We start from the raw sequence: 72,089 nt of genomic DNA, 5'->3' as shown, positions 1-72,089 counted from the left end.
CATATAGACACTCATACTGATACTAAGAGAAACATCTAATAACCCATATACATACGCATGTAGCTACTTACCAACACATGTAGCCACTTATACACAAAGTAAAACACTAATATATATATTTAAATATTTAAACATTACTCACTAATATTTACTTTTTCAGAAAGGCACATATTCACTGGATGGTGTCATCAGTGATGTCATGAGTGATGTCACTGACCATGTCATGAGTGATGTAATATGTGATGTCATCAGCAGTGCATTGCACGCGCAAGTTATAGTGAGTCCGACTAACTATAACGTGTGAATTTCAATGGTTTTATATCAGTAAAATTTCCAGCTAACTATAACTGGGGTCAAACCTATGGTTTTTTCAGTGAATTTAATAGGTTTTTTAAATGCTAATTCCTAACTATAACTGGTGTGAAACCTATGGTTTTTTCAGTGAATTTCATAGGTTTTTTAAATGCTAATTCCTTTCTATATCGAGTTTGTATCCTTTTTTTTTTTACAATTTGCTGTTTTTTTGTAAGTATTCTTTTTTTTATATATTTTTTTTTTTTGCGCTCTTGGTGCGCGCTCCGAGAAGCTTTCAGCTAAGCGCTCCCGTAAGCTTTCCGGTGAGCTTAGCAGAAAGCGCACCCGGAGCGCTATTGTCGCTCGTGAAAAAAAATATGAATGAAAAGATAATAATAATGCAAAACTTTTCGTACTATACAAATAAAATCAGTTTTTTTTAATAAGGAAAATGATTATGCATTTCTGTAAAAGTTTGATGACATCACTTCGGCGCGCAACGTAAGTGCCCTCGGAAGCGCCTACGCTCGCGCCTCGTAAACGCACGCAGAAGCGCCTACGGTCGCGTCATATGTGCGCCCCGGAAGCGCCTCAAATCGCGCCGCGTAAACGCACCCGGAAGCGCCTACGATCGCGCCACGTTTGCGCCCCGGAAGCGCCTCCGCTCGCCCCGCGTAAACGCACCGGAAGTGCTCCGAAGCGCGCAGCGTAAGCGCGTCGGGTCATGTGACCCTAAAATAACACTTTTCATTGGTTGCTAACAGTTTTTTTTACAAAGAATGAAATCCCCACCCATTTCCTTCACTATTGCTTTGTACTTGGAGAGAGCAAGAGCTGTTCTGTGTACTATCTTCATCTCCTACTTTCCTGATCTACAGCAATGGCTGCAAGAGAGTCATCCAGCAGTGATTCAGATGCATTTGTAGATGAGGACCCTCCTACGGAGAAGAAAAAAATCCATTTCATCTGGAAATTTTATAACATCCCTGAAGGTGAAAAAAAAGTCAACGCTCCAAAAGTAACCTGCAAAATATGTGGGAGTACTTTATCCAGAGGCAATCCTCTGAAAAAATATAGTTTTGGTAATGCCAATTTAATCAGGCATGTCAAAAGAAGACACCCAAACAACTTTGCGAGGGAGAGTGTCAGAGACCTGGCACGGAAATTACCCACAGATGGCGGCAGCACCTCCACTGGTGGAGCAACACCTTCGGGACCATCCCGTAGAAGAATGGTCCCTAACATACAGCCAGAGTTTGCAGGCATCAAATTTCTGTGCACGGAGTGTAACGAACTGCTCTGCTATGGGGAGCAGAGTGTTGAACTTATTGCCCTAAAGAAACAGCAACACCGCTGCCCTGACAGTCCCTAAATTTTCACATTTTTTTGCTCCTGTTGAGCCGTTTTTGAATTCCTGTTTTTTGTTTTTCCCTTGACAAAAATCCAAAAAAATTATAAAATTGTTTTAAAAAGCCAAAAAAAGTTCAAAAAGTTCAAAAAACACAAAAAAATATAAAACAACAAAAAGAAGAAAAAAAAAAGTTCTTTTCAGAACTACCTCTAATTTATAAAAAAATGCATTTTTTTGTGAAAAAAATCTGTCATTTTTTTTCTCCTTAGTACGCTCCTCAGTAAGCTCCCCGGTACGCGTACCGGGTGCGCCCCCCGCGGAAATCGAAAAAAAATAATTTTTTTTTGAGGCCCCGCGGGGCCCTTTAATGGCCCCCACATCAAAACTAGGGGGTCAGAGGGGGTGTACTCTTCCCCCTTATTGTCATTTCCCCCTTTCTTTTAGCCACCTCTTGTGTCTCGATTTTACCGAGACACAAGATGGCGGCCGCTCCAGACTGTTTAGAATGTTTACAGACAACTGAGATCCAATCAGCTTCCTGCGCGCAAGTCGCGTGTCGCGCCTCGAGCGCTCTCCGGTGCGCGCACCGGAGCGCGGCTATAGATATATATATTTTTTTGAACCTAAATTACTCAAAATCCACTGGAGCACATATCTTGAGACATAGCAAAGGCACATCGGGCTACCAGTCCCTACAATTTTGCCAAGTTTGGTGGAAATCCATTCAGCCGTTCGAGCTAAAAGTGAAATCGACCGCCCTATGGAAATTAACATGGGGAAAACGCGTTTTGGGACCCCCCTTTTATCTCGGCCCCCGCTTGACGAATCCCCCCCAAACTTTCAGGGAAAGACCGGACCGCCATGAGACCATTTTCCTGAAAATTTCAGGCAGATTCGTCAACCGGCGCCAAAGTTATTCAAAATAGAATGTTGAGATTTAACATTGAAAATTATCCTAACTATAACTACCTACTGGCGACCGCCAGTAGGTAATATATATATATATATATATATATATATATATATATATATATATATATATATATATATATATATATATATATATATGTCCATACTCCTTTTCTTCCAAAAAGGCAGAGACCCACAAGAGGATTCATTCAGAAGGCTTTACTGCTGGCATTACAGGAAAATAAAACACAAAAGTCTTTCCGGCGTATGCATTTCGGCTCCCGCCTCGTCAGCGCCGTTTGTGTTCATAGGGGAGGGCTGTGTATGGCGGATTTAAATACCCCGCCTTCTCCTCTACATCTCGAGCTGCTCCGCCCCAGGTGGTGATGATAACCACCTGTACTACTCCTGGCGCACCTTTTTGCCACTGACGCCTCCAAGTTCCAGGATGCATTGTTCATGCTGCATCCCGGGTGCACGGTCGGAGTCGCGTGCTCAAAGTAAATCTTCCTGCTGATTGCCAACATTCAGCCTTCCAAATCCTCAGCACACCAACCTACGGAACAAAGGGAATTCTGTCCGCGGGGGCCCAAGCGCGATGCTTTACCCATCAGGCAGATAAATCTGCCGTATCGCCTCCGTCCTTCCCAGTGCCTGCAGGTGAGTACACGGCAAACCCAGTATCCTGGAAAAACAACAGTCCACACGAAGCGGTGACCAGTACAGCCGGACTACTTGTGGTGTGGAGGTCCCAAGGCGCGATTCTGGTCACTCGCGCAAGTGTATGTCCATACTCCTTTTCTTCCAAAAAGGCAGAGACCCACAAGAGGATTCATTCAGAAGGCTTTACTGCTGGCATTACAGGAAAATAAAACACAAAAGTCTTTCCGGCGTATGCATTTCGGCTCCCGCCTCGTCAGCGCCGTTTGTGTTCATAGGGGAGGGCTGTGTATGGCGGATTTAAATACCCCGCCTTCTCCTCTACATCTCGAGCTGCTCCGCCCCAGGTGGTGATGATAACCACCTGTACTACTCCTGGCGCGCCTTTTTGCCACTGACGCCTCCAAGTTCCAGGATGCATTGTTCATGCTGCATCCCGGGTGCACGGTCGGAGTCGCGTGCTCAAAGTAAATCTTCCTGCTGATTGCCAACATTCAGCCTTCCAAATCCTCAGCACACCAACCTACGGAACAAAGGGAATTCTGTCCGCGGGGGCCCAAGCGCAAAGCTTTACCCATCAGGCAGATAAATCTGCCGTATCGCCTCCGTCCTTTCCAGTGCCTGCAGGTGAGTACACAGCAAACCCAGTATCCTGGAAAAACAACAGTCCACACGAAGCGGTGACCAGTACAGCCGGACTACTTGTGGTGTGGAGGTCCCAAGGCGCGATTCTGGTCACTCGCGCAAGTGTATGTCCATACTCCTTTTCTTCCAAAAAGGCAGAGACCCACAAGAGGATTCATTCAGAAGGCTTTACTGCTGGCATTACAGGAAAATAAAACACAAAAGTCTTTCCGGCGTATGCATTTCGGCTCCCGCCTCGTCAGCGCCGTTTGTGTTCATAGGGGAGGGCTGTGTATGGCGGATTTAAATACCCCGCCTTCTCCTCTACATCTCGAGCTGCTCTGCCCCAGGTGGTGATGATAACCACCTGTACTACTCCTGGCGCGCCTTTTTGCCACTGACGCCTCCAAGTCCTAGGATGCATTGTTCATGCTGCATCCCGGGTGCACGGTCGGAGTCGCGTGCTCAAAGTAAATCTTCCTGCTGATTGCCAACATTCAGCCTTCCAAATCCTCAGCACACCAACCTACGGAACAAAGGGAATTCTGTCCGCGGGGGCCCAAGCGAGATGCTTTACCCATCAGGCAGATAAATCTGCCGTATCGCCTCCGTCCTTCCCAGTGCCTGCAGGTGAGTACACGGCAAACCCAGTATCCTGGAAAAACAACAGTCCACATGAAGCGGTGACCAGTACAGCCAGACTACTTGTGGTGTGGAGGTCCCAAGGCGCGATTCTGGTCACTCGCGCAAGTGTATGTCCATACTCCTTTTCTTCCAAAAAGGCAGAGACCCACAAGAGGATTCATTCAGAAGGCTTTACTGGTGGCATTACAGGAAAATAAAACACAAAAGTCTTTCCGGCGTACGCATTTCGGCTCCCGCCTCGTCAGCGCCGTTTGTGTTCATAGGGGAGGGCTGTGTATGGCGGATTTAAATACCCCGCCTCCTTCTTGTGGGTCTCTGCCTTTTTGGAAGAAAAGGAGTATGGACATACACTTGCGGGAGTGACCAGAATCGCGCCTTGGGACCTCCACACCATATATATATATATATATATATATATATATATATATATATATATATATATATATATATATATATATATATATATATATATATATATATATATATATATATATAATAGAGTTCCAGACCAAATTCCCGGGAGGGCTCAACATGGATGAGGAACTTGCAAGCCATCTGAGAGAATAGATATATGACTGTTTATTGTTGTGCTTTGACTTTCTTTTCCAGCTGCAAACTGTTACTCATGTTACGACTCTTCTTCTGTCAATGATATGTCATATTTACATATAATTTTATGTCTTTTCGTTCCACAGGAGGAAAGGAGGGGCCTATCACTGAATTCACTATCACAGGCGTACCTATCCTTTGCACTCCAGGAATCACTGTTTTCATTTTGGGACTCACAACTTCCTGCCATATTACTCTCCGGTTAGTCAGCGCCAACACTTGATCATTACCATCACGCATAAGAAAGGACTCTAGTTCATCGACTTGTTAACGCCTCACCATATATATGATGAAATCTGGCTAATAGAGGTTACTACTTGGCCTCTTGTAAACTGCGGATATTGTCTACTGACAAGATACCCCAAACTGTTTGGAGCACTTACCTGGCCAATTTTGTCACATTACCCACAGGTCACTGTTTACTGTTCATCATTATCATGTATTTTACTGTGACTGACTAAATGATTATATGTGACCCACCCTGTTTAACAACCTTGCATTACCAGGTTTATGTACGTTTACTGATGTCTATATGATAGGCAACAGTTAGACCAGTAACTAGCCACGACTAATACCAAACAGTATTTTACTTTAGCTCAAGTTGACTTCTTGTATTATACATTAATTTTGCTGTACAACAGTTTTGTTTTATCAAATCAAAGGTTTATAAAATTTAGCCCAAGTGGGCGAATGTACCAATGCGGTCCACTTAATTTAGGAGCCCATGTAACATATTCACCGTACTGATAATACTCTAGTGATGTAATCCCTTAAAACATGAATTTGAAGCTGTCTTGAATGTTTAAATATTTGAGTATATTTTAAAGTGATTATATTTTTTATGTTTGTAGGAGACACATATGTCGCCGCACAGGGATGACGTAACACCACTGGTTGCTGCTGATTTGATTTGATTGGATGGAATCACAGGACTATACATTTGTTAATTTGAAAAACTTTTGGAGTTCAACTAGGTTGTTGAAGTTCAAGGACATTGTGATGAGATTGGAATGAGGCAGTCATGCCCACTGGGGCGGAATTGTCATGATACATGTATCTGAGCATTGGTACATTCGCCCACTTGGGCTAAATTTTGTAAACCTTTGATTTGATAAAACTGTAACGCCTTAGAGCAACTACATGTAACAAATTGATTTAAAGTTACAATAATTAATCTCTGTAGTCCTTATACAGTTTCACTTGCATACAATGTATATTATATCTGTGGCCAGTTATACATTCAAATATGGCCGCCATATAGTGGTAGAACAAACACTGGTGTGAGGACGAGTAGTCCTACGTTTATGTTTATACTTCTTTTTACTTTAAAAATGTTGATGTGTGTAAACACCGTTACCCGTGACCAAGGTGCGGCTGCACCGAAACGCGTCGGGTGTTGATTGACATTCTGTGTGTGAAATAAATAACACGCTAAAAGGACCTGGGCTCGAGTCAACTTTGTGATGGTAAAGTTGTTTTCTTGAAAATATATATATATATATATATATTCACTGAAAAAACCATAGGTTTCACACCAGTTATAGTTAGCTGGAAATTTTACTGATATAAAACCATTGAAATTCCCACGTTATAGTTAGATGGACTCACTATAACTTGCGCGTGCAATGCACTGCTGATGACATCACATATTACATCACTCATGACATGGTCAGTGACATCACTCATGACATCACTGATGACACCATCCAGTGAATGTGTGTCTTTCTGAAAAATAAATATATTTTATATATGTATATGTAAAAGTTGATGGAAGAATAAATGTTTAAATAAGTGTCTAAATGGATGGTTTTTAAAAATTGATTGGTTAACTGGCTTAATAAGACATCATCAGCAGTACATTGCACGCGCAAGTTATAGTGAGTCCATCTAACTATAACGTGGGAATTTCAATGGTTTTATATCAGTAAAATTTCCAGCTAACTATAACTGGTGTGAAACCTATGGTTTTTTCAGTGAATTTAATAGGCTTTTTAAATGCTAATTCCTAACTATAACTGGTGTGAAACCTATGGTTTTTTCAGTGAATTTCAAAGGTTTTTTAAATGCTAATTCCTTTGTATATCGAGTTTCTAACCTTTTTTTTTTTTACAATTTGCTGTTTTTTTTAAAGTATTCATGTTTTTTTTATATAATTTTTTTCTTTTGCGCTCTGGGTGCGCGCTCCGGGAAGCTTTCAGCTGAGCTCTCCGGTAAGCTTTTCCGTGAGCTCATCTGAAAGCGCACCCAGAGCGCAACTGTCGTTCGTGAAAAAAAATATGAATGAAAAGTTAATAATAATGCATATGGCTGAGATACCCGCCACCCCCTCTCAACACAATCCCCAAAAGGAGGGAAACCGGAAACAGTTCTTAAAGTTTTTGGAAGTGGGAGGGAGTGACCCTCCCGGCCGTATTTATTAAAACAAATTAAAAACATTAAACGTTTCATGTTATGTACAATTTCATTAACACATTGCGATGTTTGGCTAACCTTAACATATTCTCTAATACAGAGGTTCTCCTAGCCGAACTAGCATCCTACAAAACATTCTCTAGACATACTGAAATTGTACATCCTAACGTTTAAGGGCCAACGGCATGGTCATAACCGGTGTCAAGATCCCTAACCAGACTTACCCCTCCCACTTGGGAGGGGCGACAGCACAGAGGCTTACCTCAAGTGCAACTACTAACAATTTCCCTTGACTTGACGGGGGCACTTAAGACTCGACGCCATTTAAAGGTCGTTCGAAGACTCGTGTGAGGTATCTAGAAGGTATCGTGGACCTCCCCCCACCCCACACAACTTACCGCATCTGCCGTCGCAGATGACACTGGCCCCGGGAAATTCCCCAGGAGGGGGCTGTAACCCCTCCTACAAAGGAAGGGGCCTTGACCGCCTTTCCTTTACTTCCGGCGACCCACCCTTAGACGGGACCGCCTCCCCACTGAGGGGCCAATGGCCACCTCTCCCGAGCGCTCCCATCCGTGTTGGGTGACGCCCACTCATAGGGATCTTCTAATTAGTGCTCACCGATCATGACCTTACCGCCTACCAAAAAATAAATACGACAATTCTTACACAAACCTATGTAAACATTGGTCGCTACGACCGAAAGAGCATGCTTAAAGATACAACACTATATCAAATCATTTTAATCGTAAAAACCTACACGACATTCACCATTCTTTATTAGGCTCAACATCAAACTGATACCTTCACAGCCTGTAAACGAAACGGAAAACATATTTATAAATTCACTTTATTACAAAACAACTGGCTGTCCTCAGGGGCTGGTGGGTGGGTCAAAATTGGCTCTTCGTTCTGTCCCGAGCTCCCGTGTAGCGAGGAGGTGCAACTTCGGAGCACAAGAACAAGAGGACGTCTTCTGGTCTTGCGTCTCTTTTTATCCGTCTTCAGGGCGGGCGTAAACCCGCCCCTGCCTGCCCCTAGGGCGGGGCTGGCTACGTCGGTGTCTAGGCCAGCCCACTCTAGGGCGGGAAAAGACGCGCCCCGGCTACGCCGCTTCGGGCATACCAGCCGAGACGCGCCTCCCGCCCAAAAATGGCTTCCCGGGGGGATCGAGGCACTCCGCCATACGTTCGGGGGGACCGAGTGGTCGCCCCTTTCCATATGGCTGAGATACCCGCCACCCCCTCTCAACACAATCCCCAAAAGGAGGGAAACCGGAAACAGTTCTTAAAGTTTTTGGAAGTGGGAGGGAGTGACCCTCCCGGCCGTATTTATTAAAACAAATTAAAAACATTAAACGTTTCATGTTATGTACAATTTCATTAACACATTGCGATGTTTGGCTAACCTTAACATATTCTCTAATACAGAGGTTCTCCTAGCCGAACTAGCATCCTACAAAACATTCTCTAGACATACTGAAATTGTACATCCTAACGTTTAAGGGCCAACGGCAAGGTCATAACCGGTGTCAAGATCCCTAACCAGACTTACCCCTCCCACTTGGGAGGGGCGACAGCACAGAGGCTTACCTCAAGTGCAACTACTAACAATTTCCCTTGACTTGACGGGGGCACTTAAGACTCGACGCCATTTAAAGGTCGTTCGAAGACTCGTGTGAGGTATCTAGAAGGTATCGTGGACCTCCCCCCACCCCACACAACTTACCGCATCTGCCGTCGCAGATGACACTGGCCCCGGGAAATTCCCCAGGAGGGGGCTGTAACCCCTCCTACAAAGGAAGGGGCCTTGACCGCCTTTCCTTTACTTCCGGCGACCCACCCTTAGACGGGACCGCCTCCCCACTGAGGGGCCAATGGCCACCTCTCCCGAGCGCTCCCATCCGTGTTGGGTGACGCCCACTCATAGGGATCTTCTAATTAGTGCTCACCGATCATGACCTTACCGCCACAGGTCCGGATAGTTGACCGGCTATCCGGACCCCCCACAAGACTCCTACCTAAAGGTCATGTTTTAACGTTTTTAACCAAGCTAAGAAGTCTCCTATGAGTAACTCATTCCCCACCCTTGACAAATGCACACCATCCCCCAAATACATACTGTCATCATTAATACAACTATGCGAGATCGAATGCAATGTCTTGGAACGGAACAACCTACTCACTTTGTTATTCAATTTTTTAACAGAATGATTCAAAGCAGGGATCGAGATAGCCCCCCGCCACACTTTTCGTGGGATCATATGAGACCACGCAATTATGCACCCCGGAACTCTCCTCGCTAACCAACTTACCGTGGAAAGCATAGCCTCCAGGAGAAGTCGTCTACCGGTGGTGACCAAATCATTGCCCCCTAAATGCACTATGACTATGGACGGCGGTGACCTCATCCGCCCTAACAGACCCTCAAAGAATGCTTGAAACTGGTCAATACAGAGACCGCCTCTTCCGTAGAAGGACACTCTGTACCCGTATTCCCCAGGTACGTGAATCATGTCACCTGCTTTGAATACGTCTGCGGCCCGTCTCACGTATGAGTGGCCCACGACCCACACCTCCTTTCTCACAGCCGGTGATGTCTGACCGCTGGCCTGGTGTTGGGTCGACTGCATAGTCCGCCCTGCCGCGTAGGCTTGCGCAACTGAAAACAAACAAAAGACAAGAAGCGTGAGTATTGATTACAGCTTCACAACATGTGCAATTGCACATATCTCTTATAACAATTGGAGGACCAACGCCCCACTCGTTTCACTTGCTCTACATTAAGACCCCTGGCTGTAGCTTCAGTGGCAGCCCCTATTCGAAAGGAATGGGTCCCGAATTCGCCCGGGTCCAAGCCCGCTGCGGCAATGGCCATTGCAAGCACCCGCTGAAATTGAAACCTCGTCAGCGGGGTGGCGTCTGCATGCCTCAACAAAGTCCCCCCCCATGATGCCACCCTTCGTGCTAGGTAATCTTCTAAACACTGTACCGGACACATGGAGGACCCGGGGGTCCTGCGAATGATCGTGCAGTCCCCCCTCCCATCTTGGTCGGTCTTGGACCTGAGAAAGGAGACAATCATCGCATCGCCCCTGATCTGAACGTGTTCCCGGCACAACCCCCCCACCACATCCTGTTTGTTTCTTGCAACCAGCTCACTTATCCTCATAGCCCCGTGAAATGCCAGCGTAAATGCAGTCCGGAACAAACACGTCTCGAAAGGAGACGAGCATGTGGTAGGGAGTGTGGCCAGCAACTGGGACAACCTATCCAGACCTATCGGTCGTCTCACATCTACTCTGCGACCCTCAAGGCGTTGCCACCCACGCAGCGCCTTTTGTACTGCAAAAGACGCTGTCGGGTCCTGGATATTATGGGCCCTGGCAACAAAGGAAATGGCGGCACGATGCCTTTGGGCCGTAGCCACCGATTTCCCAGCCCTACGTAAGGACATCAGAAAATGTACAACCCACTCTTCCTGACCCCAAAGTCCCCCTCTCTCAGTCCCCAAAAAGGCTAAATAGGCCTGAAACGCCCCTTCATATGCCTTCCTTGTCCTGGGTGCTAGACTCTCTCCCACGAGGTGACGAAGTTCGGGGCACCGAGAGACCAGAGAGCTTCGGGGAAGGGTGCCGGCTCTGGGTCCGCTGAAGGAAGGAAACCCGAGAAAGCCTGCATGTGAAAACGAGACAGTGCATCAGCCGCCTGATTCATCACCCCCGGGACATGTTTTGCTCTGAATATCACGTTCAGTTGCATACACAGTAGGACAATTTCTTTGAGCAGCCTCAAAATCAGTTTACAACGGGCTGCCTGACTATTGATGCATTCTACAACGGTCATATTGTCAGACCAGAACACGACAGAATGATCTCTGAACCCTTCAGGCCAGGTTCTCAGGGCCACCAGAATGGGAAACAGTTCAAGGAAAGCAATATTACTCGTCAGCCCCTTCTCGTGCCACCATAGGGGCCACCTTTGTGCCGACCATTTTGTGCCGAAGATGGCGCCAAAGCCTATGCTTCCCGCTGAATCTGTCCATAGCCCAAGCTCTTCGGAGGATACGGCTGGCTTGTTCCAGACGACTCAACCATTGAAGTCCGCCAAAAATGCTAACCAAATACGCATGTCCTGGCGGACCTCGGCCGATAACCTCGTGCGATGATGACCCTCCTTTAGGCCAACCATTGCTTGGGCGATTGAGCGGGAAAAGGGGCGGGCCATTGGGATCACTCTCAAGGCAAAGTTCAACTTCCCCACCAATTGTTGCAACTGATGCAGTGTAACCTTAGATGCAGTTAAACATACTTGGAGGGCTGCCCTGAACTTCAACACTTTGCTAGCTGGTAAACGGAAACACCCCTCCCTAGAGTCCAACTCGATCCCCAAAAACTCGAGGCAAGTCGTGGGACCCATAGTTTTACCTGGTGCCAATGGCACGCCAAAATGACCCATCAACACACAGAATTCAGCTAAGGCCTGGGCACATTCGGGATTTCCGGCGGGGCCAAGGAACAGAAAGTCGTCAAGGTAGTGCATTACATTTCGGAAACCCGTTTTCATAGTGAACACCCATTGCAGGAAAGTACCGAATTTCTCAAAATAAGCACATGATATAGAGCATCCCATTGGCATACACCTATCCATGTAAAATGACCCCTGAAACCCGAATCCCAGAAGACGCTGGTCGTCTGGGTGTACCGGGAGCAACCGGAACGCTGACTCGATATCTGATTTCGCCATCAACGTCCCGGGCCCCAGGCGATTCAAGATGGCTACTGCCTCATCAAACGATGCGTATCGCACCGAACAAAGCTCTGGATCAATTGCATCGTTCACCGAAAGACCATGTGGAGCAGACAGATTATGGATCAAACGAAACTCACCTGGGTCCTTCTTGGGGACCACCCCTAACGGAGAACAGACAAAATGCGGTACCGGGGGTACACTAAACGGGCCGGCGACCCGTCCCCGGCTAACCTCTTTCTGAATTTTCTCTTGCACTACAGATGTATGTTGTAAAACGGAAAGTTGATTCTTGCACGTCCCTACACCCTGAAAGTCCCCCACCGGGATGCGGAAACCATGTGTAAAACCGTTCCGCAGCACCCCAGCAGAAGTACGATCCGGGTATTCGCTGAGCCAGGGAATCATTGCCAAGGTATCCATCGGGGTTGGTAAAGGCGCCCCTCGGACTATCTTAGACCTGTTTGGCGCCTCCCTTACCCCCATTCTCACTCGTTCTGGCTCTGCACGATGACTCAGGATGGGACGACCCACAAGTACTACATTCATGTTTGAATTTACACGATCCCGGAGGCCTGGTACATTTCCCCTTGTTGAAATTAAAGCAGAAACCCTTTTTCCCTGTATTGCCTGCGGGTCTCGAATAATCGTCGGTGCCCGTACTTGGTCGAAAGGGCGTCCCCACATTTTGGCGGGAGTAATCAACAACATTGCTCCCAACCAATGGCATTTTTAACATTCCTGATTCTTTCATTTTATCCCATGTCACAGAATCGTAACAATCCCAAGTCAAACTCTTGTTATGCTCCTTTTCTTTCCTGAACAGATTGTCATAACAGAACCAATGGTTACCTTGATACGCTGTCGAGTAACCCATAATTCGTGATTGATAAATGGGAAACTCAGGAAGCAACTCGGGCCTACGTTCCCCCAAAATCGATGTAAAAATACCCCACGCATTGCCCCAGTTGCCAATATTCTCATTTACCTTAAATGCGGCCATTTTTGCGCGCCAAACACTTGGATGCATTAGGTCCTTCTGACTCTTGACATGCTCTAACTCATAATGATCGACAAGCAAGGAGAATATATTCACGTATTCCCCCGCCCAAATCTTTTCTTTTATTGCTAAGGGAACATGCTGCCCCAATCTTTCTCTACGAGAGGGTGCTGACTCGTCCCTTGCGATCGGCAATGGCCGCTTACCTGAACCGGATGCTGCGTCTACCACTTGCGGCTTTTCTATCACCGCCACCGGTGCGGTCACCTTGGCTGCTTCCTTTTCCTTACGCAGCTTTCTTATCAGCGCCTGTGCCTCGGCAGCCGTGGCGCCCTCAGTACTATCGCCCAACCACGCTGCTAGCTGTGCTGCCAGCTCGGGGGGCATATCCTCGTTGGATGTCGGGGTGATGACAACGGGGATTGGATTCCCCTCCATCGGTAGCGGGGTCGGCACCTCGAGCGGGGCAGAGGGAGCCGGGACACTTCCCCCGGCTGGAACCCTTCTCGGCCTCTTAGGTCTCCCTCCAGCCGGTGGTTGGCCCGATCCCTCCTCCCCGTCTCGCTCCGCCAGCCGCTTCTTTATGTCGGACATATCCTTAAAGAGGGCCCGAACCATCTGCTCAGTCGTCATTCTCTTTGCGCCTTTCTTGGGCATCTCTCCGACGAAGTATCTAGAAGACAAAGAAAAAGATCAAAACGCTCAAAATTGGCTCTTCGTTCTGTCCCGAGCTCCCGTGTAGCGAGGAGGTGCAACTTCGGAGCACAAGAACAAGAGGACGTCTTCTGGTCTTGCGTCTCTTTTTATCCGTCTTCAGGGCGGGCGTAAACCCGCCCCTGCCTGCCCCTAGGGCGGGGCTGGCTACGTCGGTGTCTAGGCCAGCCCACTCTAGGGCGGGAAAAGACGCGCCCCGGCTACGCCGCTTCGGGCATACCAGCCGAGACGCGCCTCCCGCCCAAAAATGGCTTCCCGGGGGGATCGAGGCACTCCGCCATACGTTCGGGGGGACCGAGTGGTCGCCCCTTTCCAAAACATTTCGTACCATACAAATAAAATTAGTTTTTTTTAATAAGGAAAATGATTATGCATTTCTATAAAAGTTTGATGACGTCACTTCGGCGCGCAACGTAAGTGCCCTCGGAAGCGCCTACGTTCGCGGCGCATAAACGCACGCAAAAGCGCCTACGATCGCGCCACGTTTGCCCCCCGGAAGCGCCTACGATCGCGCTGCGTAAACGCACCGGAAGTGCTCCGGAGCGCGCAGCGTAAACGCGTCAGGTCATGTGACCCTAAAATAACACTTTTCATTGGTTGCTAACAGTTTTTTTTTACAATGAATGAAATCCCCACCCATTTCCTTCACTTCTTCTTTCACTTTTGTGACTGAAAGACCTGCCTTTTTTGCTGTTCCATATTTCTTGATTAATCATGGCTGCCAGACCATCCAGCAGTGAAGATGACTCCAATGATTTCATTGATGAAGAGCCTCCTCAGCCGAAGGTCAAAGAACATTTCATCAGGAAATTTTTTAAGTTTCCAGCAGACCAGAAGAAGGTGAATGCACCAAAAGTAGAGTGCAGGATCTGCAAACAGGTCCTGTCAAGGGGTAACCCCCCAAAAAAATACTCTTTTGGCAACTTCACCATGATTCGCCATGTGGAGAGGAGGCACCCCCAGAATTTTGCCCGGGAAAGTGTCAGGGCTCTGGCACAAGAGGTTCCCAGAGATGGGGCCTCTACATCAACAGGAGGAGCAACTTCTTCTGGGAGAGAACAATCGCAGGAGCAGGTGGCAAACATACAACCTGCATTTAACCATGGGGTCGTCAAATGCAGATACTGCAATCAACTCCTCACCTATGGGGAGCAAAGTGTCCTGCTCATGGTTTGAGCATTGGAGAACCATCGCTGCCCTTCCCACCCCTAATTTTTTTCTTTTCTTTTTGCTCCTGTTGAGCAGTTTCCATTCCCTGTTTTTGTTCCTGTTCAGTTAAAAGAAGAAAACCAAAAGTTCTTTTCAGAACTACCTCCAATTCTCATCAAAGAGCTATATTCTTAAAAAAATGAAGAGTAAGTGAAATATAGTGCATTGATAATTGAAAGGAGAATGAGTAAGAAAGAACAGAAAGGTATGAGAGGTGAAAGGAAGTGAAGTAGGAGGAATGAAAGAAGGTGAGTGTTAGAAAAGAAAGTTATGACACAGTGAATAAACTGGAGGCCTCATTTCTGAAAAGTGACGCATCGCTACGTGAAAACAGCGATGCGTCACTTTTCTGGACGCACTCCTTATGACATTCCAGATATGTCATATTTAATATATGACTAATCAATTCGCAAGGAGTTACAGATATGTCAGTATTTCTGACGTATCTGTAAACACAAAAGTAACGCATTGCTGGAGTGCGTCACAAAAGTGACGCAACTCCAGTAATGTGTCCTTTCACATGGAAAAAGCACCATGTGAAAGGTTTGCTGTGAAGCAGGCGCAAGATTTTGGCGCAACAGCATCCTAAAAGTGACGCACTGCGTCATTATTACCAAGCTTTTTGCAAGGGAACACCCCCTCTGCATGCATTATACCTGACACTATTTTTTAAAAAGTGACGCATCTAGGTACATGGGTCACTTTTTAAAACTCTGCGCCACATTATATCTGCATCAGGTATAATGTATGCAGAGGGGGCAATCCCTCGCAAAAAGCTTGGTAATAACGACGTACTGAAATCTATGAGATTTCTCTGCGTCACTTTTAGGATGCTGTTGCGTCAAAATCTTGCGCCTGCCTCGCGTCACTTTCATGTTTACAGATATGTGAGAAATACTGACGTATCTGTAACTCCTTGCAACATGATTCGTCATACATTAAATATGACACATCTGGAATGTCATAAGGACTGTGGACAGAAAAGTGACGCATCACACCAGCAGTGTAATAAAATGTGCCTCGTTGCACTATATTTAAAGGATGCAACAGCATCCTAAAAGTGACGCAGTGAAATCTCAAACATTTCACTGCGTCGCTATTACAAAGCTTTTTGTGGGGGAACACCCCCTCTGCATGCATTATACCTCACGCAGATATAATGTGGCGCTTGATTTTAAAAAGTGACCCATCTACCTAGATACGTCACTTTTTAAATATAACGCAACGAGGCACATTTTTTTACACCACTGGTGCGATGCGTCACTTTTCTGTGCGCACTCCTTATGACATTCCAAGTAACGCATTGCTGGAGTGCGTCACAAAAGTGACGCAACTCCAGTAATGCGTCCTTTCAAATGGGGAAAGCAGCATGTGAAAGGTCTTGCCTCAGTCTAACACCTGCTGTAAAGCAGGCACAAGATTTTGATGCAACAGCATCCTAAAAGTGACGCAGTGAAATCTCAAAGATTTCACTGCGTCGCTATTACAAAGCTTTTTGCGGGAGAACACCCCCTCTGCATGCATTATACCTGACGCTATTTTTAAAAAGTGACGCATCTAGGTACATGGGTCACTTTTTAAAACTCTGCGCCACATTATATCTGCGTCAGGTATAATGTATGCAAAGGGGGCATTCCCCCGCAAAAAGCTTGGTAATAACGACGTACTGAAATCTATAAGATTTCTCTGCGTCACTTTTAGGATGCTGTTGCGTCAAAATCTTGCACCTGCCTCGCATCACTTTTATGTTTACAGATATGTCAGAAATACTGACGTATCTGTAACTCCTTGCAACATGATTCGTCATACATTAAATATGACACATCTGGAATGTCATAAGGAGTGCGCACAGAAAAGTGATGCATAACACCAGCAGTGTAATAAAATGTGCCTCGTTGCACTATATTTAAAAAGTGACGCATCTAGATAGATGCGTCACTTTTTAAATATTGCATAACAATGCGCATTTTTTTACACCGCTGGTGCGTCACAAAAATTGACGCACAGGAGGCGCAAAACTAGCAGCGCAAGGCCTTCATAAATATGGTCCTGGATTTTCCCCGTGCTTCGTTGGTGCGCGTACCATGCGCTTCCCCCGCGCAAAACGAAAAAAAAAAAAAAAAAATGTAATGCCCTGCAGGACCCTATTTTAGCCCCTACATCAAACCTAGGGGGTCAGAGGGGGTCTACTCTTCCCCCTTATGGTCATTTGCCCCTTTTTTTTTCAAACCCCTTGTGTCTCGATTTTACCGAGACACAAGATGGCGGCCGCTCCAGACTGTTTAGAATGTTTACAGACACCCAAGAGCCAATCAGCTTCCTGCGCGCAAGTCGCGTGTCGCGCCTGGAGCGCACTCCGGTGCGCGCACCGGAGAGCGCATATAGATATATATATTTTTTTGAACCTAAATTACTCAAAATCCACTGGAGCACATATCTTGAGACATAGCAAAGGCACATCGGGCTACCAGTCCCTACAATTTTGCCAAGTTTGGTGGAAATCCATTCAGCCGTTCGGGCTAAAAGTGAAATCGACCGCCCTATGGAAATTAACATGGGGAAAACGCGTTTTGGGACCCCCCTTTTATCTCGGCCCCCGCTTGACGTATCCCCCCCAAACTTTTAAGGAAGGACCCGAGCTCGACGAGGCCATTTTCAGGAAATTTTCAGGCAGATTCGTCAACCGGTGCCAAAGTTATTCCAAATAGAATTTTGAGATTTAACATTGAAAAAAATCCTAACTATAACTACCTACTGGCGACCGCCAGTAGGTAATATATATATATATATATATATATATATATATATATATATATATATATATATATATATATATATATATATATATATGTTCCACAAAAGTCTCTCCAGTTTAAGGACGCCACTCCACAGGCAAGTTGGTTAACAAACCCTTTTATATATATATATATATTACCTACTGGCGGTCACCAGTAGGTATATATAGTTAGGATTTTTTTATATAGGGATTTCTGAAAATTCTATGTTGAATAACTTTGGCGTTGATGGACGGAATTGGCTGAAATTTTCAGGAAAATGGCACATTTTGTCTCTGAGCGTCCCTTGAAAGTTTGGGGGGGTTTCGTCTAGAGGGGGCAGAGAAAAAAGGAGGATTCCAAAACGTGTTTTTAACATTCAGTTTTCCTCAGGGTGGTTGGACTCACTTTTAGCTCGAACGGCTGAATGGATTTCTATGAAACTTGGCAAAATTGTAGAGACTGTTTGACCGATGTGCCTTTGCTAGGTCTCAAGATATGTGCTGCAGTGGATTTTAAGAAATTAACGTTCCAAAAAATATATATATCTGTGACAGCGTCCCGGTTAGCGCCCCGGTTCGCGTTCCAGACGCGTAACGGAACTTTGCGAGGAGAAGCGGATTGGCTCTCCGGTGACTCTCAACATTCTAAACAGTCCGGAGCGGCCGCCATCTTGTCTCTCGGTAGGATCGAGAGACAAGAGGTGGAAATAAACGAAGGGGGAAATGAATAAAAGGGGGCAAGGTAGACCCCTCCTGACCCCCTAGGATTGATGTGGGGGCTCTTAAAGAGCCCAGCGGGGCAAAAAAAGTATATACATTTTTTTCGATTTTTCGCGGTGGAAGCACTACCCGGACCGTGAACCGGGTAGCTCACCGGTAGCGTAACAGGAGTCCGCCATCTTGTGTTTCGGACGAAGTTAGTCACAAGATGGAGGATAAACAATGTTGGGAATGGGTATAAGGGGGCACGGGAGAAATATCCTGACCCCCTAGGTTTTCTGAGGGTGGCTAAGGAGACCCATATATGTAAAAAAAAATATTTTCGCACGGTTAGCGCCCGGTCCGCGCACCGGGTAGCGTTCCGGAAAGCGTAACAAGGGGAAAACCAAGGGAAATAGTAAAATAATATTTTAGAGTGCTTTGAGGTAGGGTAGGGTAGCTCTGAATAGAGCTGAATAGAGCTGTTGTGTTGTGTGGGTGATGTAAGTACCAACATGTAGGTACCAATGAAGAGTCTAAAATTCAATGTACACCGTCTCTTCTGTAGATATTTTGTATGTTCTAATATGGGTTATTTAAATGTAAATGTGTGGAAAAGCACTTCATGCTTTAAAGAAATTGTATTTTTGAACTGATTGTTCTTTCCTCTTAGTCCTCCTCTTTGTTTTTTTTCCCCACACTCTTCTTCAGTATGATAGTTGATAAATTTGTTCCCTCAAAAAATGTATATACATAAAAAAATTATATTAAATACATATAGAATATATTTTTCCTTTAAAAGAAGAATACATTTTACAGCTTTTGATATTTGCTAATAAAAAACCATTGAAATTCACTGAAAAAAACATAGGTTATAGACCATATATACTTAGGAATTAGCATTTACAAAACCTTGAAAATTCACTGAAAAAACCATAGGTTATAGACCATATATATTTAGGAATTAGCATTTACAAAACCTTATTTTACTCACACAAAACCATTGAAATTCGCATATATAGTTATTTGCACTAACTATATATCGCGCACCCGCAATCCACCGCTGATCATGTCACATATTACATCATTCATGACATGGTCAGTGACATCACTGATGAAAAAAAAATCCATTTAGACACTTATTTAAACATTTATTCTTCAATCAACTTTTACATATACATATATAAAACATATTTATTTTTCAGAAAGACACACATTCACTGGATGGTGTCATCAGTGATGTCATGAGTGATGTAACTGACCATGTCATGAGTGATGTAATATGTGATGTCATCAGCAGTGCATTACACGCGCAAGTTATAGTGAGTCCAACTAACTATAACGTGGAATTTCATTGGTTTTATGTCAGTAAAATTTCCAGCTAACTATAACTGGTGTGAAACCTATGTTTTTTTCAGTGAATTTCTTAGGTTTTTTAAATGCTAATTCCTAACTATAACTGGTGTGAAACCTCTGTTTTTTTCAGTGAATTTCAAAGGTTTTTTTCCTGCTAATTTCTAACTATAACTGGTGTGAAACCTTTGTTTTTATTCTGTGAATTTCATAGGTTTTTTAAATGCTAATTTTTAACTTTTTATAGGGCTTCATACCTATGTACTTTTTGGTGAATTTCTGAGCTTATTTTTTCACAAATGTCTATATCTGAGTAAAGTATGTTTTTCTAAATATGAACACTATAATGTATATTAAGATAATTTTTTTGTTTTAAAATAGTATTTTACTTTTTTTTTATATTTGACTCTGGTGAACGCCCCGGTGCGCGCACCGTCAGCGCACCAAAAAAAAAAAAAAATAATAATAATGAAGGAGTGACCATGAGGAATGGGGACAGAGAGAGTGGTGTTATGAGAAAGAGAGCTAAAGGGAGGAACACAGAGGGACTGTGTAATAGATAGTAAGACAGAGAAAAAGTGTAAGAGGAAGTAACTGAGAAAAAGAAAATGAATAAGGGAGCAAAAGAAGAGAAGAAAGAGGAAGAAGACTAAAGCAGAGGTTCTGGGAGAATGTGAATGGATGATGAAAGTAAAAGGAAGGAGAGTTAAGTATGGGGAATGACAGCTAGTGACGGAACCAAAGAAAAAAAACAGTAGTGACGGAGGGAAAGAAAATAGCAGTGAGTGTAAGTAAAGAGGAGTGAAAGAGGGTGGATATAAGTGAATAAGGGTAAGACATGGGGAGTGACAGAGAGAAAGAAGAGAGAAAGTAAAGGAAGGAGTGTCACAAAGGGACTAAGTGAACCAGTAAAAAAGGTAAGTGAAGGAGTGTGGATAAGCAGAGGTACTGAAAGAAGTTGAATGTGGTAGGAAGTAAACATGGAGGATAAGAATAAGTGAGGGAAGCAAAGTAAGGAAACAGGAGTGAGGTAGGGTGAGAGAAAAGTAGTGAAAATAAAACAAAAGGTGATAACAAACTACATTTTGTAAACACACTTACCATATAATTAATGAAAACTTGTATCTGTGAAAGACAAAAGAAAAAACACGTTATAATTACTTTAAAATATATAATAAAATAGAAGAAACAGTTCAAGAGGTTTAAAAATCTAAAAACCTTTACTAAGAAATGAAGCAATAGTGAAGGATACAAAAACGGAAATAAAGTAATGTAGAAAGAGAAAAAAGAAGGAAAAAGAAATAGAAAGAGAACAAATTACTAAAGGTAAGTAAGATACTAATAGAATGTGAGATACCAAAACGAAATCAGGAAAGATGAAAGTAAAAGGAAAATGAGTGAAAAGGAGAGGAGTCTGAATGAGGAACTATTAATAAAAAAGAGGAATAGAAGATGACTGAGAGTGAGTGAAGGGGAGTCACAGAGTGAAGGGATGAAGGGAATGATGTTAATATAGAACGATGGATAAAACAGGAGTGAGAGAGTAAGTACACAGAAAAACAAAGGGAAGAACTAAGTGAACTACAGTACAATGAGTGCGAAAGAAAAAAAAAAAGGGAAAAAGAAAGAGAGGGTAAGAAAACTAAAGCAGTGGTACTGAGAGAATGTGAAAAAGATAAAAAGTGGTGGAAGGAAGAGAGGAAATGCAGACAGTTCAAATTAGATTGAGAAGTTGTGAATGAAGTGCAGTAAAGGAACAGCGATGAAATAAAGTTAAAAAAAGAGAATGTAAATGAGTAAAGAGAGGTAAATAAGGGTGAAAATGGAAAATGAGTGTGAGACAATGTGAACACAATATAAATTACAAAATGCAAACTACACAATAACTTCTACAATATATTACATTATTTATTTTTGCTGTTCTCAGAATATATTGAATTTCACTTAAATTAGTGAGTTCAAAGTCTTCATCATATAACAGCGGGAAAAAACCCACAATCTAAAAGATTGTGTTTAAAAAAAACCATTCAAACATACATCTCATATATGTACACTAATCTTTGATTCACTTACTTTTCCGTGAGGCCAAATAGAAGATAGTGAAGGTCCTTTTGGTGGAAAAAAAGTCTACTGTGCTCTATAACTTCCATTTCATCGAATTCCTATGAAAAAAGATCTAAGAACATCATACCTTACACTTTCCTCACGGCCAATTTGTGTCAGATATATCAGTATTTTTTATTTTGAGATCCACTTAAAGTATCTACATGAGATAAATAATTTAAAACATTAGTTTAACTAACTAACTAACTAACTTTTAGTATCTATTCCCGTCTTCAAAGGCCAATTCCCTTTACTAAAACTTTAGTTTTAAAAACACTAGATAAGAATTTGTAGAGCCATAAGGCAAACGTTGTTTATAAGTTAAATGAGAATCATTGCAGTAACTCCATCCTTTTTCACATTTTAAGTAGCATGTATAATGTCGTGAGGTTGTTGAAGAACCGTCATGATAAATAATAGCTTCAGTTGTAAAGGTTATTCCTGAAATTGATAACTGAGAAGCCACAAAATTTTTGATAGAAGTTGTCAATTTAGTTCCATCAGGTCTACATCGTTGGAAAACTAAAATGATATACTGCCCATAACTTTGTATAAATAATGTGGACAGCATTGTACAGTTACATTGGGTACGCACCATATTATGATCTGCTGCTTTAACTAGATTTTTAAATGACACTGATTTACAGTCAGGTAAAGTCAAATATATAACTTTTTCAGTGTCTATTCTAGTAGTACTTGATGAACTACAATTGTGGCAGTCATGCTGCCATTGATAAGAAAGGCTGAAAATATTATCTACATCTACACCTTCATCTTCCAAAACACCAAACATATACATTAAAAATTCTTGACAATCCTGCCGAATGTTCTGTGAAAATTTATCTTGACCAGAACACATATCTAAAATATTTCGAATTTCTGTTACACTTTCTATTTTTGCTCTATCACTGCTACATTTCTCAAACACAGAATTCAATAAACCACACAATCTTTGATCCCGATTTTCAACAATCTGTTCTTGTAAAGTTTTAAGAAGAAAAACAACATTAACCACTACATTAGCATAGCAGTTGACACAGAACTATTTTCAAACTGAAATCCAACAACATTTTCTTCACAATTCTTTTTCTTCCTGTTTTCAATTACAGTTTCATCTACTTTTTGTCTTTTTGCTACTACCTCACTGCAATTACTCTCATTTCTTCTTTTTCGGCCTACCATACGTTTTTCAAACAGAGGATATTGAGGCAAATGTGGAGCATATTCTCTTCTTAATCTATTGTATTCTTTAACACAATCTAGATCTGCACCAATTTTTGTCTCATCACACTCAATCAAGTACAATCCTGATAAAGTTCTGACTCGGGATAATGCCACATATGCCATACCCTCTTTAAACACAGATCTTCCAATGTTCACTAAAGCATTATCTACACTTAAACCTTGAGATTTATGAATTGTTACTGCATATGCCAAACAAACAGGAAACTGTTTTTGGCGAACATATAAGTCTTTTACAAGCAAAAATCTAGCAGAACAACGACTGATTTGTTGTACTTGCTCAATGCCATCAAATTTTATTTTTAAAAATTCAATTCCATCTCTATTTCCATAATTCACAAAATCAACAACATAACCCATTGCTCCATTTACCAGACCTCTTTCAACATTTAAATTCCTTCTCAAAATGATACGACAATTTAAACACACATTCAGAGTCTTTTCAATACCAGCTGTTTTAGAAATACTTTTCTCTAATGAATCCAATTTAGTTTTCACATTTTCAGACAAAACAATTGTTGCACCTATATGCTCTATTTTATCTATTGCTTCTAGTTTCACAATCTATTCATTTTCTAACTCAAGCAATTTGTTGTTGAAGATGGAACATTCTTGCAGAGTTGGCATCAAACATATCCCAGATTTCTTCTCAGTCATTTTTTAAAAAATATTCTCTGGAAGAATGTTTTCATTTGGACACAAATTTGAAATTAATCGAGCATGTGAAGCTTCTTTCCCAAGCTCGCTTACTTTTCCAATTCTTACATCTTGTAGAATATTTTTATAATCTTCATCCTTTGCCTGTCGCATATTTTGAAGCAGTTCACACCCATGGACCCTTCTCTTGCAACTACTGTAAGTACGACGGCACCAAGCCCAACTCCTCATCCACGAACACCAAACTGAGCTCCGACACTAACCACCTTAAATGCATCCGGCTCAACACCCGCTCAGTCCACAGACACACCATCGACCTTTGGAATCTACTAGACACCATCTCTGCGGACGTCGCCTTCCTAACAGAAACATGGATGAACGCCTCATCAGCCCCAGACATCACCATTGCCATCCCGGACGGCTACAAGATCATCCGTAAGGACCGCATCAATCAAACAGGAGGAGGCATCGCTATTGTTCACAAGAATTCCATCCGAATCACAACCAGCTCAGACGTCAACCTCGCTAGCGCCGAACACCTTCACTTCCAGATCCACACCGACCCCAAGACCACACTCAGAGGCACCCTCCTCTACAGGCCACCAGGACTCCGAGCACAATTCAGTGAAGACATCACTGACTTTATCACCCCACACGCCCTCCCCTCCAAGGACTACATTCTACTGGGAGACCTCAATTATCACCTGGAAAAAAGTAACGACAGAAACACCACCGCCCTTCTGGAAAATCTAGCCAACCTCGGACTCAAACAACTTGTTAATACCCCCACTCACCTTGCAGGTCACACACTCTACCCTATCTTCACCTCCAGCAAACATATCTCCTTCAGTCACACCACAGCTCTCCAGTGGACGGACCACAGCTGCGTTCACTTTATCTACAAAAAAACCACAACCCACAACCATCCTCAACCTACTCTGCGAAGAAACTGGAACAAAATCACCTTTGACCAGATCTCCTCATCACTTCTTCAAAACCCCCCTGCCCACTCATCGAACGCCAACCAAGCAGCCATTACCCTCACTCAATGGCTAACCAACAGTGCCGACAACCTAGCACCCCTGAAAAAACGTCTAATCAAACAAGGCAACAAAAACGCCCCCTGGTTCAACGATGATCTTAAGAAATCCAAGAAACTCTGTCGCTCCCTTGAGAAGGCCTGGAAAAAAGACCCAAACACCAGCACCAGAGACGCCTTCAAAAACGCCACCCGCATACACCACCAACTGATCCGAACTGCCAAGAAAGCCGCTTTCAAAGACCGACTTGACAACAACGCCCACAACAGCAAATAATTATTCAACATCGTCAAAGAATTCACCAACCCCACGGCCAACTCCAATGACATCACTCCCTCTCAAGACCTATGCGACTCCCTAGCTTCGTTCTTCCATGACAAAATCGCGGACATCCACAACAGCTTCGACAACCAACCCGGAGACCAACCCACTCATCCTTCTGACACACCCTCACCCCCCTTGAACATCCCTAATGACTGGAACCCAATCTCCACGGATGATACCATCCGCCTGATGAACTCGATCCACTCAGGATCCCCCTCAGACCCATGCCCATGTGAAATGTCCTCCCACAATGCCTTCAGTTCTGTCTTTTCTTTTTTGGTGAGGTAAGATGTCACTTATCAAGCCACAGCAATAGAATTGTCAGCAACGAACTGAATATACATGTTAGCATTCCACATGGACAAAATCACTGGGTTGTAATCGTTGATGTACTTAGATTCTTCATTTCTTTTCAAATTGTATGTATTTTTGGGAGATTTCCTCGTCACAGTATGTCATAGAGATGACATCAAATTATTTACTCTTCCCTTAGAAATCACCGGTCGTGGAAATGCAAAACGACATTTCGTGTAGTACTTTTCCTTGTTTTTAAATTTTCGACGACAGTACTTTCCACAACGATGAGATTAAAAACGTAAAACTTGTTGCCTTAAACTGTTTTCTTCAGTAGATTTTGGAACATCACATGTTGAATACTCTTCAATGAAACTCATCACTGGTTCATCCGAATCTGATCCAAATTTGGGTGCATCTTTAATCCATAACAGCATATGTATATGAGGAGCTCCTCTCGCTTGATATTCCTTCCTCCAAAAGAAATCCAAAACCTCTCCAAGGGGAGGATTTTTTTTGTTGGTAATAAAAGACATCATAGCTTCAAATCTATGATTAAAATATCTGCAAACATTTACTGGATCCAAAGAACACAGTTCTCCAGGTGTTTTCAATTCTATATTTGGTATGTTTCCATTTGCCTCTCGTAGAAATTCAAGTAAGTCGTCCCATGCATACTCAGCACAGCTAAGAGTGAGGAACCATGTAGGAGTTCCTAAGCTTCTTAGCATACATTTCAATTCTCCATGATGATGGAACCAATACTCATTGGTTCCACGTTGACATGCCATGAGATTGATTAGCTGAGATTCCAAAATACTATCTTGCAGATTAACTTTCTCCATAAAGTCCCTTGCAGAAACATTTTGCAGATGAGCTCCACTTTTCAGTATATGATTAACTGCATAAGAAAGCCCAGACAAATCACTTTCAAACAGTAGATGAAACAAATATGGAATGCATTGACAAAACCTTGGATCTTCAGCATATAATCTTAGAGTCCGGTCTTCAGCTGCAGGAATTTGAACTGGTCGATCATCATATCGTCCACCACGACCTGTTGGAAATAATTGTGGAAAACAACGAGCTTCCAAACTTTCTTCCCATACACTAATAGGACTTCCTTTTTCTGCTTTCATTTGAAACAAGTCAATTGCATTTCCCATTACTTCTTTGGAATGCAAAGAATGAACAGTATAATGTTCATATATTTCTTCACTTCTAGACACATCAACTTTTTCAATTTGACCAACTGAACAATCACTGTCTTCTTCTGTAGCTGTTTCCTCTGCTCCAACACTTACATCTTTGTAGTACTCATTGTTTTTGATCAAATACAACGTTGCCTTTTTGACTTTCCTAACATCCACTAAATCCTGCCAGATTTTCTTACTCTTTGTCGGAACCCCATTAACTAGAATACCTATAGGATCCTCTTCTACTCTTTCTACACCAATTGTATCAATATTTTTCTTTACATCTAGAGGCAAATAAACAACTCTTCCCTTTAATCCTCTCTGTAAATCTGATAGTGGCAATTTCCCTGTTTTAGGCTCCGTGCGAACAATAGCCTGCAAAGGATGGACACATTAAATCAAAATAGATTCATAAGTATTTAAATCCATCAATTCAGAAGGAATATCTATCAACTGAAGATTATTATGAACTGCTCTAGCAGGCATTCTATTTCCATTTAATTTTTTTAAACAATAATTACAAATACGCTGATCAAAACTCAAATCAAAAGAATTCTCCACCAACAAATAACTTACAAAATCCTTCCATTCACTATTATTTTCCAATTCACTTTTTGCATATAAATCAACTAACCTAGTCTGAATCTTATAATGAGTCCGTCGACAACACACACAAGTTAAATTAGGCCTTTCACTTGATTTCACCTTAAACTTGGTCATTTCCTCGTCAAACTTTTCTGTACTTGAAATCTGTCCATTATCTTCCACATTACCATCCATTACTATATCCATTTCTACACTGTCCTCTTTGTTCCCAAAATAACAAAACTCAATTTCTTCACAAATAGTCTTCACATCCACTTCAGATCCATGCAAAAGAGCACTGTTTAACTGTTTAGGCTTAAGTGCTGGACTTTTTGCATAATACAACTTTCTCACTAATTTCCTCACTTTATTATGATGCACTGCTATTATCCTAAAATGATGAAAATCACTCTGACATACTTTTCTAGAAAGACAAGCTAGCGAATGCCCATGCAAACCTGTGCTTTCTCTCACTCTGCAAGGATCTAACTCTTGCAAGATCTTCATTTTTTGTTTGAGACTTTTCTTACTATATGTACGTAAGAAATTTCGAAGCAAATCATAGGGAATCCTGTCGAACACTACAAATACTACTGCACTTCCATGTGTAGAGTGGAGCCTTAGTACGTCTCCCTAAAACTTCATCAGCTAACACCTCTTCTGCATCTCTAGACACAAGTTTTTCTTTTCCATCACACAACCATCTTTCACCTCATATGCTCGACCACTGGTGTCAACTGCATGCATCAAATCATTTTCCTGAAAGTAACTCTCCTCATTGAAAAATGGCTCGGAACTTGAACTATGCATCCATTCACCAGAAAATACTTCACATAAATTACTCTGATTAATAATTCTTTTCCATCTACTGTTCGATTTGAAAACATCAATTGCCTTATTAAATATCCTAATTCTATTGATTACTAAAATAAATAATTTTTTCTTAACTTCAAAAGCCTGATCAACAATCTTCTCTACACTTTTCTTTTTCTTGTAAAAAGCAGTTCTAAGTTTACCTTTCTTATCATTTTTTAGCAAATTTAAAATTACCCTATAGCGAAACATTCGCCTACGGATGTCCCTAAATTGATTTACCCTTTTATTGCTATCCATTCTCTTCTCTCCTGCTCCAATCGAGACATTTTTTGTGGGCCTCTCCTTCCTTTTTAATTTGCTGTCTCTTTCTGAATATTCACATTAGCAATATCATTTCTTTTTGTATGACATATGTTGCGAAGAAAAGACTTAATTGGCTTACCAGAAGCTTTTCTGGTATTTTTTGAAGTAGTTGTTGTAGAGAATTCCATAAATTCTGTTGTTGATGTTCTCCTTTTAAGTATGCTATTTTTGATAATTCTTTGCCTTGAAGGCATTTTTGCTTGCTTTTCAGAAGTTGATTTGAATCTGTTGTTCTGAAAAAAAAACACATGAAAGACCACTATTAGCAAACAACAAAGTAATGACAAAAAGCAAACAATATAAACAATAAATTGCAACATATTTAAGTTTATACAACAGCAACTCAGGGCCTTATTTATGAAGGCCTTGCACCACCAGTGCAACCCATATTAAAAGTGACATACCAGCACCACAAGACAATCATAAATAAGACCCAAATAAAAATACCATTGATTGGCACCAAAAATCGTTTTTTGAATAACATTTAAAAAACACAGGGCAGAACCTATGTACAAGCAGTCGATTTCACTTTTGAAACATCACTGTTTCCCAAAATACAAATCCTTTACCTTGCAAATGTTAATATCAAGCATTATCAAATAGCAGAGCACAAACCAAGAGCAAATAAACTCAGAGCCTTATTTATGAAGGCCTTGCTCCACCAGTGCGTCACTTTCTTTCCATGTTTAAAGTGTTGCACCGGCTGCACAAGGCAATCATAAATTAGACCCAAATATAAATTCCATTGATTTGCCGCCAAAATCGCTTTTTGATTAACATTTAAAAAACACAGGGCAGAACCTATGTACAAGCACAGAATTTCACTTTTGAGACATCACTGTTTCCCAAAATACAAATCCTCTACCTTGCAAATGTTGATATCAAGCATTATCAAATAGCAGAGCACAAACCAAGAGCAAAGAAACTCAAGGCCTTATTTATGAAGACCTTGCACCAGAAAAGCGTCACTTATTACCCATGTATAAAGTGATGCACCGGCTGTACAAGGCAATCATAAATAAGGGCCAAATGAAAATACCATTCATTTGCCCTAAAAATCGTTTTTTGAATAACATTTCAGAAACACTGCTCAGAACCTATGTACAAGCACAGAATTTCACTTTTGAAACATCACTGTTTCCCAAAATACAAATCCTCTATCTTGCAAATATTGATATCAAGCATTATCAAAAAGCCAAAAACAAACCAAAAGCAAATAAACTCAGGGCCTTATTTATGAAGGCCTTGCGCCACCAGTGCGTCACTTATTACCCATGTTTAAAGTGATGCATCGGCTGCACAAGGCAATCATAAATAAAGGCCAAATGAAAATACCAATGAATTTATTTATTTATGAAGGCCTTGCGCCACAAGAGCGTCATTTATTTCCCATCTATAAAGTGATGCACTGGTTGCACAAGGTAATCATAAATTAGACCCAAATATAAATACCATTCATTTGCACCCAAAATCGTTTTTTGAATAACATTTAAGAAACCCTGCGCAGAACCCATGTACACCCACTCAATATCAGCTTTGAAACATCACTGTGTCCCAAAATACAAATCCACTGTCTTGTATATGTTCATAAAAAATATTATCAACAAGCAAATAACAAATCAACAGCCAACAAACTCAGGGCCTTATTTATGAAGGCCTTGCACCAGAAAAGCGTCACTTATTTCACATGTATAAAGTGATGCACCGGCTGCACAAGGCAATTATAAATAAGGGCCAAATGAAAATACCATTAATTTGCCCCAAACATCGTTTTTTGAATAACATTTTAGAAACACTGCTCAGAACCTATTTACAAGCACAGAATTTCCCTTTTGAAACGTCACTGTTTCCCAAAATACAAATCCTATATCTTGCAAATGTTGATATCAAGCATTATCAAAAAGGCAAAAACAAACCAAAAGCAAATAAACTCAGGGCCTTATTTATGAAGGCCTTGCGCCACCAGTGCGTCACTTATTACCCATGTTTAAAGTGATGCATCGGCTGCACAAGGCAATTATAAAAAAGGGCCAAATGAAAATACCAATGAATTGCACCCAAAAATCGTTTTTTGAATAACATTTGAGAAACACTGCGCAGAGTCTATGTACAAACACTCAATATCAGCTTTGAAATATCACTGTGTCCCAAAATACAAATCCACTATCTTGCAAATGTTCATAATAAATATTATCAAAAAGCAAATAACAAATCAACAGCCAACAAACTCTGGGCCTTATTTATGAAGGCCTTGCGCCACAAGAGCGTCACTTGTTTCCCATGTATAAAGTGATGCACCGGTTCCACAAGGCAATCATAAATAGGGGCCAAATGAAAATACCATTCATTTGCACCCAAAATCGTTTTTTGAATAACATTTAAAAAACACTACCCAGAACCTATGTATAAGCACTCAATAAGACTTTTGAAACGTCACTGTTTCCCAAAATACAAATCCTCTATCTTGCAAATGTTGATATCTAGAATTATCAAAAAGTCAAAAACAAACCAAAAGCAAATAACTCACGGCCTTATTTATAAAGGCCTTGCGCCACCAGTGCGTCACTTATTACCCATATTTAAAGTGGTGCATCGGCTGCACAAGGCAATCATAAAAAAGGGCCAAATGAAAATACCAATGAATTGCACCCAAAATCGTTTTTTGAATAACATTTAAGAAACACTGCGCAGAACCTATGTACAACCACTCAATATCAGTTTTGAAACATCACTGTGTCCCAAAATACAAATCCACTATCTTGCATATGTACATAATAAGTATTATCAAAAAGCAAATAACAAATCAAAAGCCAACAAACTCAGGGCCTTATTTATGAAGGCCTTGCGCCACAAGAGCGTCACTTATTTCCCATGTATAAAGTGATGCACCGGTTGCACAAGGCAATCATAAATAAGGGCCAAATGAAAATACCATTCATTTGCACCCAAAATCGTTTTTTGAATAACATTTAAGAAACACTGCCCAGAACCCATGTATAAGCACTCAATATCACTTTTGAAACGTCACTGTTTCCCAAAATACAAATCCTCTACTATGCAAATGTTGATATCAAGCATTGTCAAAAAGCGGAACACAAACCAAAAGCAAACAAACTCAGGGCCTTATTTATGAAGTTCTTGCGCCACCAGTGCGTCACTTATTACCCATGTTTAAAGTGAAGCATCGGCTGCACAAGGCAATCATAAATAAGGGCCAAATGAAAATACCAATGAATTTATTTATTTATGAAGGCCTTGCGCCACAAGAGCGTCATTTATTTCCCATGTATAAAGTGATGCACCGGTTGCACAAGGTAATCATAAATTAGACCCAAATATAAATACCATTCATTTGCACCCAAAATCGTTTTTTGAATAACATTTAAGAAACACTGCGCAGAACCTATGTACAACCACTCAATATCAGCTTTGAAACATCACTGTGTCCCAAAATACAAATCCACTATCTTGCATATGTTCATAAAAAATATTATCAAAAAGCAAATAACAAATCAACAGCCGACAAACTCAGGGCCCTATTTATGAAGGCCTTGCGCCACAAGAGCGTCACTTATTTCCCATGTATAAAGTGATGCACCGGCTCCACAAGGCAATCATAAATAAGGGCCAAATGAAAATACCATTCATTTGCCCCAAAAATCGTTTTTTGAATAGCATTTTAGAAACACTGCTCAGAACCTATGTACAAGCACAGAATTTCACATTTGAAACATCACTGTTTCCCAAAATACAAATCCTCTATCTTGCAAATGTTGATATCAAGCATTATCAAAAAGCCAAAAACAAACCAAAAGCAAATAAACTCAGGGCCTTATTTATGAAGGCCTTCCGCCACCAGTGCGTCACTTATTACCCATGTTTAAAGTGATGCATCAGCTGCACAAGGCAATCATAAAAAAGGGCCAAATGAAAATACCAATGAATTGCACCCAAAATCGTTTTCTCAATAACATTTAAGAAACATTGCGCAGAACCTATGCACAGCCACTCAATATCAGCTTTGAAACATCACTGTGTCCCAAAATACAAATCCACTATCTTGCAAATGTTCATAATAAATATTATCAAAAGGCAAATAACAAATCAACAGCCAACAAACTCTGGGCCTTATTTATGAAGGCCTTGCGCCACAAGAGCGTCACTTATTTCCCATGTATAAAGTGATGCACCAGTTGCATAAGACAATCATAAATAAGGGCCAAATGAAAATACCATTCATTTGCACCCAAAATCGTTTTTTGAATAACATTTAAAAAAAAACTGCCCAGAACCTATGTATAAGCACTCAATATCACTTTTGAAACGTCACTGTTTCCCAAAATACAAATCCTCTATCTTGCAAATGTTGACATCAAGCATTATCAAAAAGCTGAACACAAACCAAGAACAAAGAAATTCAAGGCCTTATTTATGAAGGCCTTGCGCCACAAGAGCGTCATTTATTTCCCATGTTTAAAGTGATGCACCGGCTGCACAAGGCAATCATAAATAAGGGCCAAATGAAAATACCATTGATTTGCACCCAAAATCATTTTTTAAATAACATTTATGAAACACTGCGCAGAACCTATGTACAGGCATTCAATTTCACTACTGAAACTTAACTATCTGCTTCCAAATATTCTCCATAGAGCAAACAAGTCTCTATCTTAATTAATTAAATAATTTCTTACCTTTACAAATGCTTTGGGAGATTGAAAATAGTGTCAGACACACACACCAATTTTTCTTTAGCAGAGCAAAAGGTGTGCACTCAATACACTGAAACCAAGACTGGCATAGAAAATCTCTAACTTTGCATACATATGCCTTATTTCAACTAATCAAAAGTCTTCCCTCACTATTTTCAAACCAACACCCTTCTCCCTCTCAGATCGTTCTATCTGTTACCATAGCAACTCCCTCCTAACTGAACTCTCAGGTTCAAAATTTTATTGTACAGTGTTGCAAATTAACTCAGCAAGGATGTTTGACCTCTCAATACACCAGCTTATCCAGGGCATTATTGCTTTTAGTGACATTTTCTTAACCATTCAAATTGTTTCTTTCACACAACACAACCATGCACCCTAACTTTCAGTTTTCAACTCTCTGAATCCACCAATCATTGCTTGTGATTCAAGAGCAGGGAAACTCCACAATTTCTTTTTTGTAAACTCCTACAGTTCCAACTGCCATTGTATTCCCACACTTCATCTGACTGCACCAGAACCTTCTCACATCATGTATTCTGTATGGATTATTGGACATAGCTACATCCACTGGGCTGAAAGGTATGCAGCAAGCAGAAATTATCACAACCTTGATTTATCAAATCTGGAAATCAAGTGGATTGGCCAGAGAGGATTGAGATTTCATCAATTGATACCATTGGTGAAAACCTTTTTGCATCTGCCAAGCCCTAACCTCTTAATAGTGCACTGTTGTGGAAATGATTTGGGCACTATGACTGGGGTTGGTCTGGAAATGCTCTTAAAGGACACCTTTGATCAATTTATGACACTTTTTCCACAAACTGCCTTGGTATATTCAAATATATGTCAAAGACAGAAATGGAACTGGTCCAACCAATTTTGTCCACAATTTGAGAAAGCACGGAAACATGTGAATAAATCTGTTTCTGCTTACATGAGAGACTGTGGAATGGGTTCAATATACAATAACAACTTGCGTTACAACATGCAAGACATCTACAGATGAGATGGTGTGCACTTCTCAGATGAGGAAAATAGAATATTCCTCCTGAATTTAAGACTGTGCATTGGAACCTAACTCAACCACAGAACCCAAAAGCTCTTTTCAGAGCTACCCTACCTCTGATCATTCAAAACGTTTATCTTTTTCTAACTTTTTTCACTATTTTTCACCAAGTACGCTTCCCGGTACGCTTACCGCATACCGGGCGCATCCCCCGCGGAAAATTAAATAATTTTTTTTTTTACCTTTATGAGCCTCCTAAGCCCCCCTCAGAAAACCTAGAGGGTCAAGAAGTCTCTACCGTGCCCCCTTCTAGCCATACCGAACATTGTTTGCCCTCCATCTTGTGTCTCAATTGTACCAAAACACAAAATGGAGGACTCCCGTTACACTGCCGGTGCGCGTACCGGAGCGCGTACCGGTAAGCACTCCATAAAAAAAGGTGGGAAAGTAATTTTCAGAAAAACCACTGGAGACACTTTCATCAAATATAGAATAGGCCCTACTACATAGCAGTCCCTACCATTTGCCCACATTTGGTGGAATTCCATTGAGACATTTAGGCTACAGGCCTATCTAAATATCCTGAGGTAAATTACATTTCAAAAACACATATGAAGTGTTAGAATTTACAACCAATTAAAAAGTTTCTTTCATTTTCTACGATTTTATCCTGACATTTGATTGGTTATGTACAAGAATATATATAAAAGAAGAGAGGGAAACATAGCCATTTTGACTACTGCTTCCTGAAGTACATTTGAAAAGAAATAACACTGACAACTTCAACTGCTTTCTCAAAGGTAAGTTGTTATTTTGGAAAGTGAAGTATGTTGTGCACTTTAAGCTAATTTGAGAAAAAAATATTCTGTTAGTTTTATACTATCCCTCTGTAATAGTTATAGATTGAGATAGACTTCTCTGTATTAGTTATGGATTGAGTTAGGCTTCTCTGGTATAATTATGAATTTACTTAGGCTTCATCACATGCACTTTTTAATAGTTCTACTTCCTGCCTGAAACCATACCCTGCCCAAAAATTACTTCACTGTTAAAAACTCAAAAGTACCTGTCTAAACTTAAACCCAACAGTACCCTAACTCTACTAATATAGTTAATTTTTATGTAATTTTCAGAAAGAAAATGGAAGGAGAAAAACAAGCAAATGTTACTTCTATCGAAGTAAAGGTGGAAAATCCAGAAGAGCAAAAAGATAAAGTTGATTTCATGGATGACTCTTTGGACCAACAGTTAATAGAATGTTTGGAACAAATGGAATCACGTACTTATAATTATGAGGATATACCGGACAATATTATGTTACAAGTTTTATTAAATTATGAAAAAGTATCAGAGGAATACATTTATATTTAATAATTTTAAATTGTTTGAGACAATATTCATTTTTATATGTAATTCATCAAGTATTACCAAAATAATTATATTATAAAATGAGACTTATAGTATACTGTGCAACTTTTTTTCTGTTACATAGTAAGTTTACTCATAGTTACTACCTTTCTCCCACTATAATATCTCCTATGTGTATTTTACACCTCTTTTTCATCATAAGGGATCAGGATAGACTACCCATGATCCCCTAGGACTTCTCAGGGAGTGCTTAAAAGATCTGTTTCTGCTTTCCTGACAGACTATGTTATGGATTCCATATACCACAATAACTTCGATAACAACATGCAAGATATCTACAGAGGAGATGGTGTACATTACATTTAAGTCTCTGCATTGGTACCTACATGTGGGTACTTAAATAAAATAAAAAAACAACAAAAAAAACAATTAATAAACATACAATTTTTTAAAGAGATTTTTTTTCCCATAGTACGCTTCCCCGTGAGCATACCGGGCGCTTCCCCCGCGAAAATCGAAAAAAAAAAAAATGTTGAGACCCCGCAGGGCCCTTTAATGGCCCCCACATCAAACCCAGGGGGACAGGGGATGTCTACTCTGCCCCCTTATGGTCATTTCCCCCTTTGTTTTGGCCACCTCTCATGTCTCGATCCTACCGAGACACAAGATGGCGGCCGCTTCGGACTGTTTAGAATGTTTACAGACACCCGAGAGCCAATCAGCTTTCCGTGCGCAAGTCGCGTGGCGCGCCCGGTGCGCGCACCGGAGCGCGCCTATAGATATATATATTTTTTTGAACCTAAATTACTCAAAATCCACTGGAGCACATATCTTGAGACATAGCAAAGGCACGTCAGGCAACCAGTCCCTACAATTTTGCAAAGTTTGGTGTAAACCCATTCAGCCGTTCAGGCTAAAAGTGAAATCGACCGCACCTATTGAAATTAACATGGGGAAAACGCGTTTTGGGACCCCCCTTTTATCTCGGCCCCCGCTTGATGAATCCCCCCCAAACTTTCAGGGGAGGACCGGGGCGTCGCGAGGCCATTATAAGGAAATTTTCAGGCAGATTCGTCAACCGGCGCAAAAGTTATTCCAAATAGAATTTTGAGATTTAACATTGAAAAAAATCCTAACTATAACTACCTACTGGCGGTCGCCAGTAGGTATTTATAGTTAGGATTTTTTCTCTATGGGACTTTTGAAAATTCTATGTCTAATAACTTTGGCGTTTGTGGATGGAATCGGATGAAATTTTCGGGAAAATGGCACATTTTGTTTCTGTGCAGCCCCTGAAAATTTGGGGGGGTTTTGTCAAGGGGGAGCCGAGAAAAAAGGGGGGTCCCAAAACGCTTTTTTCCATGTTAATTTCCATAGGGCGGTTGGCCTCACTTTTAGCTCGAACGGCTGAATGGATTTCCACGAAACTTGGCAAAATTGTAGGGACTGTTAGCCCGATGTGCCTTTGCTGGGTCTCAATATATGTGCTCCAGTGGATTTTGAGAAATTAACGTTTTAAAAAACAGATATATCTGTGACAGCGTCCTGGATAGCACTCCAGATCGCGTACTTTTCATGTAACGGAGCTTTGCGAAGCGAAGCAGATTGGCTCTCCGGTGTCTGTCAACATTCTAAGCAGTCCGGAGCAGCCGCCATCTTGTCTCTCGGTAGGATCGAGAGACAAGAGGAGGAGAAAAACGAAGGGGGAATTTAATGAAAGGGGGCAAGGTAGACCCCTCTTGACCCCCTAGGAATGATGTTGGGGTTATTAAAGGGTCCCGTGGGGAAAATAAATATTTTTTTATTTTTCTCGGTAGAAGCGCTTCCCGGTTCGCGAACCGGGCCGCAAACTGGTAGCGAAACGGGAATTCGCCATTTTGTGTTTCGGTTTAATTAAATTACAGGGTATAAGGGGGTACAGGAGACGTATCCTGACCCCTTATGTTTTCTGAGGGTGGCTGAGGAGGCTCATATATGTTGATACATGTCTTCCAGCGGCTGTGCGTGAGCGTTTTTTTTTTTGCTGCGTGACTGTTAACGTTCGATTCGATGGAAATCAGGAACTGTTGACCGCCATTTTGTCAATGCGAGTAAATATTTTGTTAAAAATAATTGTTATAAATTAATCCTTGGGGGGCGTGGCTTGCGCCCGAGGAGGATGGCGGCTCCCGTGTGAGCGCTCCAGGTCGCCGAGGAGGTTCGCTGTTTTTTACCTTCTCCCGGCGCCTGCAAACTCCGCAGTCCTTCATCGGAATCTAAGGACAGCATCGCGCTTCCAAATGCGCTAACATTTGAACGCCGGAACGCCCGTCTTCTTTCATTTCTCGGCGGACGCGGTCTCCTGTCAGCCGCGCCCGCCATTTTGAATGCCGGTGCCGAGCGCTACAGAACAGCTGACTGCAGGGAGCGCCTGTCAAGCGAGGAGCCTTCCCTCATGGAAATCCTTATAATGAGTGTTTCTCATCAGGTCAGCAACCCATCTGCAAGTGTCTGAAAACGTCGCTATTTTGCCATATTTACGCGCATTTTCCTCTGTTATCATATTGGCGGCCATTTTGCACACCTCAGCTTTCCTCACACAACTTTAGCACGAGCGCAATTTTGGCATATTCTCCACTTTCAGCGCTGCAATTCTCTCCACTTCCCTGCTTCTATTCATCTACAACTGCTGGCGCTTCTACACAACAAGTTGGCGCATTTGACTCTATGCCTGCTGCTTTCGCCTGAAGGAACTTTTATGCTTTTTATTGTCCCAATTATCAGCATCTCACTCTCATGTTGATTCTCTGCCTCATCCATTATGGGATATTCCCTCCAAACAAATACTTGAAGGCTGCTCTATGAATCTTCTGAGTTTCTGGCTCAAGGCAGTATCTCCTCCTTTCCCTTTTATTCTTCTTAGAGCCTGTAGATCTTGCCTTCTTCAAATGTTCCTGATCAATCTCTGAGACATCCACAGCTGCGTAGTGATTACTACTGGACCTTCTTCCTTGTCAACAATATTTCTTCTGTATGGAAAAAAGGGTCATTCCTCGAACTCTCAAGGCTCCACGTCGGGTTTTTATTAAAAACTCGAAAGTCTTCTCAGCGTTGGCGCACCTTGAGGCCTCTCAAGCGCTCGCTACCCAGATGTCACAGTCCAGCACAGAACGACCCACCCAACCACCAGGGAAAGTGACCACAAAACGCCAAAAAAAAGACCCCCCATCACCAACTGGGTCTACCTCGGCTGTCTCCATGGAGCTATTACTAGAAGAGATTCGCGCTCTCAAGCCATTTATGGAAGAGACTAATTCCAAACTGCAAGTTCTTACTGATAATTGGTCTCAGATGGAGGCTAGGGTGACCACCGTAGAACATTCTCTCACATCTCTTCAAGAGTCGTCATCCAAGATGACACACATGCAATCTCAGATCTCCTCACTCCAAAAGCAAGTTGAAGAATTGGAGAACCGGAACAGGCGCAATAACCTTCGACTCTACGGCCTGGCGGAGAATAGTGAGGGGACTGACCCCATTGCCTTTTTCAAATCATTTCTACCCAAGCTTCTTCATTTGCCTGAAGGCACAACGCTCAACATCCAGCGTGCACATAGGCTGGGTCGTTTACCATCTACTCCCTCCTCCTCTTCACGGCCAAGAGGTGTCATCATGTACTTTTTGGAATATACTGACCTCCTCAAAGTCATTTCAGCGGCTCGTGCCTCACCTCGTTTGCAATGGTCAGGTTCCAATCTCTTCTTTGCGCAGGACTACGCCAGGGCCACAGCCAGTCGCCGCAAGGCCTTCCTGGATATGCGACCAGAACTCCGTGCCATTGGAGCCAGATATGGCCTCTTCCATCCTTGTTTGTTTCGAGTAACTTACAACAACAAGACGACGACTTACGAGGATCCTGTTCGTCTCCGAAGCTTCTTGAATGCAACACAAGCATCTGATATGGACTTCTCCAGTTCTTCTTCGGCATTTCCTCCATGATTTATGCATGACCTAGATTTGATGCTTTATTTCACCTATGTGTTGTATGCTCGTTGCAGACTGCGTTCATGTTTCTCTTCGTTGCGTTCCTAGCACCTTCAATTTCTATGTTCCTTTCGTCGCTCTTCCCTCTCTCTCTTGCATCCCGTTTGGATGACTACGCCATGATTCCTGAGTGGCGTACTATGGAAATTTCCATTAATATGCATGCTTATCGTACATAGTTCAATGTATCATTGTTTGTTTTTTCCATGTTCTTAATGATTCTAGTTTCCCTGGTTTCCCCATTATTCTTCGTCATTTTTATGGTACTCTTGTTCGTTACCTGATACTGCTCGCTATCATTTCTTTACACACCTTTTTTGTTAGTTATCATTGTTCTGTTATCATTTTCTTTCATTCCTTTCACTCACTAACGTCCTTCCTCCCTTTCCCTTTCAGGTTTCACAATTTGTATGGCGTCCTCCCCCCGACCTGTTGGTTTGCTTGCATTGGACCCCTGCTTCCTCTGCCGGCGCTCCCCCCTCATCCACTTCCTCACGTATCCTCCCCCTGGTGATCAACCCTCCCCACCTTTACCCTTCGTAAGTATGTTTTCCCTCTCTTCCCAATTGTTCACTCTCCTTCTTGTATCTTTTTCACTTTTAAGCTTCTCAATTTCCCTTCATTTACAGGTGTCTCTCTCTCTTGCCTTTCGAGTTCTTCTCTATTTTTGTCTTCTTTCTACCACTTTAATCATTTTTCGGACTACCTTCTCACCTTTTCTATATCGATCGCTTTTATTCTCTTTTCCCTCACTCTATTTCCTCTTTCCTTTTCCTTTTACTCAATGTCACACTGCACTGACTTTTATTGACTTCCTAATTCTCCTTGGCTTTTTTATTCCTCTGGGTTACTTCTATACTTCCTTTTCCTCCTCTCTTTTATTTCTTTTCTCTGATATGATATGTCTCTGAAGATAATCACATGGAATGTTAAGGGCGTCAATTCCCCTATCAAACGACAAAGAATTTTATCACATCTTTCTCGTTTGAATGTGGACATTGCTTTTTTGCAAGAAACTCATTTAACTGCTGAAGAATCTGTCAAATTGAGGAGAAGTTGGGTAGGTGATGTCTATTACTCTCCTGGGGATGGTAATGTTCCAATTTCTCTCCTAAATGTTTATGCCCCTACTACTGGTGACCCCACTTTCTGGCACTCATTTTCCCAGCACATTACCATATTTATTGATGATAATTTTATACTGGCGGGAGACTGCAATCAACCCCTAGATCCCTTCCTAGATAGGAACTCCAAAGCACATTTCATCCCTAACAAGTCCCACAAATCCTTCTCCCGAGCTATTTCCCAGCACAAGCTCACTGATGCTTGGCGTCTATGTAATCCGGACCTCCAAGAATTCACTTTCTATTCACCATGTCATCATTCCCAATCCCGAATTGATTACATCTTTGTTACCCACAATATCGCCCAAACTCTCGCCAATGCAGAAATTGGCCCAATTCTACTCTCTGACCATGCCCCCACACTAGCTCAATTGGACATCTTACCCAAATCTGTAGGCCCCAAACGTTGGCGTTTCAATAACTCTCTCCTCTTAGACCCTAAATTTGCCACCTCGTTCACCTCCTTCTCTCATGAATTTTTCTCCCTAAATGATAACTCCCCTGTCCCCAAACACACCATTTGGGATGCCTATAAAGCAGCAGCAAGAGATTTCATCATTGGCTTTGTTGCTAAAAAACGTAGAGCTGCTCGTGATTATACCAAGGCTATCCTTCTCGATATTAAGAAATTGGAGCATTCTTATTTTACTTCTCGCTCACAGCAAACTTTAACCGCCTTGGTCAATGCTAAAATGAAATTCAACAAAAAGTCAACGGATGATGCGTCATTGTACTTACTAAAATCTAGTGCCAAGTTCTACGGAGGCAAAAATAAGGCTGGGAAAATTTTAGCCAATTATCTAAAGGTGAAAGACAACAAATTAAACATTGAATCAGTCTATGACGTTAATTCAAACCTCAAACACACTGACACAGAAATTCTTGCAGAATTTTCTACCTTTTACAAGACCTTATACTCATCTGAAACTCAACCTTCTTCCCACTCCCTAGACATATTTTTCTCCTCTATTCATAAACCTTCTCATTTTCCACTAGACCTTTCTCACTTAGAAACTAACATATCCCAACAAGAACTACTCAAGGCACTTCAAACTCTCCAAAAAGACAAAGCCCCCGGACCAGATGGCTTCACAGTAGAATTTTTTCTCCACTTCTCAAAACTCCTTATTCCCAGACTCCACTCCCTTATTGGCACCTTCCTTTCCTTGGGATCCTCCTCAGGCTCTTTTTCAGACGCTCATATTTGCCTTATACCCAAAGAGGGGAAAGATCCTCAACATTGCAAAAATTATAGGCCGATCTCTTTAGTTAATATTGACTACAAAATGTTTGCAAAATCTCTTGCGGCACGCCTAGACCTTCTTCTTCCAGACCTCCTGGGGGAGGAACAGTCGGGCTTTGTCAAAGGCCGTTTTATAACTGATAATACCAGACTCCTCTTTAACATCCTTTCTAAATCTCGCCCTTTAACTCATCCTCTTGCGGCTATTGTTCTGGATGCCGAAAAGGCGTTTGATAGGGTTGAATGGACTTATCTCTTCCACACTCTTCGTTGGTTTGGTTTTGGTCCTGTTTTCATTTCTTTAATTTCACTACTCTACTCTAACCCGCGTGCAGCGGTGTGTGCCAACGGTCACACATCCTCCTTTTTTGATTTAAAGAGAGGCGTTCGCCAAGGTTGTCCCCTATCTCCCTTTCTCTTCAATTTGGCTTTAGAACCCTTCCTTTCCAAACTCCGTCAAAATCCCTCTATTCATGGTTTCCAACTATCAGAATCCCACATCAAATTAGCCGCTTATGCGGATGACATTTTGCTATTTATCTCTAACCCCTCCATTTCCATTCCTGCCTTTCTTGCCGAAGTTCACACTTATTCCCAAATATCTGGCTATAAACTCAATAATGATAAATGTGAGATCCTCCCCCTGACTAAATTCACATTTAAACCCGATTTTGCAGCTTCTAATTTCACATGGAAACCTTCTAATATCAAGTATCTTGGAATGCATATTACCCCTACCATCCCGGATACTGTTTCCCTGTGCATGTCCAAATGCATTCAAAAATTAACGGATCTCACTTCCAGATGGCATCCCCTTTATCTATCCTGGTGGGGTCGCCTTGACACTATTAAAATGATGTTATCTCCCATTGTTCTCTATACCCTCTCTAATATTCCGGTCCCTGTCCCCTTTAAATTTTTTAAAAAGATCAACTCTATTCTAACGTCCTTTCTCTGGAATAAAAAGAAGTCGAGAATGTCCCTAGCATGTTTGATTCGTCCTAAATCAGAAGGTGGAGCTAACTTCCCTGACTTTCCAGCCTACCACAAGGCGTTCCAGTTGAGACAAGCCTCTTTTTGGCTACAGGACCCTGACACCCCTTGTCCTTTATGGTTCAAATTTGAACGCCTCCTTCTTTCCCCTTTCTCCACTGCTGAATATCTTTCCTTTTCTCGCAAACCCACCTCTATCTCCACTCCGATTCATAAGTTTACCACTAAATTACTCCTCTCTTCCACGCATGCACCTCCTGCTACCATTGCTGATTTCCTTTCTTCCCCCATATGGCATAACACATTTCTACTCATTCGTGGTAGACCCTTTTTTTGGAAAACTTGGCATACTCGAGGTTTGCAGTGGATTTCCCAGCTTTTTTCTCACTCCTCTTTCTTATCTTTCGACACCCTTCGCTCCCTCTATACCTTACCTACTTCCTTTGCGCGCAAATACCAACTGCTTAAAGATACAGTCCTAACGAAATACAATGACTTCTCTCAGTCCAGCCCTCCTCTTGCTCCATCCACCCCCACTACCGCACTTCATTCCTTCTTACGCACTACTCCAAAAGCCACTGCTATTTACAAATACCTTCACGACGGTAAGGCCCCGAGACCCAAATCTAAAGTAGAAGAATCTTGGGAACATGATTTGTCTGTCTCCTGGTCGGTTTCCCTCTGGGACAAAATTTGGATCAAACTCCGCAAATCTTCCAGAACAGCGACCCTTACTCAAACTCTGTTCTTTATTTACAATAGACTCCTCTTCACACCCTCTGACCTTCACAAACGTTATCCTGCTACTCCCCACATATGCTGGTTTTGCTCATCACCACAAGCCGATTTGCTTCATATGTTATTTTTATGTACTCATGTGCGTAATTTTTGGCTTCAGGTCTGGGCTCAAATTAATTCAATTTTTCACACCTCTATCCCTTTTTCTCAAACACATGTTTTTATGGGCAGTCTTTCCCCTTGTTGGAATAACATTGATCAAAAGCCTCAGATTGTTGACCTATTACTTGCCGCTGCCTTCCAACAAATAACAGTCAACTGGAAAGACTTCTCTAAAATTTCCTTCAAAGCGTGGTGGTTTAATGTTTGTCACAACCACAGATTGGATACTGCCCATGTCTTCCCGGCATGTCTAGCTACAAAACGCATGGACTTATGGACTCCCGTTACACTTTATCTAGACTCATGTAGTAAACGTATGTTTCACCCTCCGCCTTCACAGCAGGAAGTTTCTAAACCTCCTTAATTGCCCGATACGTTCCACTTATCCTTCACTGTATTAATTGCATTTATTACTTCCCAATGTTCTCATGCTTTTCATATTTTATGCTTACCGTATTTTTTCTTTGCCTTTTTTTCTTTTTCTCACCTTGTACCCAGATCTATTTTATTATACTGTTTGCACTTGTATAATCGTATTACTCTGCTTAGATTCTTACTTTGATATCACGTTGTACTTTGCTTTGACACCTGGTTTACTCTTTTATTACTATTAATAAAATTTTCTTGAACTTAAATAAATTAATCCTTATTGATAAACATTGTCTGTGCCATCTTGCCTTTTTTGCAATGCCACACTTTTGTTGAGCACGGCAGCCATTTTAGATGCCTTGACCAGACCCACTCTCTGCACGCCGCCAATCCTCAGCATGGCTCCCCACCCTCGCAAGCATCTCCCCCAAGCACTGGTCACCCCCGCTCTCTCTCTCATGCATGGGCCAGAAACCTCCTCCCATCTGCGCTGTTCTTCTCTGAGAATAGTCAAGTCAAGTCAGAGAATTTATATAGCGCACTACATACCCAGAGGGTCTCAAGGCGCTTAGAAAAGGGGGGAGGATTACTTGTCAAATATCCACGTTTTAAGTTGCTTTCTGAATGCCAGGTGGTTCTGGGTAAGGCGAAGGTAGGCGGGGAGTGAGTTCCATGTTTTAGCAGCCAGGTATGAGAAGGATCTGCCTCCCATGGTGGTCTTGTTGATGCGAGGTACAGTGGCGAGGGCTTGGCTGGAAGAACGTAGTTGGCGGGAGGGGGTGTAGAAGGACAGTCGTGAGTTGAGGCATTCTGGTCCGATGTCGTAGAGTGATTTGTGTGCGTGGGTTAGCAGTCGGAAAGTGATCCTCTTATTGACGGGTAGCCAGTGGAGGTCTTTAAGGTGACCAGAGATGTGTTCGTTGCGTGGGATGTCTAATATGATCCTGGCTGAGGCGTTTTGGATTCGTTGGAGTTTCTTCTGGAGTTTAGCGGTAGTGCCTGCGTAGAGGGTGTTTCCGTAGTCCAGTCGGCTCGTGACCAGAGCATGGGTGACTGTTTTCCTTGTTTCGGTGGGGATCCAGCGAAATGTTTTTCTGAGCATGCGAAGAATGTTGAAGCAGGAAGAGGATACGGCGCTGACTTGTCTGTTCATTGAGAGTGAAGAATCCAGGATGACGCCAAGGTTCCGTGCGTGGTCTGTCGGGATGGGTGCTTTTCCGAGGGCTTCCGGCCACCAGGAGTCGTCCCATGCAGAGGGGGATGTACCTAAGATGAGGACTTCAGTTTTGTCCGAGTTCAGTTTCAGACGGCTTTGTTTCATCCATTCGGCAACTTCTTTCATTCCTTCGTGTAGGTTAGTTTTGGCGGGGCTGGGGTCATTGGTGAGAGAAAGGATTAGTTGAGTGTCATCCGCGTAAGAGATGATGTTGAGGTTGTGTTGGCGGGCGATGGCCGCGAGGGGGCTCATGTATACGTTGAAGAGGGTGGGGCTGAGTGAGGATCCTTGTGGTACTCCAAAGATGACTTCAGTGGCCTCGGACTTGAATGGTGGGAGGCGGACTCTCTGGGTTCTTCCGGTGAGGAACGAGGTGATCCATTCAAGTGCTTTTCCTTGGATTCCGATGTTATTGAGGCGTTGTAAAAGAGTGCTGTGGCAGACTGTGTCGAATGCTGCAGAGAGGTCGAGGAGGATGAGGGCGACTGTGTCTCCATTGTCCAGTAGAGTTCGAATGTCATCTGTTGCTGCGATGAGGGCGGTCTCAGTGCTGTGTTTTGCTCGGAAGCCAGATTGTGAGGAGTCGAGGGATTTGTTGGCTTCGAGGAAGGCGGCGAGCTGGTTGTTGACAGCTTTCTCGATGACTTTGGCCGGGAATGGAAGGAGCGAGATGGGGCGGTAATTTTTGAGTTCGGTGGGGTCCGCTGTGGGTTTTTTCAGAAGGGCGGTGAGTTCAGCGTGTTTCCAGTCTTCCGGGAAGGTGGCGGAGTTGAAGGAGCAGTTGATGACGTCTCGGAGGTGCGGTGCTATGACGGAGTCTGCTTTGTTGAAGATGTGGTGAGGACATGGGTCTGTGGGGGATCCTGAGTGGATGGAATTCATCAGGCGGATTGTGTCCTCAGTGGAGATTGGGTTCCAGTCGTTAAGGGTGTTCACGGGGGGAGAATGTTCAGCAAATGGTAGGGTGGGTTAGTTTCTGGGTTGGTTGTCAAAGCTGTTGTGGATGTCTGCAATCTTGTTGTGGAAGAATGAGGCTAGGGAGTCGCAGAGGGCTTGAGAGGGGGTGATGTCGTTGGAGTTGGCCGAGGGATTGGAAAATTCCTTGACGATGTTGAAAAGTTCCTTGCTGTTGTGGGCCCTGTGCCCGCCCGACACCTCCCTTTCATTCTATTCACTACCGCACCCTCTGACACTCCTCTTCCTCTGTGTCCAATTGTCCAGGCCGGTCCCAGGCTATCACCTAGCCCTGCAGATGTAGTTTATGGCCCCAGCTGTAAAGAATCACCCCTCTTCAAAGGAGTTACAGTAGATCAAGGCCCCCACCCGATGAGATCCGTCACACCACACGCGTTCCTACTATCTGATAACCATCCTGTATTGTGCTTGGGGAGGGGATTCTCACTGTGAGGGTGTGTGGGTCCGAGTCTGAAGCGGAAGATTCCAGGGATGCCTCTTTGTACATCAAAGTTTTTACAATTATGTGTCACATTAAAAATATATAGCACTCCAACAAAGTAGTAGGATTATAAAACTTTAATAACTTATAACTATATACAACGCAACAAAAACAGTAAATACATTTAAACATTTTTTTGAAAAAAGAAGCAACAATGGTCAGTAGCTGTGTTTTGTGCGAATAGTCCCAAGGCAGCACAATGTGCTGAGTTCTGGACGGCACCCAGGTGATGTTACCTGGGTGCCGCACTGGTTTTTGGTATCCTACAATGCAGCTCTGAAAAACGGTGTGGGGCGTCCCGGGGGGTGCGGGGGGAGGCCTCGTCAGTAGCGGTCTGTTGTGCGAATAATCCCAAGGCAGCAGAACGCGCTGAGATGTGGATGGCACCCAGGTGATGTCCAGTAAGTTGCCGCACTGGTTTTGGTATCCTACAATGCTTCTCCGAAAAACGGCGTGGGGGGCCCCGGGGGGGGGGGGGGGAGGGAGGCGGCGTGAACGGGCCTCTTCATGTGGAGGCTCGTCTGCTGTAGTGGGGCGCCGCTTTACCGTTTCAGTTGCCATTCCGCCCGCTTTTGGTATACTGTGCCAAAGTCCGCCATTCAGCTGAGTTGCGCCCACTCTTGCGGTTCAGCGATAGGCGGCTGCTACAGGACTTTCAAAATGGCGGCAGGCTCTTTCCTTTTTGGGCCTGGTCCACTAAAATGGCCCTGGGACACCTTGGAACTCGGACGCTTGTCTGCTAGGTTTTGGACCCCATTCTCGAAAGCGTCCCCTGAGCCTTGAAGATTCTTCAAAAGTCTTGGGGGTCCCCGACTCCTGCAGGCTTCCGGTGGGGAGCGGCTGCCATGATTGCTCGCGGAATGACCACGACGGAGCCACGAGATGGTGGTGCTTTCATGCTGACGCCAGCTTCAGTCTGAAACATTCAGAAACAAGGTGGGGCTTTCATCGTTTGGGAAAAAAAAATGTTTTAATCCAATGAAAAGTGTTATTTTTAGGTCATATGATCAAGCCTTCCATCATTAGGAAACCAAAAGTAAAATGAACCAATGAAAAGTTTTATAAACAAGTCACATGACCTGTTATGCGGCATAGGGCTATAAAAAGCATAGAAAATCCATTGGCACGTGAGGCGGCGTCAGTAGCGGACCGATGTGCGAATAGGCCGAAGGCAGCACAACGCGCCAAGATCCGGATGGCACCGAGGTGGTGTCCAGCAAGTTGCCGCACTGGTTTGGCCATCCTACAATGCTGCGCCGAAAGTCGGCCTGGGGCGCCCTGTTGGCCTGTGAGGTCGCGTCAGTCAGTGGGGGCTGTTTGAGGATCTGACTGCATTGGAAAGCAATGTGATGCTGTGCGTCGCCCCCAAGATGGCGGCTCCTCGGCTGCAGTGGGGCGCCCCTTGGTGTTTCACTCGCTATCCAGCTGAGTTGCGTCCGCACTTGCGGCTACAGTAGGCCGAAGGCAGCACAACGCGCCGAGATCTGGATGGCACCGAGGTGGTGTCCAGCAAGTTGCCGCACTGGTGTGGCCATCCTACAATGCTGCACCGAAAGTCGGCGTGGGGTGCCCCGTTGTCCTGTGAGGTGGTGTCAGTAGCGGACCGATGTGTGAATAGGCTGGAACCAGCAAAAGGCGCCAAGATCCGGATGGCACCGAGGTGGTGTCATAGTTGAGAGTTCTGAGCAGCGCTTGTAACACTGTCTGAAGCTTTTTTGCACCTGCTGCAGCTTCACTATTGCCCTGGTGTGGCCAAAGACCGCCCATGACATAGGCGGCCGGCTCCCGGGGTCTGGCGGAACTTTTTTCCTTTTCCTTTCTGCATCTTGTCCCACAATCTGTTTGACCTGAAGACACGACCAGGTCCCTGAATGTGTGCAGGGGGACGCTATTGATTGAATCAAAATGGCGGCTTCACACAAAGCTGACTCAAGCGTTGCTGCTGATGCTATACAGACAAAAACTGGTTTTCAGTTTGTACATTCTTCAGGATTTTTCCATCCAAGGCTGGTTGAGAGTTTGTAGAACAATGGCTTCAGATTTTCAACATACTACTCTTCAACATTCTTCCTAAATGTAACAATGTGAGACTCACTAGGAGAACGGCTGTTTATCTTTCCTTTCAAAATGCTGCCAACAATATTTTCTGAATGGAAGACACCACAAGGCGCTGAGATCCGGTTGGCACCGAGGTGGTGTCCAGCAAGTTGCCGCACTGGTGTGGCCATCCTACAATGCTGTGCCGAAAGTCGGCGTGGGGTGCCCGAAGGGGGGGGGGGGAGGTGGCGCAAACGAGCCGAAATATAGTTATGGTAACTAAACCATGCATCGTCATATGGAGAGGTGGCACCGATTAATTATAGTGCTGCACAAATGAGAGGTTTGGTGGACAACCCCCGACCTGCCAGTACATCCACCAATGAAGTGGCACTGACAGCATCAGAGGCAAGGGAAACGGTCCCAAATATTCAGAAGAACTTTGGAAAGATTAAAATGACATGTTTAGATTGTGGCAAAATAATTTCATGTGGACAGATGAGTGTTACTCTAAGAAATAGAGCTTATGAACATCATCATAGTCGATGGTTGGTGGAGACATTTTGACTATATCCTGGACCTGACCGGCCTCGCCCAAAATGGTGCCGGTATAAATGGGACTCGTAACTCCTTGTTGTGTACTGGTTGCACAACCTTGATATCACGAGATACGTATGCAGTTTTGAAGCACATGGCGGGCGGGGACGAGAATTGATTGAATATTTCGACATCCCTATTGATATTAAGTTCTGATGTGTTATTGATTACTGTACTATTGAAAGTTTGAATTAACGTCACCCATGCTTGCCCGCAAATGTATATCTAGATAATTTTATTGTAAGTCGCCCTGTCGTATTTTAATTACAAAATGTACGTCCACCGATTCCGCAACTGTTAGACACCTTAGTTCTTGCAGCCTAATGGCCCGCTCGTTACGTTCCTCTACAGTGTAAATGTCTCCTCATCATATACGATTCCAGTTTGCTCCGTGGCAGGCCCACATGGTTATAGGCCCGTATTTGTATACTGACATTTTCACAATAAAGGTTTTTAAAACAAAACATGGTAGTAGTATTTACATTGGTAAAGTTTTTAATTTTAGTCACTGTTTTCGAATCAGTAAAGGGCAAGTGAAATAAAGCAGTCCAATTACAAGACGGATAAAAGGTATAATACGCAGGAACGCAGTAAAGATAAATGGTCAAGGGCTGTTGTGTTTTCTACTCCTGCAACATAAAGTGATCGATAAGAATCTGATATTCAGGCGTATCGGCGACTAAGACAGCAGGCCGAGCCTCTTTTGCTCAACGGCTCCGTCATGGGACAAAGAAACGCCCTTTTTCTCGAAAAAGGAATATATTATACTTGCAGGACAGTTGTAAATTTTCCGGGAAAGTACATTAGCCTGGAACATTATAACATATATGTTTATGAAAAAATAATGTTCGAAAGCAATAAAAAGCGTAATTTTTATTGACCAAGCCTTTCATCATTAGAATAACAAAAGTAAAATGAACCAATGAAAAGTTTTATTAACAAGTCACATGACCTGTTATGCTTACGTTACGCGCTGCGCGCCGCGCCCCGGATCGCTTCCGGGAAGCTGCGCTTCGCGCACCGGAGCACTTCCGGGTGCACTAACGCGGCGTGTCATATAACGCATTACGCGACAACGTAGGTCCAGAATATAGTCAAAATGTCTCCTCCAACCAGCGGTCGGAACACAACCCCTTTCAGCAATCTAAAAAGTTCTGTTAAATGACAACAGAAGGGACAGGCAACAAGAACCATCAGTCAAAGAGGGGAGGGCAAGTTCTTCTGTACCGGGTCACGTTGGGGCGCTACCGGAACTGATCGAATTGGTAGTCTACAGTGTTTGTGGATGTTTCAGACTGAAGCTGGTTTCAGCATGAGAGCACCACCATCTCGTAGCTCCGTCGTGGCCATTCCACGAGCAATCATGGCAGCCGCTCCCCACCAGAAGCTTGCGGGAGTCGGGGGCCCCCAAGACTTTTGTAGAATCTTCAAGGCTGAGGGGACGCTTTCGAGAATGGGGCCCAAGCCCTAGCAGACAAGCGTACGAGTTCCAAGGTGTCCCAGGGCCATTTTAGTGGACCACGTCCAAATCTGAAGAGCCGGCCGCCATTTTGAGAGTCCTGTGGCAGCCGCCTATCGCTGCATCGCAAGAGCGGGAGCAACTCAACTACATGGTGAGCGAGACGCTGTAGTCGCAAGAGCGGGCCGTAAACAGCTGAATGGCGGAAGAGGCACAGTGTAGCAAAAGCGGGCGGAATGGCAACTGAAACGGTAAAGGGGCGCCCCACTACAGCGTGTCTTCAGGTCAAACGGATTGTGGGACAAGGTCCAGAATGGAAGAGTCAACAAGAGACAAAAAGTTCCGCCGGACCCCGGGAGCCGGCCGCCTATGTCGGGGGCGATCTTAGGCCACACCAGGGCAACACGACTTGGGGAGGGGGCAGGAGCCAAGCGCCCCCTCCCAGTCCGCGCCACCACACCGTATGTTGAAAATCTGAAGCCATCGTTCTACAAACTCTCAACCAGCCTTGGATGGAAAAATCTTGAAGAATGTGCAAACTGAAAACCAGTTTTTGTCTGCATAGCATCAGCAGCAACGCTTGCTATCAGAGTGCATGAGTTTCATGCTCGATCGATTGAGCTAGCCGGATCAGGCAACAAAAAGTATAAAATAGTTATGTAAATAGTTATTTAATAAAATGTTTTACCCTGTTACTTTGCTGGTGTGTTGTATATATTTATAATATTTGCATAGAGTTTATTGTTATTTTGGGCGGGGTCGGTGGCGGAGCCGAGCTGTCTTGCAGCCATCATGGTGTGGAGCTCAGTTCATCTCACTAGTTTCGTATTTCTCATGAAGGGTTGTTCCTAATGTTTCTATTTTAGCGAGGTCAAAAAGAGATCCCATTAGTGGCCTACTGATTTTGCTCGATTACTTTTGTTTTTTACACGATTTTTCACTATCTGCAAAGACTAAACAGAGTATTGCGACTCTGTGCTTGTTTGTAAATAGAGAATGAACCAAAGAGAATCAATTCTAAAACAGTAAATGCTTGGATAACAATCAATCAAATGGAGAGACAAGCAGGCACGACGGATTACAACGGGGGCAAAGGCCTGCGTTAACTACCCTTCACTATCTGCAAAGAGAGAGTACTACTAAGAGAAAAGAGGGGGGGGAGGAGGGGCAGCGTTCAAAGCACATCAGCGTGCATAAACACGAAAATGTTTTTACCTATCACGTACTTGACATTTGACAGCTTTTGATATTTGTTATTAAAAAACCATTGAAATTCACTGAAAAAACCATAGGTTATAGACCATATATAGTTAGGAATTAGCATTTACAAAACCTTGAAAATTCAATGAAAAAACCATAGGTTATAGACCATATATAGTTAGGAATTAGCATTTACAAAACCTTATTTTACTCGCACAAAACCATAGAAATTCGCATATATAGTTAGTTGCAATAACTATATATCGCGCACCCGCAATCCACTGCTGATGATGTCACATATTACATCATTCATTACATGGTCAGTGACATCACTGATGACATCACTGATGACATCTCAAATGACATCACTGATGACATCACTGATGACATCTCAAATGACATCACTGATGACATCACTGATGATATCTCAAATGACATTACTGATGACATCACTGATGACATATCAATTGACATCACTGATCACATCACTGATGACATCTCATTTGACATCAATAATCACGTCACTGATGATATAATTGATGTGATAATACAAGGCACCTCCTCACACTCTAAAATAACCTCTGTTACACCCAGTGTTAAATACAGAGTTTCATTTTAAGAACCATTGACACACCAATACCAGTTACTACATACGCACTCACTGATTCCTACGTCTACACACACATTCACTCATTCACCCATACAATCACGCATACATACAGTCACTCATTATTACAACACTATCATATGCACTCATACACCTATGCAGACACTCAAACACTGCCACTCATCCATAGAGTTACTCACACACCTAGTGAGTCCTGTAAATAATCAATCACACTTCGATTTCCTCATCTATACAGTTAAACACAGAACACCTTATTTATTCAAACATATACTAACACATACTTACTCTCTTATACAATTACTGATACAAGTACACATTGATGTGCACAGAGTCACACACCTCCCAGCCAGCCACACACACACTCAGTCTTCCATACAAATACTTGGGCAACCAATCAATAACCCATATAGCCACTCATATAGCTACTGATCAAACCATGCAGCAGTTTTGCACAACAACAGACATATTGATGCACACATTCAGACAGTCTAGTCACTAATCCATGCATTCAGTAAGACACATTTATTCACTCACTCAGTCAGTCACGCACCTACTAAATCCTTCATCCAGACACTTATACATCCACTCATTCTTCAATATGTAAGACATATTTTAATTTTACAGAAACATACAGTCACTGGATGTTGTCATCAGTGATGTCATCAGTGATGACATTTGAGATGTCATCAGTGATGTCATCAGTGATGTCACTGGCCATGTCATGAATGATGTAATATGTGACATCATCAGCAGTGGATTGCGGGTGCGCGATATATAGTTATTGCAACTAACTATATATGCGAATTTCTATGGTTTTGTGCGAGTAAAATAAGGTTTTGTAAATGCTAATTCCTAACTATATATGGTCTATAACCTATGTTTTTTTCAGTGAATATATATATATACATATATATATATATATATATATATATATATATATATATATATATATATATATATATATATATATATATATATATATATTTTTTTTTTTTTTTTTGGGGCCCCGCGTGGCTCTATAATATCCCCCTCATCAATCCTAGGGGGTCAGAAGGGGTCTACCTTGCCCCCTTTCCTTCATTTCCCCCTTTGTTTTGGCCTCCTCTTGTCTCTCGATCCTACCGAGAGACAAGATGGCGGCCGCTCCGGACTGTTTAGAATGTTGACAGACACCGGAGGGCCAATCAGCTTGGCATCGCAAAGTTCCGATACGCGAAAAGTTCGCTAACCGGATCGCTGCCCGGAGCGCTGTTACAGATATATATCTTGATTTAAACGTTAATTTCTCAAAATCCACTGAAGCACATATATTGAGACCTAGCAAAGGCACATCGGGCTAACAGTCCCTACAATTTTGCCAAGTTTTGTGGAAATCCATTCAGCCGTTCGGGCTAAAAGTGAGTCGAACCGCCCTATGGAAATTAACATGGGAAAAACGCGTTTTGGGACCCCCCTTTTTTCTCGGCCCCCCCTTGACGAACCCCCCCCCAAATTTCCAGGAGCTGCTCAGAAACAAAATGTGCAATTTTCCTGAAAATTTCAGCCGATTCCGTCCACAAACGCCAAAGTTATTAGACATAGAATTTTCAGAAATGCCATAGGGAAAAAATCCTAACTATATATACCTACTGGCGACCGCCAGTAGGTAATATTCCCTACTGGTGGTCGCCAGTAGGTATATATAGTTAGGATTTTTTTGAATAGGGATTTCTGAAATTTCTATGTTGAATAACTTTGGCGTTGATGGACGGAATTGGCTGAAATTTTCAGGAAAATGGCACATTTTGTCTCTGAGCGTCCCCTGAAAGTTTGGGGGGGTTTCGTCAAGCGGGGGCCGAGAAAAAAGGGGGGTCCCAAAACGTGTTTTTAATTTCAAATTTGTTTTATTAAGTTCAAGAGCAAGAATAACAGGCACAGTAAGGCGGTAAGCATGCAGTAGGGTTATGTAGCGAGCGAGACAGACAGGCACGTCTTCTCTGAGAGGCCATGCAGAAGCATATAAATCACACCTACACAGTATGGCGATGCCGGCATATAGTTGAAGGTGCCATGTAAGAATTACAATCAAACAAAACCAAAGGAAGAACTCAACCCCCCACCCTCCACCCAACAGCCCCTCCATCCTCCCCCCTCCCCGACCAGTATGCCAGTAGTTCGGAGTCTCCCTGAGTGCACTCTCGGGCTGACAAGTAGCAAGGGGTTTAAGGTTGTGGCGGAGCCTGTGGTGGGTCTGTGAGCCGCAGAATGCGAAGGTATTTGGGGCAAGTGATTTCGTGAAATTCCCTGGATAAGAGGGACAGGAGCGGGCGCCAGGTCTTCTGGAAGGAGTCAGTCGATTGTGTGAGTGTGGCCTGGATGCGTTCCATGCCCAGTGTGAACCACAGTTTGTGTAACCAGCCAGTGTGGGTGGGTAATGTGGTGGAACCCCAGAGTGACAGAACGTGTTGTGACGCTGCTTGCATGGCGATTCCCATCTGTTTGCCTCGCAGTGACCTTAAGGGAAATGTGAGCGCATTGGGTAGCCCTAGGATAGTGTATGCAGGAAAGCGCGGGACTTCAGTTTCAAAGGTGGAATCAATATCATCCAGTACCGCTTTCCAGTACCCCTGCAGAGCGTCGCAGTCCCACAGGAGGTGGGTCAGAGTGCCCCTTGCGCCGCAGCCTCTCCAACATAGAGCGCTTCGGAGAGGATTGCCCTGATTGAGTCTTGCCGGAGTAAGGTGCCAGTAGATGGCCAATTTTATCGCCGACTCCCTGGCGGCAGTGTTACGGGTGGTGTGTGCCGCTCTATAGAATACAAACCCCCATTCCATGGGCGAAAGTGTTCTTCCGAGCTCCGATTCCCAGCGCCTTTGCCCCGCCGTTTTAACTGGGCCGGCCACAGGTGATAACATTTTGTAAAGGTCCGATATCAGGTGCCTATCCGAGTCGTTCGTGATCAGCCATTTCTCAAACGGCATCATTGGTCGAGCAACTAGGGGAGCGTGGTCCGGGTGCGTGAGCCAGTGGCGCAGCTGGAAGTATTGGAACATGTGAGGTTTAGTCACTCCGTAGCCTTGTGTGATGTCGGCAAGGGGGAGGAAGCCCTCTAGGTCAAAGAGATGACCGGCTGAGCGGCAATCTGTGCTCCGCCACTGCAGGAAGGCACGGGGATCGGTGCCCGGCGGAAAGTCCGGGTTATCAAAGAGCGGAGTGAGCGGGGAGGGGAAGGTCGTCAGGCCCCGCCTGACCGCCACCGTGTCCCACGTCCTCATGACGGTGCGAGTAACCGGGGAGCGGAGAAGGTATCGCGGTCTATGCTGGCGGGCAAGAAACGGTACCTTCCACAGCGACATCTGAGCCATCGCTCTGTCTTGAAAGAGCCATCTCTTTTCCGACTCTGGCCTGTACCATTCCACTAAATAGCGGAGCTGTGAGGCCTGAAAATATTGCTTGAGGTTAGGGATCCCGAGTCCCCCCTCGTCAATGCGTCTGTGCGCCACCTGTTTGTGCAGTCGTGCGCGTTTCTTTTCCCAGATGAACTGGTGGAAGGCATTTTGCAAGTCAGCAATCGTACCTGGCGGCGGCGTGACCGGAAGGGTCTGGAAGATGTATAAGATCTTGGGCAAGGCTGACATTTTTACAGCCGCTATGCGGCCCAACAAGGAGAGGGGTTGCTTTGACCAGCGCGCGAGGTCGGCTCGAATTTGAGAGGTAAGTGTTTTATAGTTAAGGGTCACCGTTGAGTCCGTGGAAGCAGTGAGGGTAATCCCCAGGTATGGAAGCTGCGCGGAGGATTGCAAGTCGCAGCCAAAATCAGGTGGTGGGGTAATAGGGAGGGCGTTCTTGCCCAGGGGTAAGATCAAGGATTTTCCCCGGTTGATTTTGAAGCCCGATACCGCTCCGAAGCTCTCCACTTCCTCCAGGAAAGCAGGTATAGAGCTGGACGGTCGGTCCAAAGCAGCGATGATGTCATCGGCGTACAGTCCCACCACGTGGGGTTCATGGCCAAAGGAGATACCGCTAATGCGAGGGTTGTCTCGGATTTTCTGCGCCAGGGGCTCCACGTACAGGGCGAACAGAAGGGGCGAGAGGGGGCACCCCTGACGTGTGCCTCGTTGAATTTCGAAGGGGTCCGATTTGAGGCCGCCCAGCCGGACCCGGGCCATAGGATGGTGATAGCAGCTCGCGATCCATGCTTGGAACCGGCCGCCCAGTTGGTATCACTGCAGGACTTTTTGTAGGTAGGTCCAGTCGACACGATCGAACGCTTTTTCCGCGTCGATGGCCAGAAGCACCGAGTCCGAGACCTGAAAGTGAGATTTATCCACGAGGTGCAGTAATCATTTAGTGTTATCACTGCATTGTCGGTTCGGGACAAAGCCCGATTGATCCGGCTCGAGGATACCCGGAAGGCAGGGGCCCAAGCGGGCCGCCAGCACCCCAGTGAATAGCTTTAAATCCAAGTTGAGTAAGGAGATTGGACGGAACGCAGAGCAGTGCGTCGGGGATTTGCCCGGTTTGGGCAGCACCACTACGTCAGCTGCCAGCATGTCCGGCGGGATGGAGCTTGGGCCTTCGAAAGAATTAAACAATCTCGTGAGTACCGGAGCTAGTGCATGGCCGAAGAGCTTGTAGAAGCCCGTGGAAAAGCCATCAGGGCCCGGTGATTTGAGCGGGCGGAGGCGTGAGATGGCGGCCAGGACCTCATCAGGGCGGATGGGAGCATCTAAGGCCTCCACTGATGCTGGGCATAGTGGCGTGATTGCCGCCGATTGCAAGTATGCGTCAATGTCGGACGGCGAGACTCTGTCTTCACTGTACAGAGAAGCGTAAAAGGAGCGGAAGGCGTTAGCTACCTGCGTGTCTTCAGTGAGCGCGGTACCGGAGTCGTCCAAGAGAGTAGTGATTTTTGAGCGGTGAGTTTTGGCTTTTAAGGCACTGGCAAGAAGGCGTCCGGTGCGATTACCTCCTACGTAGTACGTATGGCGGAGGCGAAGAGCGGCAAATTCCGCTCTGTCTGTATCGATGCCGGCTAGTTGGGTCCTGGCGGCTTTCAGTTGACGCCAGATCCTCGGGGCGCAGGTGCGGCTATGAACTCTTTCAAGTTCAGCTACTTGTGCTGAGAGTTCAGCTCTCTTTTCTTTGCGGACCTTGGCGTCAGCAGCTGCGATGGCGATCAGCTCCCCCCTGACTACTGCCTTCAAGGCGCCCCAGAGAGACGACGCCGAAACTGCAGGGGTGTCATTGGTGGCGAGGTAGTCCAAGATGCATTTGTGGATTTGCCGAACAACAGCCGGCCTCTGCAATAGGGGTTCGTTGAGTCGCCAAGAGCCAGGAGTGCGTGGTACTGTGGGTATACGGAGCATCAGTTCCACCGCATCGTGATCTGTAAGGGCCGCTGGGACAATGGAAACGTCGGCTACTTGAGGGAGCAGTTCCGAAGAGCCTAAGAAGTGATCTAGACGCGCGTATGTACGGTGTACATGGGAGTAGAAGGTGAAGCGCTCTGCGTTGGGGTGCGCCGCCCTCCAGAGATCAAGAATGCCCCTTTCCTGCAGCCAGGACCCACCCTCCTCCGAGAGAGCGCCAGTATCTCCATAGCGGTGCCCGGATCTGTCCTTGTTCATGTCCATGACTATATTGAGGTCCCCCCCAATGAGCAGTTTAGAGGGAGGTGATTGTAGTGTCTCGGAGAGTGCAGTTTTTAGAAATGGTTCTTGACCCGTGTTGGGAGCATATATGGTGCCTATTGTCAGCGCGCTGTTCCCAATGAGGAAGGAGTAGGCCAGGAGGCGTCCCTTAATCTCCCCTACCTTGGTCCCCACCCGGCCTCTGAAATGTCGGGACACTAGGATGGCCACCCCAGCTTTCTTGGACGGAAGGGAGGAGAAGTACTGCTGAGGAAAAGCCCGGGAGCGCATTCTGTGCCAATCTTTGATCAGGAGGTGGGTTTCCTGCAGTAGGCAGACATCAGCCCCCGAGTTTTCGAGATATGAGATGACAGCCCTCCGCTTGATTGGATTGTTGAGTCCCTTTACATTGAGGGATAGTACTTTGAGTGTGTCAGCCATATTGTAAGAGTTCAAAAAAACCTAAGCTGAGCATCACGTATCGCCGCCGTGCACGACATGCCTTGGTCAACATCTGAATCCTGTAGGAGTCCCTTGGCATACTGGTCCCCACCCATTCTCCCCCCCTTACCCCACCCACAACTTCGTACCCCCCCATCGTCCCTCTCACCCCCATACCAAAAAAGCCTCCCTAACCCCAACAGGATGTGCCCCTCTAGGTACAACATAGCCTCCCTCCACCCCGCTTTCCGTCCCTCTCTCCTCCCCGTAACAAACCCCAAAACTGGAACTAGTCAAAGTCTCGGGCCTAATTGTGTATGACACAGGTCCGTAGAAAGTCAATAGAAGGGGTACCATGGCGGTGGCCGAATTAGCGGCTCCCCGACCTGTCACCCCAGGTCATTATAGCGTGAGAGAAAACCCCCAAGAGTTCTTAAGCTTACAGATCTGTTGCGCTGTTGCGGTGTTGTCCGCCACTTCTTGCACCGCTGCCTCCCGCTCCTGAGCGACCGTGGCGGGGTCCGGCTTCGGGATGTTTCTCGGGGAGCGCCGTCGTCGCACTGTCTGCCAACTGCCCCTCGGCCGCTGCGACGGGTCGTCCTGTGATCTATGTGGGGATGCATCTCTGGATTCAGACCCCTCCGGCATTTCAATGTTCAGTAGGGCACAGGTGTCGTGGAGCGACCTGAGTTGATGAAGCGAGCCGTTCCATTTAAAGATCAGGCGGAACGGATGGCCCCAGGAGTAGGGTGTTCCATTGTCTCTCAAGAAGTTTGTCGCTATCCGGAAGGATTTACGCTTCAGCAGAGTGATGGGAGAAAGGTCCTGGAAAAGAGCCACGGGTTCGTCGCAGAATCGAATAGGCTGTGCCCTGCGGGTCTCCCGAAGAATGCGCTCCTTGAGGGGAAAGTCCGGGAGGAAAGCAAGAATATCCGGTGGAGGGGCCGACTCTCGGCGCGCCAGGCCAACTCTGTGCGCCCTATCGATTCGTATGTCAAAGTCTTGAGGCTCGCCCAGAATCTCCCGGAACAGTGCTTGCAAATAGTCTATTAGATCATTTTTTACAGCTTTCAACGGGACTCCGCGGACCCGTATGTTGTTCCGCCGAGAGCGGTTCTCAAGGTCCTCAGAATGCGATTGTAAGTCTACCTGTTGGTCCTGTAGTCTAATGATCTCTTGCTGCAGCCTCTCCACCTCCATGCTGCGCGATTGGTCCGACTCCTCCACCGACGCCACCCGTTCACCCAGGCCGTCCAGGTCTCGGCGCAGTTCCCGCTGTTCCCCCGTTAGCTCTTGTTTCAGGGCTTGAAAGTCCTCCCTCAGGGTGTTGAAGAGGGAGGCCAGGAAGGCTTTGGTGATGGGGGCATTGTCCTCTTCCTGTCCCCGGGGGCTCCCCTGGGGCTTCGGGGAGGCCGCTGGTTGTGACTTCTCCACTTTCGGTGCAGATTTATTCAAGAGGTCCACGATGTTCCGATTCCCCTTCCGGCTGGAGTACGCCATGATGTCCAAGTCAGGATCTCGTAGATACGGACAGAGGGGGTAAGGGGCGCTCTTTTGGCGCGAGGTGCAGGGTTCGCGAGGCCTGGCAGCTACTCCGGTGGAGTCGCGCAGATGGCTTCAGGAGCGGGAAGCAGCGCCTCGGCAGACCAGCTCCTAGAGCGTTGCAGTCGAGATGCAGGTTAGGCGTGTTTCCGTGGGAGGCGTTGACACCTCACAGGTGTGGGCAGGCCCCAAGCCGGGGAGTAGGGTAGCAGGCCGGCCATCCGCCGGGCCCCGGCGTCAGGGGCACAGTCCTCCACTTCAGGGGCCTCCGGTGTGCTCTCTTCCAGAGCGCGTGCCGCGTGGCAGCGCAGGGGCGTCTTCAGGTCGGAGCTGGGGGACCACAGTGGCAGAGCCCCCTTAATGGTCCCACGTGACTCCCATGCGGCTCCTGTTCCCCAGGGGGCCAAAGGCAGCGGGCCCCGCGGTGTGCTGAGCGAGGTCGCTCTTCTGTGTGACTAAGATAGGCCTCGCGCCGGGGCCTCTAGTATGGCGCTGTCCTCGCAGGCAAGCCAGTAGCGGCGGGCAGTGTTCCAGCTCTGGGGCGGGCCCCCTCCCGACACAGAGCTCCAGGCGGGGGGCCGGAGCCAGATGCCGGTTGCGGGGCAGTCAGCAGGTGAAGCGCGGCCGGCCTGGTCGGACCCGACCCCCGGGGGGGGTCCCTTCCGGTCGAAGCTGAGGCCCGAAGCCGGGGGCTGGATTTGCGGGTGCCCGCCGGACCTTCGTGCGGGTCCCGAGCGCGGGCCCCGAGTGCAGAGGGTGTCAGGTGCTAGGTGCGCAGCCGCCGCCGGGGTTCAAGTGCCTCTCACCGTCTCCGGCTGGGTAGCGCTGCAGATCCACCGGTTGCTCCACCTTCTCCGGCCCCGCCGGGCAGCCTCAGCTCCGCGCCGCCATTGCGCCGGTCCCCTCAGCCTCAGCAGCAGTGGACGCGATGAAGTGTCTCCGCCGGTCCGGATTCTGGCCAGGGGGGTGCTGCGGCGGGGTGCCCCTCAGCGACACCCGTGTAAGCTGGGTTTTGGGGGGATTTTCGCCGTTTACACCGTGCTCTGGGGCATTGGGCCGGGGAGCCTCACAAAGCACGTCCGTTCAGGCCGCCATGTTAGCCACGCCCCCCAAAACGTGTTTTTAACATTGAGTTTTCCATAGGGCGGTTGGACTCACTTTTAGCTCGAACGGCTGAATGGATTTCTATGAAACTTGGCAAAATTGCTGTTTGCCCAATGTGCCTTTGCTAGGTCTCAAGATATGTGCTCCAGTGGATTTTAAGAAATTAACGTTCAAAAAAATATATATATCTGTGACAGCGTCCCGGTTAGCGCCCATGTTCGCGTATCAGACACGTAACGCAACTTTGCGAGGAGAAGCGGATTGGCTCTCCGGTGACTCTCAACATTCTAAACAGTCTGGAGCTGGCGGCCGCCATCTTGTCTCTCGATAGGATCGAGAGACAAGAGGTGGAAATAAACGAAGGGGGAAATGAATGAAAGGGGGCAAGGTAGACCCCTCCTGACCCCCTAGGATTGATGTGGGGGCTATTAAAGGGCCCCGCGGGGCAAAAAAATGTAATATTTTTTTTTCGATTTTTCGCGGTGGAAGCGCTACCCGGTACGCGAACCGGGTAGCTTACCGGTACTGTAACAGGAGTCCGCCATCTTGTGTTTCGGACAAATTTAGTCACAAGATGGAGGATAAACAATGTTGGGAATGGGCACGGGAGAAATATCCTGACCCCCTAGGTTTTCTGAGGGTGGCTGAGGAGACCCATATATGTAAAATATGTAAAAAAAAACACAACTTTTTTTTTCAAATTTTTGAAAGGTTAGCGCCCTGTCCGCGCACCTCGTAGCGTTCCCGAAAGCGTAACAAGGAAAAAACCAAGGGAAATAGTAAAATAATATTTTAGAGTGCTTTGAGGTAGGGTAGCTCTGAATAGAGCTGTTGTGCTGTGTGGGTGATGTAAGTACCAACATGTAGGTACCAATGAAGAGTCTAAAATTCAATGTACACCGTCTCCTCTTAGATATTTTGTATGTTCTAATATGGGTTATTTAAATGTAAATGTGTGGAAAAGCACTTCATGCTTTAAAGCAATTGTATTTTTGAACTGATTGTTCTTGCCTCTTAGTCCTCCTCTTTGGTTTTTTTTCGCCACACTCTTCTTCAGCATGATTGTTGATAAATTTGTTCCCTCAAAAAATGTATATACATAAAAAAATTATATTAAATACATATAAAATATATTTTTCCTTTAAGAGAATACATTTTACAGCTTTTGATATTTGCTATAAAAAAACCATTGAAATTCACTGAAAAAACCATAGGTTATACACCATATATAGTTAGGAATTAGCATTTACAAAACCTTGAACATTCACTGAAAAAACCATAGGTTATAGACCATATATAGTTAGGAATTAGCATTTACAAAACCTTATTTTACTCACACAAAACCATTGAAATTCGCATATATAGTTAGTTGCACTAACTATGTATCGCGCACCCGCAATCCACTGCTGATCATGTCACATATTACATCATTCATGACATGGTCAGTGACATCACTGATGACATCACTGATGACGTATCAAATGACATCACTGATGACATCACTGATGACAACATCCAGTGACTGTATGTTTCTGTAAAGTTAAAATATGTCTTACATATTGAAGAATGAGTGGATGTATGTGTCTGGATGAAGGATTTAGTAGGTGCATGACTGACTGTATGAGTGAGTGATTAAATGTGTCTCACTGAGTGCATGGGTTAGTGACTAAACTGTCTTAATTTGTGCATCATTATGTCTGTTGTTCTGTAAACTGCTGCATGTGTTGATCAGTAGCTATATGCGTAACTATATGGGTTATTGATTGGTTGCCCAAATATTTGTATGGGAGACTGAGTGTGTGTGTGGGTGGCTGGGAGGTGGATGACTCTGTGCATAGATGAGTGAGCAGTTGGTTCACTAGATGTATGGGTTCAAAAGTGCATGTGGAAACAGCTGTATGGGCGGTTGACTGTGTGCATGAGTGTATTGGTGAGTGAATGGATATCTCAGTGCTACATGTCCAAGTAAGTACATATGTAAAACACAGTACATGTGAGAGTTGACATATATAAATAAATGTGCATAAGAGCCAGTGAATGTGTGAGTGGCTGTATGGATCATTGTGAACTTGTATCAGGGATTTTATAAGAAAGTAAATATGTGTTAGTATATGTTTGAATAAGTATGGTGTGTATAACTATATAGTTGAGGAAATGGAGGTGTGATTGATTCTTTGCATGACTGACTAGGTGTGTGAGTGAGTGACAGAATGTGAGTGTCTGTTTACACTGAGTGTATCTAAGGTTATATTAGAGACTGAAGTGGTTCATCGTATCATCACATGAATGATGTCATCAGTGATGTGATCAGTAATGTCAAATGAGATGTCATCAGTGATGTCATCAGTGATGTCATTTGAGATGTCATCAGTGATGCCATCAGTGATGTCATCAGTGATGTCATTTGAGATGTCATCAGTGATGTCATTTGAGATGTCATCAGTGATGTCATTTGAGATGTCATCAGTGATGTCAACAGTGATGTCACTGACCATGTCATGAATGATGTAATATGTGACATGATCAGCAGTGGATTGCGGGTGCACGATATATAGTTAGTGAAACTAACTATATATGCAAATTTCAATGGTTTTGTGTGAGTAAAATAAGGTTTTGTAAATGCTAATTCCTAACTATATATGGTCTATAGCAAATGGTTTTTTCAGTGAATATATATATATATCCAAACTTTCAGGTAGCACCCAATTCAAGAGAAGCCACAGAATCTCAAATGAAGTTCATTTATTCAGTATTCAACACCTTGCTGGCAGTCACATTCACCGGGTAAAAGCATTCCAACTGAAAGGCCAAACGTGTTTCAGGATTCAAACTCCCTTCGTCAGTGGTACATGCAGGAATGAGAACTCGCGCTGCAAAAATCACAGTTTTTATGGCACACACCTGCCTTGATGGGCGCGGCTCTCCCACTGCCTTCTGGTGTATGTAGTTCGTTCTTTATGAAACCCCAGTGGGCGCGCAGTTTTCTTCCCAATTAGAGCAAAAATGAAACCCCAGTGGGTAAATGCTCTGAACTCCGTGGTGTGACTGCCCCGCTTTTCAGGCATGGAAAGAACTTTGTACTTGTTGCAGTCCTGAAATGCAGTTTGTACTCGCTTCTTCCGAAAATATCCGGCTCTGATGTCAGACCCAGACCGGACCAGCAAACAGAGGTGGGCTTCCCTCAACGACTGTGCCCAGCCGTTACAAATCCAAACTTTCAGGTAGCACCCAATTCAAGAGAAGCCATAGAAGCTCAATAATGCTCAAAGTGTGAACAAAAATATATACACCATTCTCAATAATGGCCATAAAATAAAACCCCAAAGATAATCCATGTCAGCAACGCAGTCCTGTTTACAGCACAGAACACTGTGTCAACGAAGCAGATGTTTACAGTGCATCTTCATTACATCTTTACTTACATAGGAGTATTTTCTATTTTTCGATTTATGAGCTATATTGTTCCTAGACAACAAATTAACTTTCTATTCAAATAAGAAGTCTGACTATCTTCTGACTAATAGAATTGAGTCTACACACATTTGTTTTAAAATAAGATTGAAGTAGAACATAAATAAGTCCCACAGGACTAATGTTGGCATATAGGGTTCTCCTTGTCCTGTTCACACGGAAACAGAATAGGGGCAGATCTAGGGAGTATAACGTTGCATACTGCTTATGGTGTATGTTTTACTTGAGATCTCTATCAATGTGTATATGTGGAAAATACTACTGGCTAAGCTCAGAGACACCCCAGCCTGCTACTGTACTGGGTGAAAGATAGAGCAAACCAAATGAAGCATACGTATGTGAATCAGTGCATAGAATATTTTACATAAGGAGACCAAAATGTGTAAGATTCACATGCCACCCATACTGGAAGGCACTTTTAATAATGCTTGGTCTGGAGAGGGACAATCTCAGGATTCTGAACATAACACAGTATTTAGGGTCAACTTTAATTAGAATGTATTTCTACCCAAACAAACCTTGCTTAGCAACATCAAGATAGAAAGACTTGGAAAAAACATCACTTTCTAACAGGTACCATGCAGCTCTTAACTCACTGTTCTAGATTACGAATGTAACTTATGAACTACAGAGTAACAACAGAATCTCTGTGACAAAAGCAGTAACCCACTGAGCTGCGCCGATAAAATATTAATATTTGATATGCATGGCACAGGTCCTTTGCAGCAGGCGTATTACAGGCCTGCCAAGTACCACGCATCAGGGGTTGGACTAACGCATTTTAGTACAAATGTCCGCATTACCGCACTAAAATATATTAGTCATGCATACTATAGCACCTGAAAGAATCGCAACACGCCACTTCATATTATGATAACAGCAGCCACTGCCAGCACCTGCTGCACTACTGGTTGTCCAGCACTGAAATTAGGATCTTATAACTGACTACGATTTGGCTGTTAGAGAGAAGCGTTGTGACCCATAGTGTCACAACGTCTCTGAAAACACACATATACTTCTGCCCGCACTTTAAATACATTTGCACCAGACCCAGCCCTCCACCTGGTCGTCTGGTGTCACTGCAGAACATAAACACAGCCAGGATCCGGCACTTCTATACCATCAACAGACAGCCTGCAACGATAATCCCAGCCAGTGGCTGAATTTTGGGTTGTTTTCCTGTCACCATGCTCACCACACAAAAAGCATTGTGAGACTCTCACAGTGTGCTCTCTATGATCCTGCTGCTGGCAGGCAGCTTGCACTGGAACAGTGTGGGGGGATTTTTCTGCTGTGCACAGCCCCGATTCTGCACCATGGACAGTTTACCTAAAGATAGCAAGCATCACCTGTGCCTGGTCTACGATCACAAAGTGGACCCTGTGGACCGTCCAGTGGGTGGTGCCGGGCGCAGTTTAAAGGGGGCCCTGCTAACTAGCACTTAGGAGCACCTAGTGTAACAGCAAGAGACAGTGACCAAGAAGGTCAAAGAGGAGCCTTGTCTGTCAGACTTGTAGGTAACCTCAGCAATGTCTGCAGACCGGTCCACTACACTGGGTTTCACCACGCACTCTGCAGGCTTTGCACGGCAGCACCTTCAGGATACTACAGGTGAATCCAGCACAACTCATCACTAGACTAACTTGAGTGCTGCAGTTGGGGCAGTACCAGGCTGGACAAGAGGGAAGATGGTTGGAGGACAAAATATGTTCATTCAGTCACTACTTTTGATTGTCTTCACCTTCAGGTAACAGCAGTTAAAATAAAGGCCCACTATATGTTTATATGTTAAAGATAAATCCAAGGGAAAGCAATCAGTAGGAAATGCATTTGCTTGCATTAAGAAAGGTTATTGATTAATTCCAGACAGTAAAGGAACACATTTTTGGCTGGTAGGGAGTAAGGAGTAGTGGTTGACGACTTCTGTATTTTTAGTGCTACGATATCCAAGCCTATGACCTAAAGCACAATGAATATACAACTCATTATTTTAACACAGTATAAAATGTTTTTGAAGTGTTACGTTTTGCTGTGGAATGTCACTCAGTAGTCACTGCAAACATGGAATGTCACTTCAGCAATGGGAATACTTGGCATGATCAAAATGCGGTACTGACTGTTTACCAGCCAGGGCAGAAAGTGTGGGTGTTGGAGCCGATGGCCCCAGAACCCCTCCAGGACAAGTGGAGAGGCCCCCATACAATTGTTGAACAGAAGGGACCTATGTGGTGGACCTTGGAACTCCCAGGAGCCCCCATAGGGTGCTTCATGTCAACAGACTGAAACCTTATGTTGACCGGTCAGACATGGGCTTGCTCATGGCTACTGATGAGGGACAGGAGGAAGAGAGTGATCCACTCCATGAACTGCTCTCACAGAACCCTGATGATGGTGCAAAACTGGACAAAGGAATTGGGTGTAGCCACCCCTCTTACCAGACCCTCCCATAGGTGGGTCCCCAGAGTATGTCCAACCCCTTTCTTAGGTATAAGTAAGGAACCTGGCAACAGGACTTTAGATTACACCTGGACGAAACTCTGCTACAGAAAGCCTGGAACTTCAATGCTCTACTAAAGACTAGAGCACTGAAGAATCTCCCTTGGGGTCAAGGAGTGACTCCCCTGCTTGGCAGGCACCAACGATGCATTTGCCGATATGCATCTCCGAAGCTCCCGCCGGACTCTGAAGTATTTGCAGCCAAGAAAGAGGATTTCCAGGCTTCTCAGAGGTCGACCCGAGTGCCCAGCAAAGTTTAGGGCCGGCGCCCTCACCAGTGACGTGGAACTGGAACTCCTAGACACCTTGCACATTTGCTAGTTTTTAGTCATGGCACCATTGGCGTGGGTCTCCCTTCCATTTTTGCTGTTGCCGCTTGTGTTTTTGGTGGTGTTAGATGCTTTGGGCACTGTGCCACTGCTCTCCAGTGCCACAGTGCAAGTGCTCCCTATTGTGAAATGATGTATTAATCAGTGGTTCCATGTTTGCTATTTGGTTTGCTTATTTTTAATTATTTCATTTTATTTCTTTATTTCTTTATTTATTTGAAGAGTTGTATATAGTGCTGGCTAGACCCGGAGGTGTCAAAGCGCTTTACATAAGGAGTGGTTACAACAGAATGTTGTTACATAGTTACATAATTTCCAAGAATAACAACATCCAAGGAGCAAGGATGGTAGAGGGGTAAAATTAAAGAGTTAAGAGTACATAGCAAGTCAGGATGACCGGCAATGGAGAAGAGAACTTCTGTGGATACTAAAAGTCAGAAGACGAGTTGAACAAAACCAGAGAGGGTCCAGGGATCCACAAACAAACCGGTGCTGGACTTCATTACTGGGTGGGGCAGAGAGGTGAAGTGGACGGTGTGTCCCACCAAGCCAAAGACAAGCAAGAGGGGCAAAGACCAAACCAGAGACAGAGGGAGCTGGCTAGTGGCAACAAGGAGAACTAAAGATATTTCTCATTGTTATACCTGCTTTAGGGAGGCAAAATCCCAGGTTTATTCTCCTAGTAAATCTGAAACTACATCGAAAACCATGGGTGGATGCATGGTAGTCCCAATGCTGCACCCACGGAATGCCTCCCTGATGCAAAGTAACTCAAGGCAGCGCTGTGTGCTGCCTTGCATTACTTTTATAGGACAAATATCATGCACAGCCAGGCAAATCTGATCTGTGTGGCTTTGTAAATAACAACTAACAACTGTATTTTGTGTATACACCCAAAGGAATTGCCTCGGACAGAAGGAACAGCCCTTAGAGTCCAGGATGTACTCCAGAATAGGACTTAGGCACAGGTTCAGTCCACATCCACTTGCCACTGGTCAACTGCTCACTCCAGGAAAAGGCATCCTACTGATTTTCATGTCCCAGTAGCCTGGGTACAAGTGAGAGCATGCCCAGTGAAGATTTCCTGCACATCCTGTTCACTTTACTATAAACTATGCCACAATGAACCATTCTCAGAGAAAGTCAAGGTAGCATAGCTTTTCTGACCCTGGAGGGGGCTGTTAGCCCATCTAGTTGTTTCACTAAGGAAATGAGCCATTCCCTCCTCCTAAGCTTCACAAAGATGATTTTGGGACCAGATCTCCTTCCCACTAGAATGGAGCCAAGCTGGCTATAATTGGCATATGATCAAAGGACCCCTCTTCTCCAGCTCCCACTTTACACAGAACTATGAATAGGCAGGCTCCATCCTGCTTCCTTTTAAGAATATGAAGTTTCTAAACCTCCTTAACCCCCTTTCTAGACAGGGGATACCACACACATAATACAATCCCAACCAAAGTCCCTGGCAAGCATTATGGGATAAGATTCTAGAATGCAGTGAATATTATATTATCCATTATCAAAACATTCCTCAAGCCAGGGGCTCTGGCTCAGCTGAGAGCTAATACTATAATATTCACTGCACTTTAGAATCTCGCCCCATAATGCTTTGCTGGGCCCTTGATTTGCATTGTATTTTTGCCCATAACTTTGCTTGGGGTGGTCCTAGGAGGATGGACCACCACCGAATCGTTCAGCATTTGTTTTCAAGGCATTTGTTTGGTCCTCCCCCTAGGTCAGGAGGGAACTCAAAATCATCACCTCTCTCGTTGCCTGATACATAGTTCAAATCTCACTTTTGTAAGCTGGTTTTATGCTTTTTGGCATGTAAAGGTTACGTTGTTTTATTGAAGGGTTGTGGGTGCAATTCTAACTGTGCTAACTGTGCTACGTTGCAGAGTCAGAGTTTTTAAATGATTTCATATTCTCAATGTAATCCGTAGGTAGTAAATCTCTGCAACCAAAGCGGAGTTCACTGTGTGGTTCTTTTTCACTTAATCTATACCTATAGTATTATGTTCTGGTAAAACAAGCTGCTTTACACTTCCTCTGGACTAGGCCAAATGCTGCTCTCCATAGCTAGCATTTATAGAGCTTTCTAAAGTTGTCTAAGACCACTAAATCATGATAAGGGTTGTCTGGATCAGTGCAAGGTGTTCACTTACATAAGTGTACATCATATACTGAACCAGCCTTTCACACAGGGTGAGTCACAAAAGTCACTAAATTAAAATTGTGCTTAACCCTCTGGTAGCTTGGCACAGAAAAAGTCAGCTTAACTTAGAGACACTGTGGTAAGTATTCTATGCTGCACACAAACAGTAATACAACACAGCAATTCAGAAAGGTAGAGTACAGTAGAACTAGATCAAGACTATAGATATGCAATTTGAAAGGTTTACGTAAAAATAGCGGCAAAAAGAAGAACTCACTTACTTTGAGTATCTAGTTGTGCTAGACCAGGTCAAATGCACAAATTCAGGCTCCTCACTATTAAATGTGAGCCAGATACAGAGACATATACATATATTTTACTCTCTACACACAACAAATCTCCCTAGGATAGGAAAACCATACGGGAACACACAGGGATGTTTTTTTATTCCAAATCCGCTGTTTATTCTAGCAAGATGTGTTTCGGCTCCAATGCCTTTATCAATTGCTGTAAAATAAATGAAACACACGTAGTTGGATAATGCTTTTAAAATGTCCAAGAGACTCTCCTATTGGCAGGTGATCGGAAAGCAAAGGGAGAACTACGGGCCCGATTCACAGAATAAACTTAAGACTCAATCCTAAACTTACTACTTTTTTGGTATTCACAGAAGTTAGGATTTTGTCTTAAGTTTGTCTTAGGACAAACTTAAGACAGACTTAAGACAGACTTAAGACAAACTTAAGACAGACTTAAGACAGACTTAAGAAAAAATCCTAACTTAAGTCTGTCTTAAGTCTGTCTTAAGTTTGTCTTAAGACAAACTTAAGAAAAAATCCTAACTTCTGTGAATACCAAAAGTAGTAAGTTCATTCTGTGAATGCCAAAACTAGTAAGAGCATTCTGTGAATTCCAAAATAGTAGTAAGTTTAGGATTGAGTCTTAAGTTCATTCTGTGAATCGAGCCCTACGTCATCAAGGGAAAAATACCATATTTTGGGTGACCATCTTGGTTGTAATATCACAATATTTGGTATATCACCATACCGACTTCATTGCTATATTCACATTGTCATTGTGTACTCAAGTCAATGTAAACCCCACCATGGGTGCTAACACAAGGAGCCGGTATTGCATCGTAACTGCATGGTTGAACTGGCTTGATACACAAATTCTCTCCTCAACAATCAGACTCTGTATGAGCTGCATCCCAATCCTTCTCAGGAGCAACTGTTTAACATATTTCCTTGCTGTTCATCGGGCACTCAGCGCTTAATCCTGTTAATACCGATCAACTATTATCATACATTTTAAAACTATAGTTTCACTGTAAAATGCCGCAAATTCAGTAGTAATACATGACCCCCATGAGTTGTTCATCCAGACGTGGAGGTTCTATATATATATATATTTAAACATGGTTTTAATTTCCAAATATTTACTCACAGTAAAAACGATTTTGAAAATGTAGCAGGTTCATGAAGTTAAGTGCAATTAAAAGGAAATTTGAAAAGCAAAACAAAAATGTTGCATTACAACTCATTTAGGGGGTTGCACTACTAATGGAGGTTCAGGTATAATTTATCTTAAATATATTAGTCTATAAAAGGCTCCCAGCACCTTTAAAAATGTATTCCTGAGATTTTAATTCGGAAGATTTAAAAACCTTAAAACATTGCCTACCAACATCTACTATTTGAAAATGCATGTGGCATTAAGAGATACAGAGGAAAGATAGTCTGGGGATATAGGTTCCTATAAACTTATGAGAGATATTTGAATCAAAGACTAAAATGATTCACTTTGTGAAAACTTAAGGGCAATGGATAAATTCACCAAGAATCTTGACCCTCTTATTAGTTTGACAGATTTATGGTCTCGCCCACTCCTCTGATATACCATAATCATGCACTGAAAGCTAAGGAATGTGTTTTACTGCAGGAAAGATGGCTATTACTTATATGCAAATCAAACCTGTG

At 44.0% G+C, this 72,089-nt stretch overlaps 1 protein-coding gene across 1 annotated transcript; it reads right to left on the bottom strand.

The window, feature by feature from the left end:
- Positions 1-25,956: 25,956 nt before the first annotated feature.
- Positions 25,957-57,105, bottom strand: LOC147689844 (uncharacterized). The gene is given in 2 exon segments (XM_086939442.1): positions 25,957-27,469; positions 55,760-57,105. Coding segments are annotated over 2 exon segments (2,859 nt in total).
- Between the last annotated feature and the right edge of the window lie 14,984 nt (positions 57,106-72,089).

This window comes from Lissotriton vulgaris, chromosome 9 (assembly GCF_964263255.1).
Source record: "Lissotriton vulgaris chromosome 9, aLisVul1.2, whole genome shotgun sequence".
Taxonomy (NCBI): Eukaryota; Metazoa; Chordata; class Amphibia; order Caudata; family Salamandridae; genus Lissotriton; species Lissotriton vulgaris.
The sequence above is the reverse complement of the archived record's forward strand: the minus strand, read 5'-3'. Positions and strand labels throughout refer to the sequence as shown.